We start from the raw sequence: 72,089 nt of genomic DNA, 5'->3' as shown, positions 1-72,089 counted from the left end.
TTTGTGTGTGGATGGAGCTTAACTTGCATCAGTTTAAAGAATGTTTTTTTTGTTTTTTTTTTGCCTTTTATTATGATAGGACAGTATAGTAAAGTTCGATGACCGGGGACTTGAAAACGGGTCGCCCAAACCTAAGAAAAATAAAAACATTGTCATGTCACTGACCACTAGGCTATTGAGGCTAGCAATTTGCTGCAATTTGATCAATATTAGAACCTTATTGTGTAAGAAACATAGGGGGAACAGAATCCGACGGCAAATAGTTCAGCTGTCGAAATCCGTTCCCCCACCCCAATGATAAGAGATATGGATGTATCGGCTTAAAATATGCTTATTCTATTCTGTGGGTGGATGGAGCTTAAACAGCATCAATTTGAGAAATATTAGAACCTCAGTGTGTCAGAAATATAGGGGGAACAGAATCCGACGGCAAAAAAAAACCAGCTGTCGGAATCTGTTCCTCCACTCCCATTAAGAGAGGTGTTGATGTATGGCTTAAAAAATGCTGATTCTCTTTTGTGTGTGGATGGAGCTTAACTTGCATCAGTTTAAAGAATATATTTATTTATTTTTCCTTTTATTATGATTGGACAGTATAGTAAAGTTCAACGACCCGGGACTTGAACTCGGATCGCCCAAAGCTAAAACAAACAAACATTGTCAGGTCACTGACCAGTAGGCTATTAGGAATCACAATTTACTGCAATTTGAGCAATATTTGAACCTTATTGTGTAAGAAACATAGGGGGAACAGAATCCAACGGCAAAAAAACATCTGTTGGAATCCGTTCCCCCACTCCCATTATGAGAGGTATTGATGTAATGGCTTAAAAAAATGCTGATTCTATTTTGTGTGTGGATGGAGCTTAACTTGCATCAGTTTAAAGAATTTTTTTTTTCGCCTTTTATTATGATAGGACAGTATAGTAAAGTTCGATGACCCGGAACTTGAACTCGGGTCGCCCAAAGCCAAAAAAAAACTAAAATATTATCCTGTCACTGACCACTAGGCTATTGAGGCTAGTAACTTTCTGCAATTTGAGCAATATTAGAACCTTATTGTGTAAGAAACATAGGGGGAACAGAATCCGACGGCAAATAGTTCAGCTGTCGAAATCCGTTCCCCCACCCCAATGATGAGAGATGTTGATGTATCGGCTTAAAATATGCTTATTCTATTCTGTGGGTGGATGGAGCTTAAACAGCATCAATTTGAGAAATATTAGAACCTCAGTGTGTCAGAAAAATGGGGGGAACAGAATCTGACGGCAAAAAAAACAGCTGTCGGAATCCGTTCGCCCAAAGCTAAAAAAAAACATAAAAAAGGTCACTAGGCTATTGAAGCTACTAATATGCTACAATTTGATCAATATTAGAACCTTATTGTGTAAGAAACATAGGGGGAACAGAATCCGACGGCAAATAGTTCAGCTGTCGAAATCCGTTCTCCCACTCCCATTATGAGAGGTGTTGATGTAATGGCTCAAAAAATGCTGATTCTATTTTGTGTATGGATGGAGCTTAACTTGCATCAGTTTAAAGAATATATTTATTTATTTTTCCTTTTATTATGATTGGACAGTATAGTAGACTTCGATGACCCGGGACTTGAACTCGGGTCGCCCAAAGCTAAAAAAAAAACAAAACATTGTCAGGTCACTGACCACTAGGCTATTGAGGCAAGAAATTTGCTGCAATTTGATCAATATTAGAACCTTATTGAGTAAGAAACATAGGGGGAACAGAATCCGACGGCAAATAGTTCAGCTGTCGAAATCCGTTAGACCCACCCCAATGATGAGAGGTGTTGATGTATCGGCTTAAAATATGCTGATTCTATTTTGTGTGTGGATGGAGCTTAACTTGCATCAGTTTAAAGAATATATTTATTTATTTTTCCTTTTATTATGATTGGACAGTATAGTAAAGTTCGACGACCCGGGACTTGAACTCGGGTCGCCCAAAGCTAAAACAAACAAACATTGTCAGGTCACTGACCACTAGGCTATTAGGGATCGCAATTTACTGCAATTTGAGCAATATTTGAACCTTATTGTGTAAGAAACATAGGGGGAACAGAATCCGACGACAAAAAAACAGCTGTCGGAATCCGTTCCCCCACTCCCATTATGAGAGGTGTTGATGTATCGGATTAAAATATGCTGATTCTATTTTGTGTGTGGATGGAGCTTAACTTGCATCAGTTTGAAGAATATTTTTATTTATTTTTCCTTTTATTATGATTGCACAGTATTGTAAAGTTCGACGACCCGGGACTTGAACTCGGGTTGCCCAAAGCTAAAAAAAACAAAAAAATGGTCAGGTCACTGACCACTAGGCTATTGAGGCTACTAATTTGCTACACTTTGATCAATATTAGAACCTTATTGAGTATGAAACATAGGGGGAACAGAATCCGACGGCAAATAGTTCAGCTGTCTAAATCCGTTCCCCAACCCCAAAGATGAGATATGTTGATGTATCGGCTTAAAATGTGCTTATTCTATTCTGTGGGTGGATGGAGCTTAAACAGCATCAATTTGAGAAATATTAGAACCTCAGTGTGTCAGAAATATGGGGGGAACAGAATCCGACGGCAAAAAAAACAGCTGTCGGAATCCGTTCCCCCACTCCCATTATGTAATGGCTTAAAAAAATGCTGATTCTATTTTGTGTGTGGATGGAGCTTAACTTGCATCAGTTTAAAGAATATATTTATTTATTTTTCCTTTTATCATGATTGGACAGTATAGTAAAGTTCTATGACCCGGGACTTGAACTCGGGTCGCCCAAAGATAAAAAAAACAACAACATTATCCTGTCACTGACCACTAAGCTATTGAGGCTAGTAACTTGCATCAATCTGATCAATATTAGAACCTTATTGTGTAAGAAACATAGGGGGAACAGAATCCGACGGCAAATAGTTCAGCTGTCGAAATCCGTTCCCCCACCCCAATGATGAGATATGTTGATGTATCGGCTTAAAATATGCTTATTCTATTCTGTGGGTGGATGGCGCTTAAACAGCATAAATTTGGGAAATATTAGAACCTCAGTGTGTCAGAAATATGGGGGGAACAGAATCTGACGGAAAAAAAAACATCTGTCGGAATCCGTTCCCCCACTCCCATTATGAAAGGTATTGATGTAATGGCTTAAAAAATGCTGATTCTATTTTGTGTGTGGATGGAGCTTAACTTACATCTGTTTAAAGAATGTTTTTTTTTTTTTTTTTTTGCCTTTTATTATGATAGGACAGTATAGTAAAGTTCAATGACCCGGGACTTGAACTCGGGTTGCCCAAAGCCAAAAAAAAAAAAAAAACATTATCCTATTACTGACCACTAGGCTCTTGAGGCTAGCAATGTGCTGCAATTTGATCAATATTAGAACCTTATTGAGTAAGAAACATAGGGGGAACAGAATCCGACGGCAAATAGTTCAGCTGTCGAAATCCGTTCCCCCATCCCAATGATGAGAGATGTTGATGTATCTGCTTAAAATATGCTTATTCTATTCTGTGGGTGGATGGAGCTTAAACAGCATCAATTTGAGAAATATTAGAACCTCAGTGTGTCAGAAATATGGGGGGAACAGAATCCAACAGCAAAAAAAACCAGCTGTCGGAATTCGTTCCCCCACTCCCATTATGAGAGGTGTTGATGTAATGGCTTAAAAAATGCTGATTCTATTTTGTGTGTGGATGGAGCTTAACTTTTATCAGTTTAAAGAATATATTTATTTATTTTTCCTTTTATTATGATTGGACAGTATAGTAAAGTTCGATGACCCGGGACTTGAACTTGAGTCGCCCAAAGCTAAAAAAAAAAAAAAACATTGTCAGGTCACTGACCACTAGGCTATTGAGGCTACTAATTTGCTAAAATTTGGTCAATATTAGAACCTTATTGTGTAAGAAACATAGGGGGAACAGAATCCGACGGCAAATAGTTCAGCTGTCGAAATCCGTTCCCCCACCCCAATGATGAGAGGTGTTGATGTATCGGCTTAAAATATGCTTATTCTATTCTGTGGGTGGATGGAGCTTAAACAGCATCAATTTGAGAAATATTAGAACCTCAGTGTGTCAGAAATATGGGGGGAACAGAATCCGACGGCAAAAAAAACAGCTGTCGGAATCCGTCCCCCCACTCCCATTATGAGAGGTGTTGATGTATGTCTTAAAAAATGCTGATTCTCTTTTGTGTGTGGATGGAGCTTAACTTGCATCAGTTTAAAGAATATATTTATTTATTTTTCCTTTTATTATGATTGGACAGTATAGTAAAGTTCAACGACCCGGGACTTGAACTCGGATTGCCCAAAGCTAAAACAAACAAACATTGTCAGGTCACTGACCACTAGGCTATTAGTGGTCATAATTTACTGCAATTTGAGCAATATTTGAACCTTATTGTGTAAGAAACATAGGGGGAACAGAATCCGACGACAAAAAAAACAGCTGTCGGAATCCGTTCCCCCACTCCCATTATGAGAGGTGTTGATGTAATGGCTCAAAAAATGCTGATTCTATTTTGTGTGTGGATGGAGCTTAACTTGCATCAGTTTAAAGAATATATTTATTTATTTTTCCTTTTATTATGATTGGACAGTATAGTAGAGTTCGATGACCCGGGACTTTAACTCGGGTCGCCCAAAGCTAAAAAAAAACAAAAAAATGGTCAGGTCACTGACCACTAGGCTATTGAGGCAAGAAATTTGCTGCAATTTGATCAATATTAGAACCTTATTGAGTAAGAAACATAGGGGGAACAGAATCCGACGGCAAATAGTTCAGCTGTCGAAATCCGTTCCCCCACCCCAAAGATGAGATATGTTGATGTATCGGCTTAAAATATGCTTATTCTATTCTGTGGGTGGATGGAGCTTAAACAGCATAAATTTGAGAAATATTAGAACCTCAGTGTGTCAGAAATATGGGGGGAACAGAATCCGACGGCAAAAAAAACATTTGTTGGAATCCGTTCCCACTCCCATTATGATAGGTATTGATGTGTAATGGCTTAAAAAATGCTGATTTTATTTTGTGTGTGGATGGAGCTTAACTTGCATCAGTTTAAAGAATGTTTTTTTTTTTTTTTTGCCTTTTATTATGATAGGACAGTATAGTAAATTTCGATGACCCGGGACTTGAACTCGGGTTGCCCAAAGCTAAAAAAAAAAAAAAAATTGTCAGGTTACTTACCACTAGGCTATTGAGGCTACTAATTTGCTACAATTTGATCAATATTAGTACCTTATTGTGTAAGAAACATAGGGGTAACAGAATCCGACGGCAAATAGTTCAGCTGTCGAAATCCGTTCCCCCACCCCAAAGATGAGATATGTTGATGTATCGGCTTAAAATATACTTATTCTATTCTGTGGGTGGATGGAGCTTAAACAGAATAAATTTGAGAAATATTAGAACCTCAGTGTGTCAGAAACATGGGGGGAACAGAATCCGACGGCAAAAAAACATCTGTTGGAATCCGTATCCCCCCCTCCCATTATGAGAGGTATTGATGTAATGGCTTAAAAAATGCTGATTCTATTTTGTGTGTGGATGGAGCTTAACTTGCATCAGTTTAAAGAATTTTTCTTTTTTCTTTTTCGCCTTTTATTATGATAGGACAGTATATTAAAGTTCGAAGACCCGGAACTTGAACTCGGGTCGCCCAAAGCCCAAAAAAAAAAAATACATTATCCTGTCACTGACCACTAGGCTATTGAGGCTAGTAATTTTCTGCAATTTGAGCAATAATAGAACCTTATTTTGTAAGAAACATAGGGGGAACAGAATCCGACGGCAAATAGTTCAGCTGTCGAAATCCGTTCCCCCACCCCAAAGATGAGATATGTTGATGTATCGGCTTAAAATGTCCTTATTCTATTCTGTGGGTGGATGGAGCTTAAACAGCATAAATTTGAGAAATATTAGAACCTCAGTGTGTCAGAAACATGGGGGGAACAGAATCCAACGGCAAAAAAACATCTGTTGGAATCCGTTCCCCCACTCCCATTATGAGAGGTATTGATGTAATGGCTTAAAAAAATGCTGATTCTATTTTGTGTGTGGATGGAGCTTAACTTGCATCAGTTTAAAGAATTTTTTTTTTTCGCCTTTTATTATGATAGGACAGTATAGTAAAGTTCGATGACCCGGAACTTGAACTCGGGTCGCCCAAAGCCAAAAAAAAACTAAAACATTATCCTGTCACTGACCACTAGGCTATTGAGGCTAGTAACTTTCTGCAATTTGAGCAATATTAGAACCTTATTGTGTAAGAAACATAGGGGGAACAGAATCCGACGGCAAATAGTTCAGCTGTCGAAATCCGTTCCCCCACCCCAATGATGAGAGATGTTGATGTATCGGCTTAAAATATGCTTATTCTATTCTGTGGGTGGATGGAGCTTAAACAGCATCAATTTGAGAAATATTAGAACCTCAGTGTGTCAGAAATATGGGGGGAACAGAATCTGACGGCAAAAAAACAGCTGTCGGAATCCGTTCGCCCAAAGCTAAAAAAAAACATAAAAAAGGTCAGGTCACTGACCACTAGGCTATTGAAGCTACTAATATGCTACAATTTGATCAATATTAGAACCTTATTGTGTAAGAAACATAGGGGGAACAGAATCCGACGGCAAATAGTTCAGCTGTCGAAATCCGTTCTCCCACTCCCATTATGAGAGGTGTTGATGTAATGGCTCAAAAAATGCTGATTCTATTTTGTGTATGGATGGAGCTTAACTTGCATCAGTTTAAAGAATATATTTATTTATTTTTCCTTTTATTATGATTGGACAGTATAGTAAAGTTCGACGACCCGGGACTTGAACTCGGGTCGCCCAAAGCTAAAACAAACAAACATTGTCAGGTCACTGACCACTAGGCTATTAGGGATCGCAATTTACTGCAATTTGAGCAATATTTGAACCTTATTGTGTAAGAAACATAGGGGGAACAGAATCCGACGACAAAAAAACAGCTGTCGGAATCCGTTCCCCCACTCCCATTATGAGAGGTGTTGATGTATCGGATTAAAATATGCTGATTCTATTTTGTGTGTGGATGGAGCTTAACTTGCATCAGTTTGAAGAATATTTTTATTTATTTTTCCTTTTATTATGATTGCACAGTATTGTAAAGTTCGACGACCCGGGACTTGAACTCGGGTTGCCCAAAGCTAAAAAAAACAAAAAAATGGTCAGGTCACTGACCACTAGGCTATTGAGGCTACTAATTTGCTACACTTTGATTAATATTAGAACCTTATTGAGTATGAAACATAGGGGGAACAGAATCCGACGGCAAATAGTTCAGCTGTCTAAATCCGTTCCCCAACCCCAAAGATGAGATATGTTGATGTATCGGCTTAAAATGTGCTTATTCTATTCTGTGGGTGGATGGAGCTTAAACAGCATCAATTTGAGAAATATTAGAACCTCAGTGTGTCAGAAATATGGGGGGAACAGAATCCGACGGCAAAAAAAAACAGCTGTCGGAATCCGTTCCCCCACTCCCATTATGTAATGGCTTAAAAAAATGCTGATTCTATTTTGTGTGTGGATGGAGCTTAACTTGCATCAGTTTAAAGAATATATTTATTTATTTTTCCTTTTATCATGATTGGACAGTATAGTAAAGTTCTATGACCCGGGACTTGAACTCGGGTCGCCCAAAGATAAAAAAAACAACAACATTATCCTGTCACTGACCACTAAGCTATTGAGGCTAGTAACTTGCATCAATCTGATCAATATTAGAACCTTATTGTGTAAGAAACATAGGGGGAACAGAATCCGACGGCAAATAGTTCAGCTGTCGAAATCCGTTCCCCCACCCCAATGATGAGATATGTTGATGTATCGGCTTAAAATATGCTTATTCTATTCTGTGGGTGGATGGCGCTTAAACAGCATAAATTTGGGAAATATTAGAACCTCAGTGTGTCAGAAATATGGGGGGAACAGAATCTGACGGAAAAAAAAACATCTGTCGGAATCCGTTCCCCCACTCCCATTATGAAAGGTATTGATGTAATGGCTTAAAAAATGCTGATTCTATTTTGTGTGTGGATGGAGCTTAACTTACATCTGTTTAAAGAATGTTTTTTTTTTTTTTTTTTGCCTTTTATTATGATAGGACAGTATAGTAAAGTTTGATGACCCGGGACTTGAACTCGGGTTGCCCAAAGCCAAAAAAAAAAAAAAAACATTATCCTATTACTGACAACTAGGCTCTTGAGGCTAGCAATGTGCTGCAATTTGATCAATATTAGAACCTTATTGAGTAAGAAACATAGGGGGAACAGAATCCGACGGCAAATAGTTCAGCTGTCGAAATCCGTTCCCCCATCCCAATGATGAGAGATGTTGATGTATCTGCTTAAAATATGCTTATTCTATTCTGTGGGTGGATGGAGCTTAAACAGCATCAATTTGAGAAATATTAGAACCTCAGTGTGTCAGAAATATGGGGGGAACAGAATCCAACAGCAAAAAAAAACAGCTGTCGGAATTCGTTCCCCCACTCCCATTATGAGAGGTGTTGATGTAATGGCTTAAAAAATGCTGATTCTATTTTGTGTGTGGATGGAGCTTAACTTTTATCAGTTTAAAGAATATATTTATTTATTTTTCCTTTTATTATGATTGGACAGTATAGTAAAGTTCGATGACCCGGGACTTGAACTTGAGTCGCCCAAAGCTAAAAAAAAAAAAAAACATTGTCAGGTCACTGACCACTAGGCTATTGAGGCAAAAAAATTGCAGCAATTTGATCAATATTAGAACCTTATTGAGTAAGAAACATAGGGGGAACTGAATCCGACGGCAAATAGTACAGCTGTCTAAATCCGTTACCCCACCCCAATGATGAGACGTGTTGATGTATCGGCTTAAAATATGCTTATTCTATTCTGTGGGTGGATGGAGCTTAAACAGCATAAATTTGAGAAATATTAGAACCTCAGTGTGTCAGAAATATGGGGGGAACAGAGTCCGACGGCAAAAAAAACATTTGTCGGAATCCGTTCCCCCACTCCCATTATGAGAGGTGTTGATGTAATGGCTTAAAAAATGCTGATTCTATTTTGTGTGTGGATGGAGCTTAACTTGCATCAGTTTAAAGAATGTTTTTTTTTTTTTTTTGCCTTTTATTATGATAGGACAGTATAGTAGAGTTCGATGACCCGGGACTTGAACTCGGGTTGCCCAAAGCTAAAAAAAACAAAAAACATTGTCAGGTCACTGACCACTAGGCTATTGAGGCAAGAAATTTGCTGCAATTTGATCAATATTAGAACCTTATTGAGTAAGAAACATAGGGGGAACTGAATCCGACGGCAAGTAGTTCAGCTGTCGAAATCCGTTCCCCCACCCCAATGATGAGAGGTGTTGATGTATCGGCTTAAAATATGCTGATTCTATTTTGTGTGTGGATGGAGCTTAACTTGCATCAGTTTAAAGAATATATTTATTTATTTTTCCTTTTATTATGATTGGACAGTATAGTAAAGTTCGACGACCCGGGACTTGAACTCGGGTCGCCCAAAGCTAAAAAAAAAAAAAAAAAATGGTCAGGTCACTGACCACTAGGCTATTGAGGCTACTAATTTGCTAAAATTTGGTCAATATTAGAACCTTATTGTGTAAGAAACATAGGGGGAACAGAATCCGACGGCAAATAGTTCAGCTGTCGAAATCCGTTCCCCCACCCCAATGATGAGAGGTGTTGATGTATCGGCTTAAAATATGCTTATTCTATTCTGTGGGTGGATGGAGCTTAAACAGCATCAATTTGAGAAATATTAGAACCTCAGTGTGTCAGAAATATGGGGGGAACAGAATCCGACGGCAAAAAAAACAGCTGTCGGAATCCGTCCCCCCACTCCCATTATGAGAGGTGTTGATGTATGTCTTAAAAAATGCTGATTCTCTTTTGTGTGTGGATGGAGCTTAACTTGCATCAGTTTAAAGAATATATTTATTTATTTTTCCTTTTATTATGATTGAACAGTATAGTAAAGTTCAACGACCCGGGACTTGAACTCGGATTGCCCAAAGCTAAAACAAACAAACATTGTCAGGTCACTGACCACTAGGCTATTAGTGGTCATAATTTACTGCAATTTGAGCAATATTTGAACCTTATTGTGTAAGAAACATAGGGGGAACAGAATCCGACGACAAAAAAAACAGCTGTCGGAATCCGTTCCCCCACTCCCATTATGAGAGGTGTTGATGTAATGGCTCAAAAAATGCTGATTCTATTTTGTGTGGGGATGGAGCTTAACTTGCATCAGTTTAAAGAATATATTTATTTATTTTTCCTTTTATTATGATTGGACAGTATAGTAGAGTTCGATGACCCGGGACTTTAACTCGGGTCGCCCAAAGCTAAAAAAAAACAAAAAAATGGTCAGGTCACTGACCACTAGGCTATTGAGGCAAGAAATTTGCTGCAATTTGATCAATATTAGAACCTTATTGAGTAAGAAACATAGGGGGAACAGAATCCGACGGCAAATAGTTCAGCTGTCGAAATCCGTTCCCCCACCCCAAAGATGAGATATGTTGATGTATCGGCTTAAAATATGCTTATTCTATTCTGTGGGTGGATGGAGCTTAAACAGCATAAATTTGAGAAATATTAGAACCTCAGTGTGTCAGAAATATGGGGGGAACAGAATCCGACGGCAAAAAAACATCTGTTGGAATCCGTATCCCCCCCTCCCATTATGAGAGGTATTGATGTAATGGCTTAAAAAATGCTGATTCTATTTTGTGTGTGGATGGAGCTTAACTTGCATCAGTTTAAAGAATTTTTCTTTTTTCTTTTTCGCCTTTTATTATGATAGGACAGTATATTAAAGTTCGAAGACCCGGAACTTGAACTCGGGTCGCCCAAAGCCCAAAAAAAAAAAAACCATTATCCTGTCACTGACCACTAGGCTATTGAGGCTAGTAATTTTCTGCAATTTGAGCAATAATAGAACCTTATTTTGTAAGAAACATAGGGGGAACAGAATCCGACGGCAAATAGTTCAGCTGTCGAAATCCGTTCCCCCACCCCAATGATGAGAGATGTTGATGTATCGGCTTAAAATATGCTTATTCTATTCTGTGGGTGGATGGAGCTTAAACAGCATCAATTTGAGAAATATTAGAACCTCAGTGTGTCAGAAATATGGGGGGAACAGAATCTGACAGCAAAAAAAAACATCTGTTGGAATCCGTTCCCCCACTTCCATTATGAGAGGTGTTGATGTAATGGCTTAAAAAATGCTGATTCTATTTTGTGTGTGGATGGAGCTTAACTTGCATCAGTTTAAAGATTTTTTTCTGCCTTTTATTATGATAGGACAGTATAGTAAAGTTCGATGACCCGGGACTTGAACTCGGGTCGCCCAAAGCTAAAAAAAACAAAAAAACATTGTCAGGTCACTGACCACTAGGCTATTGAGGCAAGAAATTTGCTGCAATTTGATCAATATTAGAACCTTATTGAGTAAGAAACATAGGGGGAACAGATTCCAACGGCAAATAGTTCAGCTGTCGAAATCCGTTCCCCCACCCCAATGATGAGAGGTGTTGATGTATCGGCTTAAAATATGCTGATTCTATTTTGTGTGTGGATGGAGCTTAACTTGCATCAGTTTAAAGAATATATTTATTTATTTTTCCTTTTATTATGATTGGACAGTATAGTAAAGTTCGACGACCCGGGACTTGAACTCGGGTCGCCCAAAGCTAAAACAAACAAACATTGTCAGGTCACTGACCACTAGGCTATTAGGGATCGCAATTTACTGCAATTTGAGCAATATTTGAACCTTATTGTGTAAGAAACATAGGGGGAACAGAATCCGACGACAAAAAAAACAGCTGTCGGAATCCGTTCCCCCACTCCCGTTATGAGAGGTATTGATGTAATGGCTTAAAAAATGCTGATTCTATTTTGTGTGTGGATGGAGCTTAACTTACATCAGTTTAAAGAATGTTTTTTTTTTTTTTTTTTTTTTTTTTTTGCCTTTTATTATGATAGGACAGTATAGTAAAGTTCGATGACCCGGGACTTGAACTCCGGTTGCCCAAAGCCAAAAAAAAAAAAAAAAAACATTGTCAGGTCACTGACCACTAGGCTATTGAGGCTAGCAACTTGCTGCAATTTGATCAATATTAGAACCTTATTGTGTAAGAAACATAGGGGGAACAGAATCCAACGGCAAATAGTTCAGCTGTCGAAATCCGTTCCCCCACCCCAATGATGAGAGATGATAATGTATCGGCTTAAAATATGTTTATTCTATTCTGTGGGTGGATGGAGCTTAAACAGCATAAATTTGAGAAATATTAGAACCTCAGTGTGTCAGAAATATAGGGGGAACAGAATCCGACGGCAAAAAAAACATCTGTTGGAATCCGTTCCCCCACTCCCATTATGAGAGGTTTTGATGTTATGGCTTAAAATATGCTGATTCTATTTTGTGTGTGGATGGAGCTTAACTTGCATCAGTTTAAAGAATATATTTATTTATTTTTCTTTTTATTATGATTGGACAGTATAGTAAAGTTCGATGACCCGGGACTTGAACTCGGGTCGCCCGAAGCCAAAAAAAAACAAAAAAACATTATTCTGTCACTGACCACTAGGCTACTGAGGCTAGCAACTTGCTACAATTTGATCAATATTAGAACTTTATTGAGTAAGAAACATAGGGGGAACAGAATCCGACGGCAAATATTTCAGCTGTCGAAATCCGTTCCCCCACCCCAAAGATGAGAGGTGTTGATGTATCGGCTTAAAATATGCTGATTCTATTTTGTGTGTGGATGGAGCTTAACTTGCATCAGTTTAAAGAATATATTTATTTATTTTTCCTCTTATTATGATTGGACAGTATAGTAAAGTTCGACGACCCGGGACTTGAACTCAGGTCACCCAAAGCTAAAAAAAAACAAAAAACAAAAAAATGGTCAGGTCACTGACCACTAGGCTATTGAGGCTACTAATTTGCTACAATTTGGTCAATATTAGAACCTTATTGTGTAAGAAACATAGGGGGAACAGAATCCGACGGCAAATAGTTCAGCTGTCGAAATCCGTTCCCCCACCCCAAAGATGAGATATGTTGATGTATCGGCTTAAAATATGCTTATTCTATTCTGTGGGTGGATGGAGCTTAAACAGCATAAATTTGAGAAATATTAGAACCTCAGTGTGTCAGAAATATGGGGGGAACAGAATCCGACGGCAAAAAAAACATTTGTTGGAATCCGTTCCCCCACTCCCATTATGATAGGTATTGATGTAATGGCTTAAAAAATGCTGATTTTATTTTGTGTGTGGATGGAGCTTAACTTGCATCAGTTTAAAGATTTGTTTTCTGCCTTTTATTATGATAGGACGGTATAGTAAAGTTCGATGACCCGGGACTTGAACTCGGGTCGCCCAATGCAAAAAAAACAAAAAAACATTGCCAGGTCACTGACCACTAGGCTATTGAGGCAAGAATTTTGCTGCAATTTGATCAATATTAGAACCTTATTGAGTAAGAAACATAGGGGGAACTGAATCCTACGGCAAATAGTTCAGCTGTCGAAATCCGTTCCCCCACCCCAATGATGAGAGGTGTTGATGTATCGGCTTAAAATATGATGATTCTATTTTGTGTGTGGATGGAGCTTAACTTGCATCAGTTTAAAGAACATATTTATTTATTTTTCCTTTTATTATGATTGGACAGTATTGTAAAGTTCGACGACCCGGGACTTGAACTCGGGTTGCCCAAAGCTAAAAAAAAAACAAAAAAATGGTCAGGTCACTGACCACTAGGCTATTGAGGATACTAATTTGCTACAATTTGATCAATATTAGAACCTTATTGTGTAAGAAACATAGGGGGAACAGAATCCGACGGCAAATAGTTCAGCTGTCGAAATCCATTCCCCCACCCCAAAGATGTGATATGTTGATGTATCGGCTTAAAATGTGCTTATTCTATTCTGTGGGTGGATGGAGCTTAAACAGCATCAATTTGAGAAATATTAGAACCTCAGTGTGTCAGAAATATGGGGGGAACAGAATCCGACGGCAAAAAAAACAGCTGTCAGAATCCGTTCCCCCACTCCCATTATGAGAGGTGTTGATGTATGGCTTAAAAAATGCAGATTCTCTTTTGTGTGTGGATGGAGCTTAACTTGCATCAGTTTAAAGAATATATTTATTTATTTTTCCTTTTATTATGATTGGACAGTATAGTAAAGTTCAACTACCCGGGACTTGAACTCGGATTGCCCAAAGCTAAAACAAACAAACATTGTCAGGTCACTGACCACTAGGCTATTAGGGATCGTAATTTATTGCAATTTGAGCAATATTTGAACCTTATTGTGTAAGAAACATAGGGGGAACAGAATCCGATGACAAAAAAAACAGCTGTCGGAATCCGTTCCCCCACTCCCATTATGGGAGGTGTTGATGTAATGGCTTAAAAAATGCTGATTCTATTTTGTGTGTGGATGGAGCTTAACTTGCATCAATTTAAAGAATATATTTATTTATTTTTCCTTTTATTATGATTGGACAGTATAGTAAAGTTCGACGACCCGGGACTTGAACTCGGGTCGCCCAAAGCTAAAAAAAAAACAAAAAAATGGTCAGGTCACTGACCACTAGGCTATTGAGGCTACTAATTTGCTACAATTTGGTCAATATTAGAACCTTATTGTGTAAGAAACATAGGGGGAACAGAATCCGACGGCAAATAGTTCAGCTGTCGAAATCCGTTCCCCCACCCCAAAGATGAGATATGTTGATGTATCGGCTTAAAATATACTTATTCTATTCTGTGGGTGGATGGAGCTTAAACAGCATAAATTTGAGAAATATTAGAACCTCAGTGTGTCAGAAATATGGGGGGAACAGAATCCGACGGCAAAAAAAACATTTGTTGGAATCCGTTCCCCCACTCCCATTATGAGAGGTATTGATGTAATGGCTTAAAAAATGCTGATTTTATTTTGTGTGTGGATGGAGCTTAACTTGCATCAGTTAAAAGAATGTTTTTTTATTTTTTTTTGCCTTTTATTATGATAGGACAGTATAGTAAAGTTCGATGACCGGGGACTTGAAAACGGGTCGCCCAAACCTAAGAAAAATAAAAACATTGTCATGTCACTGACCACTAGGCTATTGAGGCTAGCAATTTGCTGCAATTTGATCAATATTAGAACCTTATTGTGTAAGAAACATAGGGGGAACAGAATCCGACGGCAAATAGTTCAGCTGTCGAAATCCGTTCCCCCACCCCAATGATAAGAGATATGGATGTATCGGCTTAAAATATGCTTATTCTATTCTGTGGGTGGATGGAGCTTAAACAGCATCAATTTGAGAAATATTAGAACCTCAGTGTGTCAGAAATATAGGGGGAACAGAATCCGACGGCAAAAAAAACCAGCTGTCGGAATCTGTTCCTCCACTCCCATTAAGAGAGGTGTTGATGTATGGCTTAAAAAATGCTGATTCTCTTTTGTGTGTGGATGGAGCTTAACTTGCATCAGTTTAAAGAATATATTTATTTATTTTTCCTTTTATTATGATTGGACAGTATAGTAAAGTTCAACGACCCGGGACTTGAACTCGGATCGCCCAAAGCTAAAACAAACAAACATTGTCAGGTCACTGACCAGTAGGCTATTAGGAATCACAATTTACTGCAATTTGAGCAATATTTGAACCTTATTGTGTAAGAAACATAGGGGGAACAGAATCCGACGACAAAAAAAACAGCTGTCGGAATCCGTTCCCCCACTCCCATTATGAGAGGTGTTGATGTAATGGCTTAAAAAATGCTGATTCTATTTTGTGTGTGGATGGAGCTTAACTTGCATCAGTTTAAAGAATATATTTATTTATTTTTCCTTTTATTATGATTGGGTCGTGTAAAGTTCAACGACCCGGGACTTGAACTCGGGTCGCCCAAAGCTAAAAAAAATATATATTGTCAGGTCACTGACCACTAGGCTATTAAGGCAAGAAATTTGCTGTAATTTGATCAAAATTATAACCTTATTCAGTAAGAAACGTAGGGGGAAAAGAATCCGACGGCAAATAGTTCAGCTGTCGAAATCCGTTCCCCCACCCCAATGATGAGAGGTGTTGATGTATCGGCTTAAAATATGCTGATTCTATTTTGTGTGTGAATGGAGCTTAACTTGCATCAGTTTAAAGAGTATATTTATTTATTTTTCCTTTTACTATGATTGGACAGTATTGTAAAGTTCGACGACCCGGGACTTGAACTCGGGTTGCCCAAAGCTAAAAAAAACAAAAAAATGGTCAGGTCACTGACCACTAGGCTATTGAGGCTACTAATTTGCTACAATTTGATCAATATTAGAACCTTATTGTGTAAGAAACATAGGGGGAACAGAATCCGACGGCAAATAGTTCAGCTGTCGAAATCCGTTCCCCCACCCCAAAGATGAGATATGTTGATGTATCGGCTTAAAATATGCTTATTCTATTCTGTGGGTGGATGGAGCTTAAACAGCATAAATTTGAGAAATATTAGAACCTCAGTGTGTCAGAAATATGGGGGGAACAGAATCCGACGGCAAAAAAAACATTTGTTGGAATCCGTTCCCCCACTCCCATTATGATAGGTATTGATGTAATGGCTTAAAAAATGCTGATTTTATTTTGTGTGTGGATGGAGCTTAACTTGCATCAGTTTAAAGATTTGTTTTCTGCCTTTTATTATGATAGGACGGTATAGTAAAGTTCGATGACCCGGGACTTGAACTCTGGTCGCCCAATGCAAAAAAAACAAAAAAACATTGCCAGGTCACTGACCACTAGGCTATTGAGGCAAGAATTTTGCTGCAATTTGATCAATATTAGAACCTTATTGAGTAAGAAACATAGGGGGAACTGAATCCTACGGCAAATAGTTCAGCTGTCGAAATCCGTTCCCCCACCCCAATGATGAGAGGTGTTGATGTATCGGCTTAAAATATGATGATTCTATTTTGTGTGTGGATGGAGCTTAACTTGCATCAGTTTAAAGAACATATTTATTTATTTTTTCTTTTATTATGATTGGACAGTATAGTAAAGTTCGACGACCCGGGACTTGAACTCGGGTCGCCCAAAGCTAAAAAAAAACATAAAAAAGGTCAGGTCACTGACCACTAGGCTATTGAAGCTACTAATTTTCTACAATTTGATCAATATTAGAACCTTATTGTGTAAGAAACATAGGGGGAACAGAATCCGACGGCAAATAGTTCAGCTGTCGAAATCCGTTCTCCCACTCCCATTATGAGAGGTGTTGATGTAATCGCTTAAAAAATGCTGATTCTCTTTTGTATGTGGATGGAGCTTAACTTGCATCAGTTTAAAGAATATATTTATTTATTTTTCCTTTTATTATGATTGGACAGTATAGTAAAGTTCAACGACCCTGGACTTGAACTCGGATCGCCCAAAGCTAAAACAAACAAACATTGTCAGGTCACTGACCACTAGGCTATTAGGGATCGTAATTTGCTGCAATTTGAGCAATATTTGAACCTTATTGTGTCAGAAATATGGGGGGAACAGAATCCGACGGCAAAAAAAACATTTGTTGGAATCCGTTCCCCCACTCCCATTATGATAGGTATTGATGTAATGGCTTAAAAAATGCTGATTTTATTTTGTGTGTGGATGGAGCTTAACTTGCATCAGTTTAAAGAATGTTTTTTTGTTTTTTTTTGCCTTTTATTATGATAGGACTGTATAGTAAATTTCGATGACCCGGGACTTGAACTCGGGTCGCCCAAAGCTAAAAAAAAAAATAAAATTGTCAGGTTACTTACCACTAGCTATTGAGGCTACTAATTTGCTACAATTTGATCAATATTATAACCTTATTGTGTAAGAAACATAGGGGGAACAGAGTCCGACGGCAAATAGTTCAGCTGTCGAAATCCGTTCCCCCACCCCAAAGATGAGATATGTTGATGTATCGGCTTAAAATATGCTTATTCTATTCTGTGGGTGGATGGAGCTTAAACAGAATAAATTTGAGAAATATTAGAACCTCAGTGTGTCAGAAACATGGGGGGAACAGAATCCGACGGCAAAAAAACATCTGTTGGAATCCGTTCCCCCACTCCCATTATGAGAGGTATTGATGTAATGGCTTAAAAAATGCTGATTCTATTTTGTGTGTGGATGGAGCTTAACTTGCATCAGTTTAAAGAATTTTTTTTTTTTTTCGCCTTTTATTATGATAGGACAGTATATTAAAGTTCGAAGACCCGGAACTTGAACTCGGGTCGCCCAAAGCCCAAAAAAAAACAAAAACATTATCCTCTCACTGACCACTAGGCTATTGAGGCTAGTATTTTTCTGCAATTTGAGCAATAATAGAACCTTATTTTGTAAGAAACATAGGGGGAACAGAATCCGACGGCAAATAGTTCAGCTGTCGAAATCCGTTCCCCCACCCCAATGATGAGAGATGTTGATGTATCGGCTTAAAATATGCTTATTCTATTCTGTGGGTGGATGGAGCTTAAACAGCATCAATTTGAGAAATATTAGAACCTCAGTGTGTCAGATATATGGGGGGAACAGAATCCGACGGCAAAAAAAACATCTGTCGGAATCCGTTCCCCCACTCCCGTTATGAGAGGTATTGATGTAATGGCTTAAAAAATGCTGATTCTATTTTGTGTGTGGATGGAGCTTAACTTGCATCAGTTTAAAGAATGTTTTTTTTTTTTTTTTTTTTTTTTTTTTTGCCTTTTATTATGATAGGATAGTATAGTAAAGTTCGATGACCCGGGACTTGAACTCGGGTTGCCCAAAGCCAAAAAAAAAAAAAAAAAACATTGTCAGGTCACTGACCACTAGGCTATTGAGGCTAGCAACGTGCTGCAATTTGATCAATATTAGAACCTTATTGTGTAAGAAACATAGGGGGAACAGAATCCAACGGCAAATAGTTCAGCTGTCGAAATCCGTTCCCCCACCCCAATGATGAGAGGTGTTGATGTATCGGCTTAAAATATGCTTATTCTATTCTGTGGGTGGATGGAGCTTAAACAGCATAAATTTGAGAAATATTAGAACCTCAGTGTGTCAGAAATATAGGGGGAACAGAATCCGACGGCAAAAAAAACATCTGTTGGAATCCGTTCCCCCACTCCCATTATGAGAGGTGTTGATGTTATGGCTTAAAATATGCTGATTCTATTTTGTGTGTGGATGGAGCTTAGCTTGCATCAGTTTAAAGAATATATTTATTTATTTTTCTTTTTATTATGATTGGACAGTATAGTAAAGTTCGATGACCGGGGACTTGAACTCTGGTCGCCCGAAGCCAAAAAAAAAAAAAAACATTATTCTGTCACTGACCACTAGGCTACTGAGGCTAGCAACTTGCTACAATTTGATCAATATTAGAATAGGGGGAACAGAATCCGACGGCAAATAGTTCAGCTGTCGAAATCCATTCCCCCACCCCAAAGATGAGATATGTTGATGTATCGGCTTAAAATATGCTTATTCTATTCTGTGGGTGGATGGAGCTTAAACAGCATAAATTTGAAAAATATTACAACCTCAGTGTGTCAGAAATATGGGGGGAACAGAATCCGACGGCAAAAAAAACATTTGTTCGAATCCGTTCCCCCACTCCTATTATGAGAGGTATTGATGTAATGGCTTAAAAAATGCTGATTCTATTTTGTGTGTGGACTGTGGATGGATCTTAACTTGCATCAGTTTAAAGAATTTTTTTTTTTTTTTTTTTTTTTTTTTGCCTTTTATTATGATAGGACAGTATAGTAAAGTTCGATGACCGGGGACTTGAAAACGGGTCGCCCAAACCTAAAAAAAATAAAAACATTGCCATGTCACTGACCACTAGGCTATTGAGGCTAACAATTTGTTGCAATTTGATCAATATTAGAACCTTATTGTGTAAGAAACATAGGGGGAACAGAATCCGACGGCAAATAGTTCAGCTGTCGAAATCCGTTCCCCCACCCCAATGATGAGAGATGTTGATGTATCGGCTTAAAATATGCTTATTCTATTCTGTGGGTGGATGGAGCTTAAACAGCATCAATTTGAGAAATATTAGAACCTCAGTGTGTCAGAAATATGGGGGGAACAGAATCCGACGGCAAAAAAAACAGCTGTCGGAATCTGTTCCCCCACTCCCATTATGAGAGGTGTTGATGTATGGCTTAAAAAATGCTGATTCTCTTTTGTGTGTGGATGGAGCTTAACTTGCATCAGTTTAAAGAATATATTTATTTATTTTTCCTTTTATTATGATTGGACAGTATAGTAAAGTTCGATGACCGGGGACTTGAAAACGGGTCGCCCAAACCTAAAAAAAATAAAAACATTGCCATGTCACTGACCACTAGGCTATTGAGGCTAACAATTTGCTGCAATTTGATCAATATTAGAACCTTATTGTGTAAGAAACATAGGGGGAACAGAATCCGACGGCAAATAGTTCAGCTGTCGAAATCCGTTCCCCCACCCCAATGATGAGAGATGTTGATGTATCGGCTTAAAATATGCTTATTCTATTCTGTGGGTGGATGGAGCTTAAACAGCATAAATTTGAGAAATATTAGAACCTCAGTGTGTCAGAAATATGGGGGGAACAGAATCCGACGGCAAAAAAAACAGCTGTCGGAATCTGTTCCCCCACTCCCATTATGAGAGGTGTTGATGTATGGCTTAAAAAATGCTGATTCTCTTTTGTGTGTGGATGGAGCTTAACTTGCATCAGTTTAAAGAATATATTTATTTATTTTTCCTTTTATTATGATTGGACAGTATAGTAAAGTTCGATGACCGGGGACTTGAAAACGGGTCGCCCAAACCTAAAAAAAATAAAAACATTGCCATGTCACTGACCACTAGGCTATTGAGGCTAACAATTTGCTGCAATTTGATCAATATTAGAACCTTATTGTGTAAGAAACATAGGGGGAACAGAATCCGACGGCAAATAGTTCAGCTGTCGAAATCCGTTCCCCCACCCCAATGATGAGAGATGTTGATGTATCGGCTTAAAATATGCTTATTCTATTCTGTGGGTGGATGGAGCTTAAACAGCATAAATTTGAGAAATATTAGAACCTCAGTGTGTCAGAAATATGGGGGGAACAGAATCCGACGGCAAAAAAAACAGCTGTCGGAATCTGTTCCCCCACTCCCATTATGAGAGGTGTTGATGTATGGCTTAAAAAATGCTGATTCTCTTTTGTGTGTGGATGGAGCTTAACTTGCATCAGTTTAAAGAATATATTTATTTATTTTTCCTTTTATTATGATTGGACAGTATAGTAAAGTTCAACGACCCGGGACTTGAACTCGGGTCGCCCAAAGCTAAAACAAACAAACATTGTCAGGTCACTGACCACTAGGCTATTAGGGATCGCAATTTACAGCAATTTGAGCAATATTTGAACCTTATTGTGTAAGAAACATAGGGGGAACAGAATCTGACGACAAAAAAAACAGCTGTCGGAATCCGTTCCCCCACTCCCATTATGAGAGGTATTGATGTAATGGCTTAAAAAATGATGATTCTATTTTGTGTGTGGATGGAGCTTAACTTGCATCAGTTTAAATATTTTTTTTCTGCCTTTTATTATGATAGGACAGTATAGTAAAGTTCGATGACCCGGGACTTGAACTCGGGTCGCCCAAAGCAAAAAAAACAAAAAAAACATTGCCAGGTCACTGACCACTAGGCTATTGAGGCAAGAACTTTGCTGCAATTTGATCAATATTAGAACCTTATTGTGTAAGAAACATAGGGGGAACAGAATCCGACGGCAAATAGTTCAGCTGTCGAAATCCGTTCCCCCACCCCAATGATAAGAGATGTTGATGTATCGGCTTAAAATATGCTTATTCTATTCTGTGGGTGGATGGAGCTTAAACAGCATCAATTTGAGAAATATTAGAACCTCAGTGTGTCAGAAATATGGGGGGAACAGAATCCGACGGCAAAAAAAACAGCTGTCGGAATCTGTTCCCCCACTCCCATTATGAGAGGTGTTGATGTATGGCTTAAAAAATGCTGATTCTCTTTTGTGTGTGGATGGAGCTTAACTTGCATCAGTTTAAAGAATATATTTATTTATTTTTCCTTTTATTATGATTGGACAGTATAGTAAAGTTCAACGACCCGGGACTTGAACTCGGGTCGCCCAAAGCTAAAACAAACAAACATTGTCAGGTCACTGACCACTAGGCTATTAGGGATCGCAATTTACAGCAATTTGAGCAATATTTGAACCTTATTGTGTAAGAAACATAGGGGGAACAGAATCTGACGACAAAAAAAACAGCTGTCGGAATCCGTTCCCCCACTCCCATTATGAGAGGTATTGATGTAATGGCTTAAAAAATGATGATTCTATTTTGTGTGTGGATGGAGCTTAACTTGCATCAGTTTAAAGATTTTTTTTCTGCCTTTTATTATGATAGGACAGTATAGTAATGTTCGATGACCCGGGACTTGAACTCGGGTCGCCCAAAGCAAAAAAAAAAAAAAAAAACATTGCCAGGTCACTGACCACTAGGCTATTGAGGCAAGAATTTTGCTGCAATTTGATCAATATTAGAACCTTATTGAGTAAGAAACATAGGGGGAACTGAATCCTACGGCAAATAGTTCAGCTGTCGAAATCCATTCCCCCACCCCAATGATGAGAGGTGTTGATGTATCGGCTTAAAATATGCTGATTCTATTTTGTGTGTGGATGGAGCTTAACTTGCATCAGTTTAAAGAACATATTTATTTATTTTTCCTTTTATTATAATTGGACAGTATTGTAGCGTTTATACGCCCACGTATAAATATAATTAATTATTATTCATAACTAATTATGATCAATAATTAATAATTTAATTATTTTCAAAATTTACTGTAACAGAATCAATAATATGATCATTTATCAGTTCATCCAATGAACAGAAGGCATAAACAATTATTAACTCTAGGAAATGTAATATCTTCCTGGCCAAGAAAGAATAACCCCCTAACAGTAAATTAAGAAATAGGGTAAAAGCATAGGTAACTTTTGATCGAAGTTCAAGACAATAAATTTGATAAGCACATACACAAGCAATATCTTTTCAAATACAAACAATACTTTATTGATTATATACTAACACATACAGCTAATCTCTAACACAAACACACACACACACACACACATTCATACGAGTTGCAGAAAGGAAGAGAGTGAGGAAAGAGTGGGTTTAAGAGTGAAAGGATGAAATCTCACGATTCCATATGCACTTAGACATGACCTGGAACGAACCATCAATCATTAATTTAACCCTTCTATCGTTTCTTTGACAGGTTATTAAATTTATGTAAATACACCAGTGCAGCTTTTAGTCTGGAGGTACTTGCTTGTCTTTGCGTTCCTTTTTGGGAATTCCCTTCGTTGCGTAACAGAGGGTTTCCCCGGGTTCGTTCGTCGGCTGTGGTCTCCTTGTGCCTGGGTCTGCGGCGTTCCAGTCACGTGTTGTGCTGGCGGATGAATTGAAAGTCTTTGTCTGAAGCTGGCTTTGCAGAAGAAACGTGGTCGGAATCTTGTCGCAAAACTTAACTTAGAACCGAGACTCACAACGGAAAATAAAGTAAAACTTAAAAAGGGAAAGAAGATTTAGACTAGAGTAGTAAGATGGCTTGAATAAAGCTGTTGAACCCGTTCTTCTGATCTTAATTTGGGTTCCTCGGTCTGCGCGTTTGTTACATGGTTAGGCTTCTGCCGGAACTTAGAGAGCGAGAGCACAGAGAGAGCTTCGAGAGCAGCGAGAGAGAGAGCTTAGAGTTGTTTTTGGGTCTAAGGTTTTAAACTAAAATTTGTCCCCCCCTTCTGAAGAGAGCGGACCAATTAGACACTGTTCTTTGTTTTCAAAGTCATAAATCATGTATTCCCTGAGGGGTTTCTCTAATGAAACTAAAAGACCAGATGCAGTTTAGGCATGATTTCGAATTATCAGAATATGAACATTTTTACACAGATTTAATTCCCGTCATCTTGCTAGTTGTGTTCGTAAGATAGCATTGATATGAAACAGTACACACTTCATTCACACACCTAACAATTATACCAATTACATGAATTATATGGGATTAAAGCATATTAAATGGACACATATATCGTAGAAACACATAGAATGATGTCTGATGTTTATAAGTCCATTGAAAATTGTTCTTGAATGAGTTTTATGGATTTTGATATGTAAAAGTCTTTTGGTGTGTAAAGTGTATGGGCTTGGAAACACCCTGAGGTCATGGGTATTTCCTGCTGAAATCTGTTTGTCTCTCTCATGGGACCAAGATGGGGTCTGTTAGCCACAGGGGTCATGTGACCTCTTGTTAGGGCCCTGAGCAGTAATCATCTCTAAACCGATTCGTCTTGCAAAACTATCAAACGTTGACCAGTTCTTCCTTAAGTTAACCAATAAAAGTCTTTGGTAAGCAGACTTTCTGGAGACTGAAATGATTCATGGCTCTGGGTTGGGTAATTTGAATCTGGAATGTGAGGGCTCTTGTGTGAGACCTTGGTCTCTGTCTTTCTCTTAAACAGTCAGCGTTTTGTCAACAAAGCTTAGTATTGACCAGCTATTTAGTTAGTGTTGGGGGCTCTTGGAATTAGTCAGACTGGTCGGCGCCTGGATCCCGTGACAAGATGGATGAGGATAGAAGTCCTGACCAAATCTTGAATTAATATTCTGTTTGAATTAATATTCTGGAAGAAAATTAATCTGTGGCTGGTTTCTTCTCATTGTCGTTACAGTATAGTAAAGTTCGACGACCCGGGACTTGAACTCGGGTCGCCCAAAGCTAAAAAAAAAACATAAAAAATGTCAGGTCACTGACCACTAGGCTATTGAAGTTACTAATTTGCTACAATTTGATCAATATTAGAACCTTATTGTGTAAGAAACATAGGGGGAACAGAATCCGACGGCAAATAGTTCAGCTGTCGAAATCCATTCCCCCACCCCAATGATGAGAGGTGTTGATGTAATGGCTTAAAAAATGCTGATTCTCTTTTGTGTGTGGATGGAGCTTAACTTGCATCAGTTTAAAGAATATATTTATTTATTTTTCCTTTTATTATGATTGGACAGTATAGTAAAGTTCAACGACCCGGGACTTGAACTCGGATCGCCCAAAGCTAAAACAAACAAACATTGTCAGGTTACTGACCACTAGGCTATTAGGGATCGCAGCTTATTGCAATTTGAGCAATATTTGAACCTTATTGTGTAAGAAACATAGGGGGAACAGAATCCGACGACAAAAAAAACAGCTGTCGGAATCCGATCCCCCACTCCCATTATGAGAGGTGTTGATGTAATGGCTTAAAAAATGCTGATTCTATTTTGTGTGTGGATGGAGCTTAACTTGCATCAGTTTAAAGAATATATTTATTTATTTTTCCTTTTATTATGATTGGACAGTATTGTAAAGTTCGACGACCCGGGACTTGAACTCGGGTTGCCCAAAGCTAAAAAAAATAAAAAAATGGTCAGGTCACTGACCACTAGGCTATTGAGGCTTCTAATTTGCTACAATTTGATCAATATTAGAACCTTATTGTGTAAGAAACATAGGGGGAACAGAATCCGACGGCAAATAGTTCAGCTGTCGAAATCCGTTCCCCCACCCCAAAGATGAGATATGTTGATATATCGGCTTAAAATGTCCTTATTCTATTCTGTGGGTGGATGGAGCTTAAACAGCACCAAAATACCACTTCCGACAGGTGAAGATGTGTGACGAGGTGGCCGAGTGGTTAAGGCGATGGACTGCTAATCCTTTGTGCTCTGCACGCGTGGGTTCAAATCCCATCCTCGTCGTTTGATGTCTTCAGTTTTTCGAGAGGGCCAAGCGTGCCTGGCAAAGCCGTTCGAAGTACCTTGCTGCCGACTCTAACGACATCATCCTTAAAATAACTGTAGAAACACACCACAGCCCAGCTTCGGGCAGACGTGGAGGCAAGTGACGAGTTGGCCGAGTGGTTAAGGCGATGGACTGCTAAACTGTTGTGCTCTGCGCTCATGGGTTTGAGTCCCATCCTTGGTGTTAAGATTCACAGAGAGCCTAGTATGCAGGTCAACTGCAAGAGTGCAGCTCATGGTGAGATTTAGCTGAATTGTATTTTAATTACAGCTGCAGAAAAATCTCATGATCATTTCTGAAACCATTGTTGAGGTCAGGATCAATACAAGAAGCCCCCTGGGTGCATGGATATGACCATTAGAAATACTAAAACACATTCTAGGGGAGGTCCAAATCCCGGCTATGCCAGCCTTCTTCAAATTCATGCTTTCACCACCACAGCGAAAGCAGCATATAAAAGAAACAAAAGCACAAATTCTTTTTGCAACAACTCACAAAGCCTCCTAAGAGACTGACAAAAATTGCCAAGGCTGACTGTATTTCAAGTCATCCCAGCGGGGTATTGGGTAAAGTTTTCAATCAGCAATGATCACGTCTCGGATGAGCTTCATAGACTATGATATTGCCTCTGCGAAAGAATGCCAGCGAAGGTAGCGACGCCTCCCGTGCTTTTATCTGGACATGGAACGACAGGGTGGTATCAAGCTTTAAACTGCCATGTAATCAGACTTTTGGCACTGACGGCTGCATGGTGTGTCTACGAAACAGGCGAGTGATATGCACAAAAAGGTTTATTCATTGTTCTCTCTTCACTCAAATAACAAAAAGTGCAGTGCTTTCGAAATTTTGTTGGGAGAGAATTATGGGTATCTTGGTAGCAAAGGGGCGGAGTCATAAAGCTCAAACTCCAAGAACATGTTTGAGATCGGGATCGATTCGACGAGCCTTCTACGAGGTTGGGTAGGATAATGAAGAGTGCAAGGACACTGCAAACATATTCTGAGAGAGGTCCAACGCAAGCTATGCTGCCTTTTTCTTGACCCATGCGTTCTCTCTAGGTTCTTTCCAACAAAGCAGAAGGAGCACACAAAAGAAACATAAGCACATCTCCATCTATCAACACGGTTGTAAGTCTCCTAACCCATAGAACCCAGTGCTCCTTGCAGGTCAGTCGAAGGGTTACCTCTCTCATCAGCCCAACCTTTTACAACACATTATGGTGAACTTTATCTCCGTCATGTCAATGAGAGCGGTTGAAAAGCACCAAAATACCACTTCCGACAGTTGAAGAGGTGTGACGAGGTGGCCGAGTGGTTAAGGCGATGGACTGCTAATCCATTGTGCTCTGCACGCGTGGGTTCAAATCCCATCCTCGTCGTTTGATGTCTTCAGTTTTTCGAGAGGGCCAAGCGCGCCTGGCAAAGCCGTTCGAAGTACCTTGCTGCTGACTCTAACGACATCATCCTTAAAATAGCTGTAGAAACACACCACAGCCCAGCTTCGGGCAGACGTGCAGGCAAGTGACGAGGTGGCCGAGTGGTTAAGGCGATGGACAGCTAAACCGATGTGCTCTGCACTCATGGGTTTGAGTCCCATCCTTGGTGTTAAGGTTCACAGAGAGCCTAGTATGCAGGTCAACTGCAAGAGTATAGCTCATGGCGAGATTTAGCTGAATTGCATTTTAATTACAGCTGCAGAAAAATCTCATGCTCATTTCTGAAACCATTGTTGAGGTCAGGATCAATACAAGAAGCCCACTGGTGCATGGATATGACCATTAGAAATACTAAAACACATTCTAGGGGAGGTCCAAATCCCGGCTATGCCAGCCTTCTTCAAATTCATGCTTTCACCACCACAGCGAAAGCAGCACGTAAAAGAAACAAAAGCACAAATTCTTTTTACAACAAGTCACAAAGCCTCCTAAGAGACTGACAAAAATTGCCAAGGCTGACTGTATTTCAAGTCATCCCAGCGGGGTATTGGGTGAAGTTTTCAATCAGCAATGATCACGTCTCGGATGAGCCTCACAGACTAAGATATTGCCTCTGCAAAAGAATGCCAGCGAAGGTAGCGACGTCTCCCATGCTTTTATCTGGACATGGAACGACAGGGTGGTATCAAGCTTTAAACTGCCATGTAATCAGACTTTTGGCACTGACGGCTGCATGGTGTGTCTACGAAACAGGCGAGTGATATGCACAAAAAGGTTTATTCATTGTTCTCTCTTCACTCAAATAACAAAAAGTGCAGTGCTTTCGAAATTTTGTTGGGAGAGAATTATGGGTATCTTGGTAGCAAAGGGGTGGAGTCATAAAGCTCAAACTCCAAGAACATGTTTGAGATCGGGATCGATTCGACTAGCCTTCTACGAGGTTGGGTAGGATAATGAAGAGTGCAAGGACACTGCAAACATATTCTGAGAGAGGTCCAACGCAAGCTATGCTGCCTTTTTCTTGACCCATGCGTTCTCTCTAGGTTCTTTCCAACAAAGCAGAAGGAGCACACAAAAGAAACATAAGCACATCTCCCTCTATCAACACGGTTGTAAGTCTCCTAACCCATAGAACCCAGTGCTCCTTGCAGGTCAGTCGAAGGGTTACCTCTCTCATCAGCCCAACCTTTTACAACACATTATGGTGAACTTTATCTCCGTCATGTCAATGAGAGCGGTTGAAAAGCACCAAAATACCACTTCCAATAGTTGAAGAGGTGTGACGAGGTGGCCGAGTGGTTAAGGCGATGGACTGCTAATCCATTGTGCTCTGCACGCGTGGGTTCAAATCCCATCCTTGTCGTTTGATGTCTTCAGTTTTTCGAGAGGGCCAAGCGCGCCTGGCAAAGCCGTTCGAAGTACCTTGCTGCTGACTCTAACGACATCATCCTTAAAATAGCTGTAGAAACACACCACAGCCCAGCTTCGGGCAGACGTGCAGGCAAGTGACGAGGTGGCCGAGTGGTTAAGGCGATGGACTGCTAAACCATTGTGCTCTGTGCTCATGGGTTTGAGTCCCATCCTTGGTGTTAAGTTTCACAGAGAGCCTAGTATGCAGGTCAACTGCAAGAGTGCAGCTCATGGTGAGATTTAGCTGAATTGCATTTTAATTACAGCTGCAGAAAAATCTCATGATCATTTCTGAAACCATTGTTGAGGTCAGGATCAATACAAGAAGCCCCCTGGTGCATGGATATGACCATTAGAAATACTAAAACACATTCTAGGGGAGGTCCAAATCCTGGCTAAGGATGGCTGACGCGAAACAGTCGTTCCGAAGCTTTGCGAGATCCCGAAGCGCAGATGTGTCGAAACACTGATCCGAAGCGTGATTCGAAACACCCATGTCACGTGACTATGACCAAACGAAGCCTCGAAGTGTTTCACTAAGTGTTTCATCAGGTGTGGTCCGCCGAATCAGCGTTTGATTGACACGGTCGGGAACAAACCACACAATCGCACATCTGTATAAAAGTGAAATAAACGCATTTTGACCTCGTGGGTTTTTGTGAGAGGAGTTTGACTTTGAGGTAGCGGATTTTTGGTGATATAGTGACATAGTGCGATTTGATTAGTTATAGGCAATTTAGGCTTACATTTAAATTTACACAACACATTGACTGATGCTAGAGACAGACAGAGTATATAGTGACACATTAATAGATACATAGATATACATATAGACAGATTAATAGATAGATACAGATAGATTACAGATACAAATACATATTAGATAGATACATATATAGATAGATTATAGATACATATATAAATACATATGTTATAGATAGATACATATATAGATACATAGATTATAGATACATATCTAGATACATAGATAGATTCATATAGATAGATAGATTGATTTGGATAGATAGATAAAATGGAGGCTCCCCAGAAGAGATGCCGTACATCTGTGGTGTGGGAGCATTTCCATTTAGAAACCCCAAATAAAGTGAGATGTGTGTATTGTGATCGGTATCTAGCCTACTGCAACAATACATCATCCATGATGCACCATTTGAGGAGCACTCATCCTGCCATTGTGCAGGGTGCAGAGGATGGCATTCCCCCTGTAGGCTACCTAGGCCTGCTACTGACACTGCTGGGCCATCTATGCAATGTATGCATTGTTTGAAATATAATTATAATTGAAATATAATTATAATTGAAATATAATTACAACCTTTTGGGACACTGTTTATAAAGTCCATAGCCCAATGCCCTACAACCTAATGTCCCAATCACAACTGCCAATCATGTTAAAAATAGCTTCAATGTGAATATAATATAATATAATATTGTGTGAATATACATTTTATAGGTCTACATATGAGTACCCAATATACTGCAGCTGATGCCACAGTGGAAGTGAAAAAATACATCAACGATGCATATTTGCCCAGAACTCGTGATCCACTAACTTACTGGAAAGAGAGAGCAGTAATCTTTCCTCATTTGTATGTCCTTGCTAAAAAATATCTTTGTATGTCAGCATCAAGTGTCCCTTGTGAGAGGATTTGAATAAAAATCTCTAAAAAAGTGAGACATTGTGGCTTGATTTATTTGATTAATATTCATTTTTCATGACCAAAATAACATTATGCACAGTGAGGAGCCTATAGGTTACAAGCTTCACATATTAGAAAATTATAATAATAAAAAAAAACACATTTTTTTAATGGCTCGTCAAGGTTGTTTCAGATCAACACCTGCAAGTGACCACTAGGTGTCACCGTTGAGACGGGTGTCGGATTGATTCGAAGCCTCGAAACAATATGGCACATTTGGTTCAACTGTTTCATTTGCTTCACGAGGCCTCGATCTGGCCATCACTAATCCTGGCTACGCCAGCCTTCTTCAAATTCATGCTTTCACCACCACAGCGAAAGCAACACATAAAAGAAGCAAAAGCACAAATTCTTTTTGCAACAACTCACAAAGCCTCCTAAGAGACTGACAAAAATTGCCAAAGCTGACTGTATTTCAAGTCATCCCAGCGGGGTATTGGGTGAAGTTTTCAATCAGCAATGATCACGTCTCGGATGAACCTCATAGACTATGACATTGCCTCTGCGAAAGAATGCCAGCGAAGGTAGCGACGCCTCCCGTGCTTTTATCTGGACATGGAACGACAGGGTGGTATCAAGCTTTAAACTGCCATGTAATCAGACTTTTGGCACTGACGGCTGCATGGTGTGTCTACGAAACAGGCGAGTGATATGCACAAAAAGGTTTATTCATTGTTCTCTCTTCACTCAAATAACAAAAAGTGCAGTGCTTTCGAAATTTTGTTGGGAGAGAATTATGGGTATCTTGGTAGCAAAGGGGCGGAGTCATAAAGCTCAAACTCCAAGAACATGTTTGAGATCGGGATCGATTCGACGAGCCTTCTACGAGGTTGGGTAGGATAATGAAGAGTGCAAGGACACTGCAAACATATTCTGAGAGAGGTCCAACGCAAGCTATGCTGCCTTTTTCTTGACCCATGCGTTCTCTCTAGGTTCTTTCCAACAAAGCAGAAGGAGCACACAAAAGAAACATAAGCACATCTCCCTCTATCAACACGTTTGTAAGTCTCCTAACCCATAGAACCCAGTGCTCCTTGCAGGTCAGTCGAAGGGTTACCTCTCTCATCAGCCCAACCTTTTACAACACATTATGGTGAACTTTATCTCCGTCATGTCAATGAGAGCGGTTGAAAAGCACCAAAATACCACTTCCGACAGTTGAAGCGGTGTGACGAGGTGGCCGAGTGGTTAAGGCGATGGACTGCTAATCCGTTGTGCTCTGCACACGTGGGTTCAAATCCCATCCTCGTCGTTTGATGTCTTCAGTTTTTCGAGAGGGCCAAGCGCGCCTGGCAAAGCCGTTCCAAGTACCTTGCTGCCGACTCTAACGACATCATCCTTAAAATAGCTGTAGAAACACACCACAGCCCAGCTTCGGGCAGACGTGCAGGCAAGTGACGAGTTGGCCGAGTGGTTAAGGCGATGGACTGCTAAACCGTTGTGCTCTGCACTCATGGGTTTGAGTCCCATCCTTGGTGTTAAGGTTCACAGAGAGCCTAGTATGCAGGTCAACTGCAAGAGTGCAGCTCATGGCGAGATTTAGCTGAATTGCATTTTAATTACAGCTGCAGAAAAATCTCATGATCATTTCTGAAACCATTGTTAAGGTCAGGATCAATACAAGAAGCCCCTGGTGCATGGATATGACCATTAGAAATACTAAAACACATTCTAGGGGAGGTCCAAATCCTGGCTACACCAGCCTTCTTCAAATTCATGCTTTCACCACCACAGTGAAAGCAGCACATAAAAGAAGCTAAAGCACAAATTCTTTTTACAACAAGTCACAAAGCCTCTTAAGAGACTGACAAAAATTGCCAAGGCTGACTGTATTTCAAGTCATCCCAGCGGGGTATTGGGTAAAGTTTTCAATCAGAAATGATCACGTCTCGGATGAGCCTCATAGACTATGACATTGCCTCTGCAAAAGAATGCCAGCGAAGGTAGCGACGCCTCCCCTGCTTTTATCTGGACATGGAACGACAGGGTGGTATCAAGCTTTAAACTGCCATGTAATCAGACTTTTGGCACTGACGGCTGCATGGTGTGTCTACGAAACAGGCGAGTGATATGCACAAAAAGGTTTATTCATTGTTCTCTCTTCACTCAAATAACAAAAAGTGCAGTGCTTTCGAAATTTTGTTGGGAGAGAATTATGGGTATCTTGGTAGCAAAGGGGCGGAGTCATAAAGCTCAAACTCCAAGAACATGTTTGAGATCGGGATCGATTCGACGAGCCTTCTACGAGGTTGGGTAGGATAATGAAGAGTGCAAGGACACTGCAAACATATTCTGAGAGAGGTCCAACGCAAGCTATGCTGCCTTTTTCTTGACCCATGCGTTCTCTCTAGGTTCTTTCCAACAAAGCAGAAGGAGCACACAAAAGAAACATAAGCACATCTCCCTCTATCAACACGGTTGTAAGTCTCCTAACCCATAGAACCCAGTGCTCCTTGCAGGTCAGTCGAAGGGTTACCTCTCTCATCAGCCCAACCTTTTACAACACATTATGGTGAACTTTATCTCCGTCATGTCAATGAGAGCGGTTGAAAAGCACCAAAATACCACTTCCGACAGTTGAAGAGGTGTGACGAGGTGGCCGAGTGGTTAAGGTGATGGACTGCTAATCCATTGTGCTCTGCACGCGTGGGTTCAAATCCCATCCTCGTCGTTTGATGTCTTCAGTTTTTCGAGAGGGCCAAGCGCGCCTGGCAAAGCCGTTCCAAGTACCTTGCTGCCGACTCTAACGACATCATCCTTAAAATAGCTGTAGAAACACACCACAGCCCAGCTTCGGGCAGACGTGCAGGCAAGTGACGAGGTGGCCGAGTGGTTAAGGCGATGGACTGCTAAACCGTTGTGCTCTGCACTCATGGGTTTGAGTCCCATCCTTGGTGTTAAGATTCACAGAGAGCCTAGTATGCAGGTCGGGTGCAGCTCATGGTGAGGCTGCTAATCCATTGTGCTCTGCATGCGTGGCTTCAAATCCCATCCTCGTCGTTTGATGTCTTTAGTGTTCAAGAGAGACAAGTGCGCCCGGCAAAGCCCTTTGCTGCCAACTATAACGTCATCATACTAAAAATGGCTGCAGAAAAGCCCTCCAAGCAGGCGAGTGGCTGAGTGTTTAAGTAGATAGACTGTTACACTATTGTATTTTGTGTGCATGGGTTCAAGTCTCCTCTTTGGTGATAAGTTTCACTGAGAACCTAGTACACAGGGATGCCGCTCATGGCAAGCTTTAGCTGAACTGCATTTTAATTATAGCTGCAGGAAAAGCTCATGTTCATTTCTGAAAACATTGTTGAGGTCAGGGAATGTAAAGCAGAGCAAAGAGCAATTAAACGTCTTTCTCCAGCACTACAGGCTGAATCTGAGCATTCAGCATGTCCCTCAGTCTCAAGGAGAACATTACACAATACTGAGAGGTATATAAATAACACAAATATATCTCAAACAAACAAGTTAAAAGGACATGTGACAGCATCAGTTTATCATACCTCAGTAATTGCTGAACCTTTAGTTACGACATTGAATTGCAATAAAAAAGGTAAGCAAACTTGAGTGATTTCATCTAAATAAGAAGTAACCCACTTTTTTCAAATAACAAAAATAACATTTAAAACCAATAAAAGAATTCACAATAAAAATGAAAAGATGCACGATGCAAAATTAGTAAAAGAACACAACTAATAATAATAAATAAGAACATTTTCAACCAATATCTAGATATCTTTTATTGGCTGGCACGTTTTAGTCCAGATTAAAATGTGACAATAGACTAGTCTACTCATAAACAAATGTTTAAAAATGGCTTTAGTATTGTTTGACAAACAGCATAGCGAATGCAAACAAATGTGTAGGGCTGTATACTCTGACCTCATTACTTCCTTTCGTTAGAATTGTGACAATGACAACAAAAGAGTGTCAGAACAGAGGCAGAAAGATGCTTGTGTTCAGGGGTCACATAGTATTTCTGCTTGTCCATGAGCGCCACCTGCTGTCAGAGACTGAATCTGCATTTCATTTCAGCTTCTAATACTGATGAAGTGTGATTGAGTTGATATCTTTAAGTTCCTCCAGTGATAATGCTGGATGTAGAAGGTCAAGCTCTGAATGTTGTCTGGACCCAGTGTCATGAAGACATACTGTATGGTTCTGATGCCTGGACAGAAATAGAGGAGAGAAACTATAGGAAATGAATTAGGCTAGATGGCTTTGCAAGGTGGCTAAAGTTTGTCTCCTCATAGAATTATGTCACGGTGTCATTCCCGTACATCTATGCATATGATCAAATCAAGTGCAAAACAGTGTCTGTACTGCAGGATAGCATGACTTTTCTGAGGTTTTGTCTGAGGTTTCTTTGGAAACCTGCTGACACCTGATGTCTTCTAGTCTTTTTAGTCTGAAACAAACAAAATAAAATCTTATAAAAATCATAAAGGGCCTCAAAACAGTATCTATGTCATTTCCAGGGTTTTTTTTTTTTAAATAATAGGCTAACCGAAAATAAGGGCTTAGTTTTGCTCGTTTTGCTCCAATGAATGTGAAACTTGTCCAATATAATAATGACAATGGTATTTTCAGTACATAATTATGCAAACCAAACATATTAGCAAAATAGCAATTAACTATAATAAACTAATAATCATTTTTTTATCGCAGAGAACAATAACACTAGCATAAAGTGGTATATAACAATAAATAACAATTAAAAATATCACATACAAATTATAATATTAAAAAAAGAAAGGGCCAATACATGAAAATTTTACATGAAGAGCCCAAATTTACTTAAGAAAAGAATATAATGAATAATAAAACAGATATTTTCAGACACTTTTTTTTTGTGTGTATAAATAAAAATACCCAAATGTAATGGTTGTCAGATGCATTGAGAGGCCTGGCAGAATGTAATAATAATAATAAAATAATAATAATAATAATGGTATAGAAGTAATGAAAATGCTACATGATGTAATGACTACGAAAGATTGTGGTTTCTGGTTTGACCTTCAGGATTGCAGCTTTTGATGTCCACATATGTGCCTTGTGTATTTTGCTATTAAAAAAGTATTTAATCAAATTTTTGGCTCAGATTAATATAATTTCGGACAAAAACAGCATATAACACACACTGGATAATTGCATTAAACAAAAGTGCTATTTTAGTTTAAAGCAGAATGTCGTATTCTGTTCAGGCGCTCCGTGGCCTGCTATGAGGTCCTTCTGATCGCCATGTGGTGTTGGATAATTCTAGAAGAACGTCAGTGAGACTTCATCACAAGCGTTACCGAAGCACAGGGCCTGAGAGTGACCCGTCAGAGCTCATTTATTTGACATTCAGTGGCTTTGCAAAGACCTGTTATTCAACGTTCATTTATATTAGCTATTAAGTGCTCAAAGATGTTGTCTGCGGCGAGAACAGCAGCGAGAAACATGTCGTGCTCTCAGAAAACCTCCAGCAGTGTGTCTGGTCTCATCAAGAAGGTGAGTGAGTTCTTCACTACTACTGAGTGCCCTTAAAGTGTGCTGTCAGTCAGACTGATTTCTCAGTGTGTATTTGATTCAGTCTCTTTATATCGAGCCGACGTGATTTTGATCTGGACTGTAGAAGTTTGCAGTGATGTAACGTTAGGTTTGGTAATAGGATCCGTTGACATTTGCCTGAAGTGATTAGTAATCATGTGTTTGTAGCCTTACTCATAATATAAAATCTGTTAAAGACACACAACAGTGGGAAGACTAGCTTTAAACTAATCATTTCCCCCTTGAATTAAGATCAAAACCCCAAATGTTCATGTGATTCAACCACGTTCCAGCGTTATGTAACGTTAAGTGATTTGTTTTAGAGACATGATGAATTATTATAAGTTAAATCATCTAGACAGTTAAAAGTGTGTAAACAGCAGTGGAGGTCATTCATTTGGTGTATGTGGAGTTGAGGAAGAGTGTGTTTGAATGACCTTCATGAAGTGTCCCTGAAGCATCCCACCTCGGGTTACGACATGAGCTTTCTTTCATCTGGCTGTCTCACTGATAAATCACTTGTTGTTCATAATTAACATATACTGAGTGTTTGAAGTAATATTGCCATTTTGTGAAAGTACTGTAATCCACGTGATTCTCTTTGTTTCAACATGACCACATGGTCAGACCTGTCAAATTGAGTAATTCTGTGTATGAACTGTCTTTTGGCACTAACTGCACTCTGTACAGCATCTCATATAGTCATTTCCCTTCTATTTTAAATCATAGTTTTTATATTGTTGTGAATCTTCAATTTTTTTGGTCTCATTTTTGTTAGGCTTGTTGGAATGGATTGACTCAACAAACTCTCCAGACTTCAGCCAGACGTCAGTATGCGTGAGTATGATATTAGCTGTTGTATCATAGACGATGAAGGTCCATGAACGATGTGATTTGATTTGCCGGGTGCTTTTTCAGTTCGGAGGCGATCCGAGGCGCTGTCATCGGGATTGATCTGGGAACCACAAACTCCTGCGTGGCTGTCATGGAGGGAAAACAAGCAAAGGTAAGCCAGAACTAATGCTCCTGGATTCACAGAAGAGCTTTAAGACGAGTCTCAGACTAAAATGCATGTTTGAGCTGTTTTAACTGAAAGAAACACATGTTAAAATATGTCAGTGCCATTGTTTTGTCTCAAGATGCACCAGTAATGTGTTTTTTGTTTTAAGGCATGTTTAGAAAAGCCACTTAAAGGGATAGTTCACTTTGAAATTAAATTTTGGTATGTTTTAGCTTACCTCATTCGTTCCAATGAACTGCCGTAGTCAAGGTGACATATAGTGTATATATCTATGCACCAGTCTGCACACACGTCACACAGCAGGATGCGCGCGCGCCCTCAGATCACTTGGACGTGGCTGTGTATAAGAGGTAAAAACTATATAAATACTGTTCGTTTTCTCACACAAACCGCTCGTTTCGTGTCTTAGGCCATCAATGTGTACTTACGATGGGGAATTGTTTAATTTGGACGATGGGGAATTGTTTTAATTTGGACTCTGTGCATGCTCTTTGAGACAGTGACCACAGACCTGCATTAAAGGGGGGGTGAAATGCTCATTTTCACTCAATCTCCTGTTAATCTTGAGTACCTATAGAGTAGTATTGCATCCTTCATATCTCCAAAACGTCTTTAGTTTTATTATATTTATAACAGAAAAGATAGGCTGTACCGAGTCTTTCCGGAAAAAACCGAGCGGCTGGGGGCGGGCCGTGTGGGCGGTGTGCTATAGCTGTGCTAACCGATCTAACAACAACACAGAGAGACATTTGAAGTAGTTTACTCACCGCATTGCGACAGCGAACCTTTATCATTGTGACTGCTCGATCCTTAAGCATTAGACGATCTGCAAATCGTCGATCTGGGCTTTGTTTATAAAACAATCATCGTCGAAATGCAGGGAACAAAGAGTCGTGCACAACCTCCGTTGATGCTTCGAAAAAACAAACTCCATCCACTATTCCCTTAACGCTGGGTTCTTTGGGAATCTGTGCAGGGTTGTCTTGCCCTGCCAACCAAAAACCCACTTCTTTGGTGACATTGACTTCCCTAAAAGCCGAGCATAGCGCTTTGAGGTAACGTACTGCTTTCGCTCTCTTCTCTCTCTAGTCTACGAGTGCGCGCGCGGCCGCGGTTCTTCCGGCAGAAGTGCCCTTAGGACCCATATAAGGAAATTCCGCTCTATCTTACGTAAGACAGAGCCATACTCGAAAAAAACTTTCCGAAACTTGTGACAAACCGGAAGGAGTATTTTTGGAACAAAAATACTCCTTCAAACGTACAACTTAACTTTTGAAACTTTGTCCATGTTTAGCATGGGAATCCAACTCTTTAACAGTGTAAAAAACTCAGTATGCATGAAACAGCAATTCACCCCCCCTTTAAATGACTGACAGACAAGAACGGTTTGACCTAAAAATATCAAAATTGAAACTACTGCGGAAAAAAAGACACCTACATCTTGGATGCCCTTGAGGTAAGCTAAAACATACCAAAATTTAATTTCAAAGTGAACTATCCCTTTAAAGGCCCTAAGTGAACTAAGGTCTAATCCTGGCTGTTTGTGAAACCAGGCCATGATGTGTTAATTTAATGGTTAAAGATTAGGGCTGGAAACCAAAAGGCTGTAGGTTCAACTATCACCATTGTGTCCATTCTTGAGATGTGGGACACACAAATGAACCTTCCTGTAGTTTTTTAAATGACGGCATTTCTGTTTTGAAATTAATTTGAGATTATCTCAACCCATAATAACTGAAGTACTTTTTCTTTCTGATGCTGTTGGCCCATATTGATGGGCAAGGCAAGACTTGGTCAGAATAATTCCCTAATACATGAACTTTTTAATAAAAAAAAAAAGGTTTTGTCCCAGGACTCAAGAATCAGTGATATACTGAACTGTTGTGGACTTGCATGTCATTGTTTAAAATGCACAAAATATGCACAAAGCTCATGAAATAATTTACATTGGGCTGTACAGCAGTGTTTTTGAATAAATATTTTAAGCATTTTATCCATTGAATGAATGCTTTACTGCCAGTATTATGGGGGTGGAAGAAAGATCCCAAATTAGGGTTTCTGCAAGTCTTAAAAAGGTCTTCAATTCATCCTTGCACAAATTAAAGCCAAATTTACTGTAAGAAGTTGCAGTAAAAGAGGTTCTCTGCAATTTATTCCTTTTTTTTTTCAATTTTGTTTTAAAAAAGGTCTGAAATTTACCTTCATAAAACCTGCAGAAAGCATGTGAAGTACTATGAAATGCACATTTGAAATTATGTAAAGCCCCGATTGAGAACAAAAACAAATCTGAATGAATCTTCAGTGACGAGGATGGATCAATCACCTCTACTACTGTCTGCCTGACATTGACATTGAATCAAAATGCTGCTGAACTAAAACGCATCACCGTAACAGGTCCTGGAAAACGCAGAGGGTGCAAGGACGACCCCGTCAGTGGTGGCCTTCACGTCTGATGGAGAGCGGCTCGTGGGAATGCCGGCCAAACGTCAAGCTGTCACCAACCCCAACAACACTCTCTACGCCACTAAACGTCTGATTGGACGGCGCTATGATGACGCTGAAGTCCAGAAAGATTTGTAAGGCATTTAACTTCAAACTTGATGTCCATACATGCACTCACACCTACATGTACATACATATTTACATGTGTGCTATTATACTAGCAAACTTGTAATTAGGGCTGTCATGATTCCTCAAAGTTTGAGTGCTCGATTTATACAACAAAAATAAAACAAAAAACAATCCTTGATTGCAATTTACCCGTGTCGATCAATTGCCAAACTTTCAGAAGTGTTGCATTCCAAGCACGAGAATCCATGAACCGTATTATTACACCATTTTCTAACTGCTGCACGACATATTAAAACTAAATGTTAGTCGGCTAGAAGAGGCTTAGTTGACCAATTTTATTAGTCGGTTAGTCGCAGAAAAAAAAAGAAAGCTTGAAATGTCTACTTTTAAACAGACCAATCCAAAACGAAAATAAATACTTTCTGCTTATGTACTCTGCTTAAAATACGTCAGCATCACTGACTCGGGAAAACACTAGTTTATTAATAAATAATTAAAACGTCTCCTTGCTATTTTTCCGACTGATGATGATTCATAATCATTACTTTTGCCGGTGCTTTGCAGCAAGCTTTATTTATGTGTGCGCTCGAGTGCGGAATAGGCTATATTATGGTAGTGTTCTCCTCAGTATATATTTAAGTAATTAAAGTAACATAAACCTACGATTAGTACGATTAATGGCTTAAATGAACGACCACTAGTCGACTATAAAAATCTGTAGTCGGGGGCAGCCATAATTCACAGTAAATGCTGCTCTGCACAAACTCAGTTTCTGTTTGTTTGTGTTTCCAATAACATGCATTTTGGGAAGGCATACAGTCTGATGTGCTTCGTTTCATAGTAAGGTGTTGCACTGTTATCCAATTAATCATCAAAATAATCGACAGATTACTCGATTGCCAAAATATTTGAAATATAATGTACTAGGGATGTACATTATCAGGAATATTAATAATTGATTTTCATTAAATATTAACAATCAATTTATCGATTAATCGCTAACGCTAACATGAATGATTACATGTATTGGCATGAACGGTACCAAACATATTTGGGAAAGAGCAGTGGGGTAGACGTATATGTTGCGTCTCGTTATTTTCTGTGCTTCTCGCTCACCGTGAGCGCCGTGGTTAACAGACACTGGGGACACAGAAACTGTTCCTCGTGTGAAGTGCTCTGTTTCTCCTCCTGCTAAATCTGCTCATCTGAACACAAGCAGAAATGCTCAGACACACTGAGAGCGCTCACCTCTGACACTTCACACACAGCGCTCATTCAAACACACAGAGAAGAGCTTATTAGAAATAACATCACTGCAAATAAAGACGATGTCTTGTTTCATCATCAGGGGTGCAAACAGCGCGCTTTTCGGCGCCTCCCGCTTTTTTCACGTCAGTTTGGGTGACTTGTGTGAATCGTGCAGATCCGAAGAGTTTTTTTTTTTTAAGGGGGGGGGGGGGGGGGGTGAGAGGGTCTGATTATAATTTAACCAACAGTAATTCTGGATTGCGTCCACCAACAAGTAAATAGGAAATAAGCGAATCAGAACACTGCGCGCCAAACCAGCAGTATGTGCGCAAGCGTGAACCACTAGTGTTTCTGTCTCACTCTGGATCTGCCACTGCATCACATTTCTCTCTGCGTGTCGTGGAGTGTCCGTTTTTATGTCGGCTCTCATGTTAACTGGTTAGAGCACAATGCCTGCGTGACACACACACTTCTCGAGCCGCGCCGAAACCGCGTGCTAGAAATAGAACCGCAACCGACGCCTATTTTTCACGCGACACGCAAGAGTGTTGGAAGTTTTCAGACAAAATAGAAGGCGCAAATACATAATAAATTACATTTTGATGCTTGAAAGTCTCTCGGTTTTGACAAATGCATATATAATTGTAATTTAAAAAATAGGCCTAATTATCGATTTTCAAATATTGCCCCTGTCAATAAGCCTACAGAACGAAATATTCTGTAGCCTATTTTGCCGTCAATACTGCCGACGTTGTCTGCTGTATCAGGCTATATATCTTATGTTTAACATCCAAATGGTCTGTCGGTGCACAGAGCCACGCAGTCGCATACAGCACGCGAAGTTCGTGAACACCGAATTCCCTTTTCTTTCTTATCTATTTGTGTTTAGATAAGACAGACACAACAGACATGTGCACGAAAAAATAAGCCAGTGTCCGTCTCAACGAGTTTAGATACTACATTGCCACCATCCCCAACCCACCCCTATAGGCACAGAGTCAAATGAAATTTAGAAAAACTATCTTGCACTTCTTCTTCTTGCTTTACTGCTACTTCCTGAAAACAATTTCACCTGATGATTTGAATAGCTCTTTTTGTAAAGAATTAATAATTCTAGGATGATTGGGGTAATTGTGTAGGGTAGGCCTAGTGCATCTGCATAGAAACTAATAAACAAAATACAAATATAAATACAATAAAACACAAATACACGAGAAATAAAGCAGTGCTTTATGTTTTTCAGGTAAATTAACTGTATTAAGTATTAATACAGTTTATCTTTTGACAAAACGTGATTTTTCTCTTTCTCTTTTGTTGTTTGATCTCTTTTTTGACCATACATGTGTTTGCACCCCTGATCATGTACTTTACATAATTTACTTAAAAGGAAATACTCCAACACTCATGACGTTGAGCCCACATTTTACCGTTTTGGAGTAAGCCAAGGTTGTGTGTTTGTGCAGCAGACGTGAAATGCACTCTAGCATCGGAGGATTTTATAGGCAGCGTCTTTACCCTCGGCTCGCATCATCACTGAGTGCATCTGTGCTGAAATTAATCAATTAGCTTAATCGATATAATCATTAACTGGAATTAATCATTAACATCCTTATGTAGTTTTTGTTTTTCTTTTAAATAAGTGATAAACTTTGCTGTGATTGACAGGAAAAATGTGCCCTATAAGATCGTGCGTGCCTCTAACGGAGACGCCTGGCTGGAAGCGCACGGCAAACTGTACTCGCCCAGTCAGGCCGGAGCCTTCATCCTGATGAAGATGAAGGAGACCGCAGGTGAGTCCATCCGACTGAAGGACAGCAGTTTAAGACCGAAATAATCAAAGCTCCATCAAACCACTGTTCCTCCTCTTCTTCCTCAGAGAGCTACTTGGGCCATGCGGCGAAGAACGCTGTTATTACAGTCCCAGCTTACTTCAACGACTCCCAGAGACAGGTGAACTGCGTTTCACCACACCTTCTGCTTTCTACACTCTACTAGATTGACTTTAAAGGGATAGTTCACCCAGAAATGGAAATTATGCCATCTTTTTTTCACCTTTTTGTTGTTCCAAACCTGTATGAGTTTCTTTCTTCTGCTGAACACAAAAGAAGATATTCTGAAGAATGTCAGTAACCGAACAGTTTATGGGCCCCACTGATTTCCATAATATTTTTTCTCCATACTATTGAAGTCAATGGGGCCCATGAACTGTATGATTACTGACGTTCTTCAAAATATCTTATTTTGTGTTCGGCAGAAGAAAGAAACTCATACAGGTTTGGAACAACTTGAGGGCGAGGAAATAATGACAGAGTTGATTCACAATACATATTGTTTCAAAGCAATTTACAGAAACTGCTTGTTTCAGTCTTACATTTTAGAAAGCATTCTGTTATCGGCCACTGACGTGAGTGCTCATGTTGTGAACAGCTTTGGTTTATCAGATGCATTGCTGTCTGTAAAATCTGGTGTGTTTGTTACAGGCGACCAAGGACGCGGGACAGATTGCAGGTTTGAATGTGCTGCGTGTGATTAATGAGCCGACTGCTGCTGCTCTAGCCTACGGACTGGACAAGACTCAAGACAAAATGTAAGTATCAGTTATTTTATCTTTATATACCAACATTTGTAGGGAGTACTCCATACCACTCGTTCATGTTCAATTCAGATTCAGATGCTGATGCCAATCCAAGTGTTTTAATTTTTCAGGTACAGCTGGTCTATTAAAGAGTAGCAAGTAAGAAATTCAGAAATTAAAATAAATTGTAAAAAGTAAAGCACTGCATAGTCTTTAGTGTATAAATTAAATGTATAGCAATTCTTATTAAAGCTGCTAAAGTTCAAGGCTGGGTTGAAAATGTACATTTTTCAATTTTAATCTTCACATTTTGATGAACTGATATTGATTCTTAAATTACAACAACCGATAGTTTGTAGGTTGATTTGTGAACAAAATCATAATGTTATTTGTAGCGCACCTGCCATACAATAATTGCAAAAATCTTTGTTACTTTTGATATGAAACAAAGTCTAAGCTTTCAATTTCTATCAGTTTTATTATGAAATTAAATCCCGTTTTGGCACTTTTTAATGTGTCGGGAGAGATCGCCGTAGCGCCTCAGTTAAAGCGGCATGTAAACCGATCACTTCTCACTCTTTACTAGAGAGAGGAACATTTTGCAAAAAATATGCAATAGAATTGAATTAACATGTTCTTTAATATTTAATGTATATTTGAATGAAAACAAGGGACTGTATGACAGCCTCCATATTAATGTTTTTCAAAAAGCAAATTGTGAGTACAAGTATAATTGTCATTAAAAAGTGATGACAACTGCCTTTGCGTAATTTAAATGTTGTTGTAATGTACCAACTGGGGTTCCATGTATATATTTTACAGCATTAGTTCAGAAAGATTTAATTTTTCTTGGGAAAATTGACATACATTACCTGATGTATATCCAAATTAATCTGTTATGATTCTAATCACAAGCTTGTGAATTAAAATCAAATTGTGAATTATGTCAGTGCCCAGTCTAACTAAAGTTATTCAGTCAGTCAAAAGCATGAAAATGAATGATTTTCTCTCTTTTGTTGTTTTATTATCATTATTGCCACAGACAGCAGCAGGATTATTAGGATTATTAATCAAATCTTTAATTGAGGTAGTTACTATAGGTGTATGTACGAGTGTATGCATAGGTATGTGTGTTTGTATTTATGCAGGTATATATTGAATCCATCTGTTTTATGCATGTTTTTGATGAGGACAATTGTGTGTTCCTCGTGTTATTATGTGGTATATAATGTAGTTGTACAGTGTTGTCTGATGTATTTTTTTTATTTTTTTTTATGCCAGCATGAAAGATGAAGTTCTGTCCAGGAAATCTGAACAGACAATAAAGTCAAACAAACAAAGACCGAATGCACGGATGCATTATCTGGAGGCTTGTTACTAATGACTTTATTCAAAAGGAAACTATTTCTGTCTTTGTTCCAGAATTGCTGTGTATGATCTTGGTGGCGGGACGTTTGATATCTCTGTCTTGGAGATCCAGAAGGGTGTTTTTGAGGTGAAATCCACCAATGGAGACACGTTCCTGGGCGGAGAAGATTTTGATCAGCACCTTCTCAGACATATAGTGAAGGAGTTCAAGAGAGAGGTTTGTGTCTGTGTGTCTGTGCGTGTGTTTGAGTAGTGTTGCACCCATAAGGACATTTAAAGGCTGTTAGCAATCACCTTTTTTTGCCCATACATTTACAAGTTAGTATGCTGTATTAAAATGTACCACACTAAATTTTTCAGACAATTTACATTGTGTAAAATACTCAAATTAAATTAGAAACCGTTATGAATGGTGCTGTTTTACTATCTAAGATCATTGAGATGTACTGGCAACCAGTAAACGACAGTGAAATACCTGCCAATTATTAGGCAACAGCATGAAGATTCAGTGCAGTTATTGACGGTCAAACTGTAACCGCATGTAATTCTCTGTATATAAACTACTAACATGCATATCTGTGGATCAGAAAACACCACAGAGTAGCATCGGGCTGAGTGAGGCGGAGAGCGCACACGAGCACTTTCTCTTATCTCTCCACACTGACTGACTGCTGTAACACACTACGCACGTATAGCCTCATTTGTATTCGCATCTGTTTAATTCAGTTTTACATTCATGTGCAGTATGTTTGTCCTCGCCATCTCTAACTGTACAGCAAGTCAGAAGAATTACCATACTTTACTCAGTTATTGAACTGAATCAGCAGCTGATTTCAATTGAATGACTGTTTACTATTGTCTTTTCAGAGCTGCTTTCCAGCAGAATTGTATTCTCTCTGCATCGCTGAATCATTATTTTCCTGTTATCACTGTAAAGCTGCTTTGAAGCGATCTGTATTGTATAAATGGGTCACTGTTTGCATTAGGAAAGTAGTATCTAATGCAGGATTTTCAGCATCCAGGAAAAGTGTTGAGGAGAGTTTGTGCTGCTTGTTAATGTGTGTGTGTGGTCTCGTTGCAGTCTGGAGTGGATCTGACAAAAGACAACATGGCTCTGCAGAGGGTGAGAGAGGCTGCGGAGAAAGCCAAGTGTGAACTGTCTTCCTCTCTGCAGGTGAGTGTGTGAGTGCTAAGAGCAGTCATGTGATCAAAGACATGATTTAACACAATAATCATACAGGGATTTATTCATTTTTGTCATTATTATTCAAATTATAACACCAGGGTTTCCGCGGGGCATTAAGAAGCATTAAAAGTCATTAAATGGATTTTGCACAATTAAGGCCTTAAATAGGCATTAAAGCATTCAAATTTAATCCTACAGGCATTAAAATGTATAGATATAGTTTTGAAGAAAATTGTATATTATCAATTTATTTGAATGTAGCCTCCATAATTAATCATTTTTATTTGCTGTCGCAAAATATGTACGTTAGTGTGATAAACACGTGGAATCAGTTTGGTAATTACTTCCGTCCGGAGCAAAATTGCCGTGATGCGGAGGTGACGTGTGTCATTTTGAACAACAGGAATAAAACTAGACCAGGAAAATGGGAAAGTGCAAATTCCAGCAGAAGTGGCTGGAAGACAGTTTAACGCATTAAAACATTTAACGTAATTAACGCAGCATCCGTAAAAATTTTTCATCGTTTGGCTAGCTTTACATTATATGATCCCGCTCTTATTCATGCAAATGCTTTGAACCTGAACTTGGCTTGACCGAACAGTTACACACACAATTATGCCAAAATGTCTGTTTTGTCGAGTATCCTCATAACATAAGAGCCGTCTTGAGTTAAATAAAGTCTTCAATGAAAGTAAAGAGTTGTGAGAGAATGAGACGCGTGTGAGATCCGCATCTCTGTCAGCAGCGGCTGCTCTTAAAGGGACAGCAGCCACAAATTCTCTCTGTCATTGATGTTAATCAAAGAACAAAGGTAACAGTGAAAAACACTCACTGCTCTTGACTAAAGAACTTTTGTAGCTTTAATAAGGATTAGTCTATATTTAATCTAGAATTTAAGCCGTGCAGACTGTTTGATAACTTTATTAAATTTCTGTATATTGTTCTTTAAATGTTAGACAGGAAGGGCACAGGTAAATGACATTTATTATGGGTTTATGTGAGGATTTATTTGAAGTTCACTTTAATAGAATTTGAAGCATAATAAATGTTTAAAAAAATATATAGCTTTCAATTACACTGTAATGTTGAATGGCTATAATTAATGGTTAAAGGAACACGCCGACTTTTTGGGACTTTAGCTTATTCACCGTATCCCCCAGAGTTAGATAAGTCCATACATACCCTTCTCATCTCCATGCGTGCCGTAACTCTGTCTGACGCACCCACCGCTAGCCTAGCTTAGCACAAAGACTGAGGTAAATGAGGTAAATGGCTCCAGCTAGCATACTGCTCCCAATAAGTGACAAAATAACGCCAACATTTTCCTATTTACATGTTGTGATTTGTATAGTCACAGCGTGTACAAATAACAAGGTCACATGAGACACAGACATCTTCTAACCGTATACATAGTGGGAACTATATTCTCAGAAGGCGAAGCACTGCTACTTCTGCGGAGTGATTTACTCCAATTCTGCGAACTCTGCTCTTCACCACGGGGCTTCAATCACTCCGCCCAAGTAGCAGTGCTTCGCCTTTAAGTCTGTAATTACCAATAATCTTCCCTTCCACTAAAGCACTCAAATCAAAGTGTTTGTTTTTGGTATTTTTGCATGGCTGTTGAACATGTCAAACTCAACACAACACATCTAAAGGTGCCAAGCGTAATTTGAGTGCTGAGGGGAAGATGATTGGTGAATAGTCTGTTTTTTTTTTTAGGAAACAGATTATTATTAAAATTGGTAGAAGAGGAACAGCTATTTCTGTTATTTCATCAAGCCATGCCAAAATATTGGCAACATATCAGTCCAACATGCATGCATACTTAAAAAAATAAATAACGAGCATGTTATGATACATTTGTGTGAGGTTTTTAATGAAGTCAGTTTGATTGTTAATGTTTCTGCACACAGACTGACATCAACCTGCCGTACCTGACGATGGACGCCTCTGGCCCGAAACACTTGAACATGAAGCTCACGCGCTCTCAGTTCGAAAGCATCGTGGCAGATCTCATCCGCAGGACGGTGGCTCCCTGCCAGAAGGCCATGCAAGATGCCGAAGTCTCCAAGAGTGACATCGGAGAAGTGCTGCTGGTCGGGGGAATGAGCCGAATGCCAAAGGTCAGAACTGAACCAGAACTGAACCGCTCTCCCAGGAAAGCCTCAAATGAAGCGGCTTCATTGCTATTATACACAGATAAAACGTCAAAATGATTCCAGTTCACATGGTTATGCAGAAGCGATAAAAAATTCTGTATTATAAATCAAGGCCAGACAAGTCATTTGTTGAGGTCAATTTGTAAAGAAAGACTACATGCCTGCGCACATATATATTCAAACGCTCATACCTACTGAATAAACGTGTAATACGCATGTGCACGGCATCAGTGTTCTCACAGGTTTGCGTTTTTGAAGTTTGCGCAGTTTTTTTTTTTTTTTTTCAAGGCTTGCACCTTGGAACCTGTTTCAAGGTTTGCGTTCTCGAGCCGCCAGGCACTGTTGTTGTGCAGATGAGGACTTGCTGTTTTTGTTTGATTGGTTTTTATTGTATTTATATCATATTTGTATTTTTTTAATTAAATTTTTGCCTTGAAAATAGCCTTGAATGCTGAATCTGTGCGGATGAGCAGACTGGAGCACGTTAAGGGTTTTCTGTTAGAGCGGTGTCGTGTTAGCGGCCCCTCAGTTAATAACTAATGATCTTTGCAACGGAAGTGAATCAATCAAAACTAACTTTAGCTGGACAATAACTTTATTCTAGAGCTGCTGTAAAGCCTAAACAATCTCTATTACTTTACTTTCCTATTATCATTCTAAAGCCGCTTTTAACAATGTAGATTGTTCTAAAGCGCTATATAAATGAAGCTGACTTGACGATTCCCTCTGTTCTCAGGTCCAGCAGACGGTCCAGGATCTGTTTGGTCGGGCTCCCAGTAAGTCCGTGAACCCAGATGAAGCCGTGGCTATCGGCGCTGCCATCCAGGGAGGAGTTCTGGCCGGGGACGTGACGGACGTGCTCTTGCTGGACGTGACTCCTCTGTCTCTCGGGATCGAGACTCTGGGAGGCGTCTTCACCAAACTCATCAACAGAAACACAACCATTCCTACCAAGAAAAGCCAGGTAGGTTCATAAACGGATGGAAAAAGCAATGGTGTTTTGTGATATGAAATTGACATTGTTATGTGCTTTGCTTATGGTTTTTCTTCCCACAAACAAAGTCTGTTTGTCAGAATTACAAGTACATGAATGAAAGCCACGTCTGACACTGAAGTTTAAATTAGTGATGCTGTGAAAACACTGAATCCCTGTTACACACAAACACACAGTGCTTGTGTGTAACAGGTATTCAGTGTTTTCCCAGCGTCACTAATTTAAACCTCAGTATCAGACGTGGCTTTCATTATCATTTTACTGAAACTGTCTCTGTCAATATAAAGATTCGAAGCTCTGATTCGATAGTTTCTTTCTGTGGCGTATTAAAATGAAGGTTTCACACAAAAATTAAAATTGTCATTTACCCATGACAGAATTCCAAACTCTCATGTCGTTCCAAATTCATAATTTTAATGAAACCTGGGAGATTTCTGTTCCTTCATTGAAAGTCTCTTCCACCAAAACTTTGCTATTCCTGTGATCAAAGCTGAATGTTCAGCATCATTACTCCAGTCTTTTTAAATTGAAATACATATTTGAATTGAGAATAAATAAGCTTTTCATTGATGTATGGTTTGTTAGGAAATTACAATATTTGTCCGAGATACAACTATTTGAAAATCTGGATTCTGAGGGTGCAAAAAAATCAAAACATTGAGAAAATCGCCTTTAAAGTTGTCCATTTATGTTCACGATTGTGCTGCATTCACTCACAAAAATAAATGCTTTATATATTTACAGTAGGAAATTTACAAAATATCTTCATGGAACATGATCTTTACTTAATATCCTAATGAGTTTTGGCATAAAAGAAAAATCGATCATTTTGACCCATACAATGTGTTGTTGGCTATTGCCACAAATATACCCGTGCGACTGGTTTTGTGTCCAAGGGTCACATTTACGAAATTAATAAATATAAAAAAAAAGTTCTAATTATAATATGCTGTTCTTTTGAATTTTCTATTCATCAAGGAAAAAAAGAAAAAAATATTAAGCAGCACAACTGTTTAACATTAAGTATAGTAAATGTTTCTTGAGCAGCAAATCATCTTATTAGAATGATTTCTGAAGGATCATGTGACACTGAAGACTGGAGTAATGATGCTGAAATTCAGCTTTGATCACAGGAATAAATTACACTTTAAAATATATTAACCTTAATGTTTTCAAAACTATTGACCGGTAGTGTATCTAGGCAGAAAATGCTGTTTACTATGATCATATTGATAATACCAATAAGAAATATTGATTAAATGTAACTTTGTGAGAAAAAATAAAAAAAATAAAAACAATGTCAAAAGACATTTCTATATTAGTCAGTTAGATTTTTACCGTTTCAATTTTTGCATTAAACATTTTCAATGTTTCTTTTTTTTTTTTTACATTTTTGAAGTTGTAATGACAGTAGTAGAAATGAAGGTTACTCTAATTTAAATCAGCCATTTCAGGGCCTAAAAGGAGGCCTATGATAAATCTTTTTTTAAGCTATGTTTTGCTCAGCCCTATGTAAGGTATGAATTATGCATGTGTTGACGTTGGTGATCTGTCTCCTCTCAGGTGTTCTCTACGGCTGCTGATGGACAGACTCAAGTGGAGATCAAGGTTTGTCAGGGAGAGCGAGAGATGGCTGCAGACAACAAGATTCTGGGACAGTTCACTCTGGTATGTGCTCTGGGGGGGAAATACTGAGGTTCAGATTTACATTTCGTATCCGTTTATGGCTTAAATGTTGTATTTCTGTGTTCTGAACAGGTCGGCATCCCTCCTGCTCCTCGTGGTGTCCCACAGATTGAAGTCACCTTCGATATCGATGCTAACGGGATTGTGCACGTCTCCGCTAAAGACAAGGGCACCGGCCGAGAACAGCAGAGTAAGTCTAGACCAAAATCAGCTTCAGAGGAAAACAGTTCTCAGTTGTTCATCAAAATATAATAACTTGCTCCATAACTTTCTTATGGAGGCTATTGGTTCATGTTAACCAGTTCTCAAACAGCTGGTATTTACTCATTGTGTTACGCCACTGTTGTAGGTAATGCGACCTGGACCAATGCAGTTCAAGTTAATGTAATAAAGGTCACAGAAATAAGTCAATAACAGTATCTTTGAAACTTTTTTTTTTAAAATACATGAAAGTCTTTGGCAGTGCACTGCAACTTCACATTCAGATCAACTCTTTTCTAGCATGCAACGTGCAACGTCTCAGTTTGAAAATCCTGTTTAACTCGAACACATCACATTACAGAAGTAAAATATGTTGTGAAAACCATCACATGTAGAATTTGAGTCTTAATGAAAAACATTCATCTTGCTTCTGCTTATTTTTTGCATGTGCTTCATTCAGTTGTCATCCAGTCGTCTGGTGGCCTCAGCAAAGACGACATAGAAAACATGATCAAGAATGCAGAGAAGTACGCAGAGGAGGACAGGAGGCGGAAGGTAGCGTCCGATTTTTAAATGCTTCAAAAGCACAGTTCGTTTTCAACATGTTTGTCTTTATTTGAAACCGTTTTGAACGTGGTCTTATTTGTGGCACCTTAAAAGCTGTTGCAACATCTTTTGATTTCGATTCAAAGGATCGTGTGGAAGCGGTGAACATGGCCGAGGGGATCGTTCATGACACCGAGTCAAAGATGGAGGAGTTTAAGGATCAGCTGCCAGCCGATGAGGTCCGACACTTCTACTTCTGTTGCTACTTTATTATCAGTCTGATGTGCTGAAACCCCTGTGTTGTTCAGAGGCGTTGTATAAACGTTTTGTGATCTGTTCCTGCAGTGTAACAAACTGAAGGAGGAGATTGTTAAAGTACAAGAGCTTCTGTCACGGAAGGACGCGGAGACGGGAGAGAACATCAAGCAAGCAGCCACAAACCTGCAGCAAGCATCACTCAAACTCTTTGAGATGGCGTATAAGAAGGTAGTCAGTCATGTGACCCTTTACCTTTTTTACTTTATATTTTCTGATAAACTCATTTTGACTCGCTCATATTTTGCCTTATGACTTGTTAACCAGTCATTGGACTATTTTGAAAGAGCCCTAAGGCCCGTTCACACCAAGGATGATTATAAAATAATAAAAACATTGACAGCCAATCAGAATCCGTCCTGCTTTAAAGAACTTGAGCATTTAAACCAGCAGAATACAAATCTGTAGTGCACTGTTATTATAAACATAATGATATTGTGCGTTGGTGTGGACGCTAAATATTAGGTCTGTAACGGCTCTTTGTTAAAAATAATAAATAAATAACAAAAAAGGAACCAAACCATTATCCACCCACGGTTCGGCACGCATCTCAAATCTGACAATGAATCTCTAATACGAGACAGACAGAGTTCCCCTATGAATCTGTTGATGGATACCCTCTGCCTGTGTACTGTTAGGATGTTGCTGACATCAGTTTCTTGCGTGCTGGTGTGTCGCAGTTTAGCGTAGCAAGTGAAGGAGACTAATCTCCTGTCTGAGAACATTCTGGCTTCCCAATACGTGACAACAGTGATGGTCAAATATAACATGGACAACAGTCACTCTTTGTAAACTTTGTTCGATGCAAGTGCCATATGCTCAAGGCATCATGTCTGATATGACCAGTCTTCACAGCATCATCACCCGAGCGCAGATGAGACCTAAACCCAACACATAGGGCTGTCGCGATAACCGCAATATCGCAGTACCGCGCTACTGACAAGCCAACCGCAGAGGAATTCAAGTTACCGCAGCAACCGCGATATTCGCGTGTTTTCTTTTTTCATAAGGCTATACCCTTCTTGTTTTGAACTTCGTGCATGTGTATTGAATGTTAAATAAGTTAATAATGATAATAAGACGTGGTGATCATGGTTTTATCATGGTGATTTGTACAGAGGCTTCGTGGATTTGCACGTAAGCCTAAACAGACAGTGAATGAGAGAGATCGACTGAGCGCGTGCGATTAACTGCGTTTGTCTTTGAGGTCAAGTCATATTCGTGAAAAGGTTGCCGTGTACAAGGAAAGTTAAATATTTGTCCTGTCATCCTTTTAACGTTTAAAATAAAGGGTATTTACCATGAATGGCATCAGCGACAGCGCTGGTCAGCATCCACAGCACGAGGAACTCGCGGTCGCGGGAAACAAAACTCAGTGAGTCACGCATTGAATCAATGCCATTTGTCTCTATTAAGTGAAGCTTCAGCGTTACCTATGCAACGCATTGCTGGTCAGCTGAGCCTTGAAAAGTGGAGCTCAAAGTTAAAAATAATTAACCTTGTTTCATTACTATCTTTTAATGAATCAATCAGCGTTTTTGAACGTGTTGTTGAATGTTTATGACTCACTCAAAGACAGTCCGTTGCTGTAACAACTGCGCGCTGAGTGACAGGCTTTCAATGCGCAGATACACTGTTTAGTTTCGGTTTACTGGTTACTGAAAATGTACTCGTTTTTGTGCATGCTGACCACATCGTAACACTTATTTATATAGCAACAAATAAATCAAAATAAATTAATAAATGCGGTAAAACCGCATATCGCGCTATTGAGCCACTCATAATTACCGCAAGGGAAAATCCTTCACCGCGACAGCCCTACCAACACATTGCCTGTTTAAACAGACAGTCAGGGCCAATTCAGACAGACTCAAAACAATAAAGCGCTGACAGGCTCAAAGCACTGCCCAGTTTATCATTTGCATGTGTTTTTAAGCCTTACCCATTTAAATATTCAAGCACAAGAAGACTAAAGAGAAGTTGTGAGCACTGTGTGAGAAGTTGAATGCGCACACACACAGAAAGCCTGGTCTCAGACAGAGTGCAAATGCTAAATTTACTTCTTTCCCTTTGCCTTTCGCTTGAACGAACAAATTCACACACAATTGTCAACATGCCAAAAACATACAGAAACCGTGATCCAAACTGAACCATGAATAATTTGAACCTTTACACCACTACTAAATATGGGTTCACACACTATATAATATGTACTTGCATCAGGAATAAGTACAGTGCATTTGTTGTCCTGATGTTGTATTGTAAGACACTTTTGCTGGTATTGAGGAGGGATACGGGGAAGGTTTGATGGTATGGGTGGGTTTAAAGGTGGGTTTAAAGGTGGGTTAAAAACAAGGGCAGGGTCAACGGTGTAGCTATACATGTAATTACATGCAGTTAATTATAATGCATTGTATCAAATTATTAATTTAAATGTTAGTACGGTTAGTAGTCTTCTTAGTTAAAGACACCTAATATAAAGGGTGACCAAATATATAGTTATCTTTATAGTTTACTCTTTATAGTTGAGGTTTACTCACAGGCTGATCTCTACACCGCGCTGGGGAATCCAGTGAGAAGCGTTCAAATTCAGCAAAGAATTTTCTGTTATAAACCATATGCACATTTCCAAGAAATAAACATGTAACATTATTAGTTACTGCACTTGCAAACAATAAAAGGAATAGTCATTTTATGATTAAATAACCTTTACAATTAAAAATCCCCCCTGAAGCGTATAGACTATTAAGAGTGATTAAGCTGGTAAAAACACAGCATGTATCATCGTTCTCTGAACTTTACCTGAAGTTTTTCATCTTTTACACCTGAGGTGTTTTCATGCATGTCTGTGAAGTATTTCCTCATCTCCTGAATGTGTGTGTGTGTTTGTCAGATGGCGTCAGAGAGAGAAGGCAGCAGCGGCTCGAGCTCAGGAGGAGACGCCGGAGAGAAGAAGGAGGGCCAGCAGTAAAGCCCGTGACCCTGGAGTTCACTGTGGGACTGAATGTGTTTCTCTGAGCAGCGTACGCAAGATCTTCTCACATATACTGTGTTTTTGACAGTAAACTCTACAAAACAATATTACCAATTCTCCTCATCCACCTCCCTTAATGTCTAGAAGCTCCGATTCATTCAAAATAATCTGCATCAATCTTGAAGCAAAATGTGCAATGAAGTGTTTGATTTGCCATGTTGGATTTAAAGGTCAGCCTGATGATAGATATACATGCTCATCATAGACGTGAGCCTTCAGCCTTTAGACATGCATTCCAGCCACTGGGCGCAGTGTTTTGTGTTGTGACGTCTTTAAAGATATATCTTTGTGTTTAGAATAATATTTTTCAAAAACATTGGTTCGTGTCGGAGATAAACGAGGCTGAATGTGTGTCTGATCGGCTTTAGGATGTCTATATCAGCAGTGAGTATTTATAAAATCAGGACTTCAAGACATCAATGTTTTCTATTTAAATACAAGAATATCTGTTCTGTCCGTCAGTTCTGCTTGGAAATTGCTGATTCGTATATTTCAAGCTTGAGCTGGTTAGTTTGGAGAGTATGAAACTAAAAATGATGAAACTCAGTGATAGAATAGCTGGTGTGGAATTGATTGTTCAATCTGTCATATATTTTTCTTGTTAAATTTGCTGATCACACCAGCAGGTTTATACAGAGCGCACATCTATGACAATATGACTTTGTCCTTCCGTAACGGATGCGATTCAAGAGGGATTGATGGACAGATCTGTGCTGATTTGTCAAGAGCCCAGTTAAAGATAGTGGAGGTGAATTTAATATCTAATCCACCTTTACCCGTGATTTGAGTGGGTTTTTTATTTAAATCAGTGTTATGTGTTGCTGTTATGGAGGATTGTGATTTACTTGAGGGAAGCCGAGCTCTGAACTGTGGGCTTGCGTTCTTCCTTTCGGTTTGCTGGTCTCGTAACAGCACGATGTAACACACACAAGCCCGTCTACTCTGTTCTACACATGACTTTCTGGTTCATTAAAGAAGAAGAATCTGTAACCATAGAAGCTCTGTACAAAGGCTGATGTCTGTTGAAAATGTTAAATGTTTAAAATGATGATTTAATGGGTTTAAAGAAAGTAATATTCCAATGCAGTCTTTTATAATAAAACTTTGTGTTTGAACTCGTATGTGTGTTTTTCAGGTTGGTAAATTGTGGGCAGTCAATCAAAATGAAGTATTCCCACGTGTCCTGGAAAAGAGTTTATCACTCCCTGAAAGAGTTTTGACACATGAGAGAAGCATTTTGACAGATCATGTTGGCCCCTGCAGTGGTTAACTTGTGTTACTGTTAACTTATGTTATGTTACTTAGTTGATACTGAAATTTTAAAATGGTTTATAGGTGATACACTAAAATATTTTATTGAAAATTGACAAAGTGATCCACAAATACTTAAATGTAGCTCAGATCAATTAGGCTTCCAATCAGTCAGTTTAAAAAATAAATACAAAACCTGTCCTAATAAAAAGAAAGCAAGTTGAAAAAGATTGAATCCAATGTTTGGTGATAATATAACATGACGAGAGATTTATATGATATTTTTTTTGTAGGCTGGTCGTTTTTGACCGGGAACACCACAAGTTTAAGAAGGTGGGGTGGAAAATTCCCAAAAATGTAATAAGAAAAAATTGATAAGTTGTATCCTGTGAGCAAATTCAGAAAGTTTTAGTCCAATGCGAATGCGATAACAGTGACTAACATTTTCAGGGAAAAGAAAATCCTCTATGGGTCAAAATGACCAGACCACAACATAAGGGTTCAGATGTATTTACTATAATAAACTTGTCACAGACAGCTTTCCCCATCATCCTCCCTGGCACCAAAACTCATCTAGACGTCAACAGCAGCACTATATAGAGATCTCACACACACACACTCCGTCAGTCATGTTCTGACCTCGTCTGATGCTAAAGACCACTGACTGCGCAACATATTCCTGATGATCACGCTCGCTGCTGTTGTTTCCTCTATCCAGTCGTCCAAGTCATCTTCTAGTCATCAAGTTGTCCTCTAGCTATCCCTTGTACCCTTTGTGCGTGTGTGTGTGTGCGTGTGTTCCTCCGGATCTATCCCTTGGGTTACTGCCATATCTGCTAATAAACTTGCCTGTTTGACCTGATCCATTCCTCTACCATCATTGTGTCTCAGCCTGTATGTGACTGATCTTATAATTATTATTAGCATTAATAATTCATTGACATTATTTAATTTTTTTTCCAAGTTAAATATATATTTTAAATATGGTATTTAAATTTGTTCCAAGAACCACTTGAAAAAAATCTAGAAAATCTGATTTCATACTGTAGTTAAGTCATGGATATAAACTGTATGTCTTAAAGACTTAATGAGAGAGGAACATATTACCGTACTTTAGGGTGTGATCCTTTCTGCCATAAAGTGAAAATGTCCAGGAAAAGTCCTGGAAAAAAAGAGCGGAACCTTATGTAATGAGTTTCTTTTCTTTCTTTCTTTCTTTTCTTTCTTTTTTTTTTTTTTTTTTTTGTGGTGATGCACATCAGTAATATATTAGGGATTCATGGGCCAGACCACTTTAAATGTAATTTAAGATTCTATGAAAAGCCTGTGTTTTTAGAAATAGGACGATAAACGCATAACTAATGTAAGTATTATTTAAGATGACGTTTACGTAATGATTTGAAATGAAATTACACCATAGACTACAATATACATTATGTGCTTCCCTGCATGTTGAGTATGGCAAAACACCACCATTAAATATATTTTTAAATGTGAAAAATATTTTCTTGAAGTACTCCTAAGATTTTAAGTTAATATTTCAATGATTTAACAGCATTTTTGCTTGTAATATAATAATTTTGAACTCTAAAAAAAAATTTAAAGACAAAAAATATATTACTTTCATAATAAAATTGTATATAGCATGTTTTAAGTAATTAATGATGCATTTGTTTTCATTGTACAGATCATTTAAGGGGTGACAGACGAGTATGCATAAGCATTAAAACTAAATAGATAAAATCTTTATTTACAGTTAAATAAATTGTACATTATTACTTGGCTCTCTTTAGTACTTCAATGTGATTGGTCAATGCCTTTAGCCTGTGATTGTGAGGCATTTCTTTTTTTTCTCTATGAGTGCGTATCAAAATATTTCACTGTATCGCTTTATTTGTCTGTGAATGATACATAGTTTTTCAACTACTCTCTATTAAAATCTTGTTGAAACTGTTGTGTAAGAAACTTCATGGCAGTGAGCTGTGGCCTCGTGTCTATTGCCGCATCACAGTCGTGCTGATATTCACAACACCGGCACTCTTGTTTGTGATGTTGATTAATATGAACATACTGTGTAGAAGAACTCATGTTTCAGTCTCGCATCCATTTAAACGAGCCTCAACACTGCATGATCCATGTGACCATGTGCATTTGTCCAAGTCATGTGATTGGCTGATCAGTGTTCCAATGTAGCAGCTTCACATCAGCTGTGGCAACTAAATCAAAATTAAAACTAAATCAAAATTCAGACTCAGTTTTAAGAAGGGGCCAGAGGACCAAAGTTTGAAGACTAATATTGATTTACAAATATTTTACCCATTAAGCTTCAAGTACACAAATTAAATCTTAACTACTTTTCATAACAAGGGTTCAAGAGAATGAAATGAGTTCTTGGCTTTTATTTTGACACTGTGTTTCGCTGCAGCTTCCGTAAGATCACAGTGTGCGAGTTCACGCGAACGCGAGTTTGAACGCTATCGGACAGGCGCGCGAGGATCTCTGAGGCGGTGAGAACTTCTTAAAAGTCATTTAATAAGTTATATTATCGTGTTAGTGCTTAAATGAAGACTCGTGTTAGTTCTGGTGTTTAGTTACTGTGTAAAACATATGTTATGGATGTGAGAAAAATACAGGAAATACTTGTTGTCATTGGGCGCGCGCAGGAACTCCCATGTCAAACCTGATAATGTAACGTTAGTGATTGAACTGCGTTCATGCGCGTCAAAACTGCAACAGCATTCTTTATTATTATTTTTATTATTAATATTAATATTATTATTATTTTCATATTGAATAGCGCGTTCGTGGCGTGATTGTTTTACATATATTTTCAAAGCGTCATTACACTAAGTTAACGTAACTTACAGCAGTAAAACTAAAATAATAATAAAAAATGAAGATACCCGTAGTAATGATAAGAACAGTTATTACAGTGTACAGTAAACTAATCATCATTATAAATAATATTATAGCGGGATAGTTGTACTTAATCGTCGTGTGAAGTGTGGCTGTGTGTTGAGACAGTCACTGCTAATAGCAGCTAAGCAATGTCACAGTCTGTAGAAACTGTTTTCAAAGTGAAGGAAGGGTTCACTTCTCTAGTATTAACACCTCGTTAACAACATGTGCTGGTGTGTTAGTTTAAAAAAAAACTTGAATATGAAAATGAGACTTTTTAATTGACTTATTAACTTTTCGATAGCTAATCTAACGGTTAGCATTAGCCGTTTCCGCAATAACAGTGTGTCTGTCAGGTCTAGAGACCTGATGCCACTTTACTAACCTGAGAGTTTGAGTCAGTTAATTAAGTTTGCTGGTTTCAAGGGGATTTAGTGATTTGGTTTTTGATTCCCGGCCTCTTCCCAAAAAATCCTGAACTGAATGAAATGTGACAGGATTTATGTTGGATTCATAATAATATACATAATGTATTGTTTTGATTGAATCAAGATGCTTTGAGATCTTTTTCAAATCATGAAAGCAGTGGAGATCCTGTAAACTGTCTTCAGGATGTTTTGACTGTGATATGAAACACAAGGTCTATTTGATTTTCTCAATATTTATCTCAATTCCTTGATTTCTATCAATTATTCATGATAAAGCATGATTAGGCCTACATGCACAAAAGTTAAAACTGAATACAAAAATCTAATTTTGTTGTTTCCAGGTGATACCACAGTTACTTGGCTTATTCATATTGTAAAATAATAATAATTTAATGTGTAATTTTTTAATCCTTGTGCTGTACTGAAAATCCTTTACCTAATTTGGTGTTCCCGGTCAAAAAAGACAGGTCTTTTAAAAAGCGTGTCTTAATCTCTCATTATGCTTTATTACCAAATATTTGATGCATTCCTTTCATCAACTTGTTTTCTTTCAATTAGGACAGGTTTTGTATTTCTTTTTGGATCAGACTGATAGTAGGCCTCATTGATCTGAGCTCATGCACCTCAGTTTATGAGAACACAAAAGTTCTCTCAAGCTTATCCACCTAAATAAACTGAGGTGCATGAGCTCAGATCTGAGGCCTACTATCAGTCACATCCTAAAATAAATCTTCAAAAAAAACCTCTGCTAATTGAAAGAAAACAAGCTGATGAAAAGGATGAATCCAGTATTTGGTAATAACAAAGCATAGCAAGATATTTAGAGTCAACATGACTGAAAGACAACATGAGGCCAGCTGTCAGAATCTTGTTTGCTTAATGTCTCTTTTTTTTTTTTTATGATGTTATTGCTGCTATCAAGTTACCAGTCTTATTCAGCGCTCCAAAACATCATTCAATGTAAATTGTGATAATCGCAATTACAATGTCAAGGGAATAATCGACAATTATGATTTTTGTCATAATCGTGCAGCCCTATTTTCACATTTTGCTATGCACAACCTGCTTCTCTGCCTTGAAAGGGGTCATCGGATGCCCATTTTCCACAAGTTGGTATGATTCTTTAGTGTCTTCATGTAAAGTGTGTAACATACTTTCCTCAATGGGTGTGTAAATGGGTTTCCCCTTTTTACCTCCTCAAAAACAGCTCTGTTCACAGTGACCCATTTCGGTGCATGTCTCTTTAAATGATAATGAGCAACGGCTCACCCATGAGGGGTGTCCACGCAAGACATGTTAAGTGTTGCCTTGGCGGACAGTATACATATGGCGGAGGGGAAAATAAGCTAACACGGTCTGGAAATATGATAATACTGGTAATATGCTAATACGGGACAGTCCGTCAGCGGTCGTGGGCGGAGCATGTTTTGAAAATCCAAACGACTTGATTATTGAGAGTCTTCAGGCTTTTTGATTATAAAAAAAAAGGAGCGAATGGATTTTCTTCATTGTACGGTGGTTGTGTCCACACACTGCAAAGACATATATATATGCAAACACCATATAAAAGTAAATTGTGCGTCCGATGACCCCTTTAACGCCTCCTCCTTGACTTGCTCTTAGGTGCCGCTGCCCTTGTGGACGCAGAATGCAGACCATTAAGTGTGTTGTGGTGGGAGACGGGGCGGTGGGCAAGACGTGCCTCCTCATTTCTTACACGACAAACGCCTTTCCCGAGGAGTACATCCCCACTGTGTTCGACAACTACAGCGCTCAGATGAGCGTGGATGGGCGTACGGTCAGCCTCAACCTCTGGGACACGGCGGGGCAGGAGGAGTACGACCGCCTGCGCACGCTCTCATACCCGCAAACCAACGTCTTCATCATTTGCTACTCCATCGGGAGCCCTTCGTCGTTCGCCAACGTTCGCCACAAGTGGCACCCGGAGGTGTCCCACCACTGTCCCAGCGTGCCCATCCTTCTGGTGGGCACCAAGAGGGATCTGCGCTCGGATACGGAGACGGTTAAGAAGCTGAAGGAGCAAGGGCTCGCTCCCACCACCAACCAGCAGGGCGGCGCTCTGGCCAAGCAGATCGGGGCCGTGAAGTACATGGAGTGCTCTGCGCTCCTGCAGGAGGGCGTGCGAGAGGTGTTCGTGGAGGCCGTTCGCGCAGTGCTCTACCCCGCCACCAAAAAGAATAACAAGAGGTGCGTGCTCTTATAGTCGGACATGAACTCATAAACACGCTGTGAGCCTGGTGTTTGTATCCTTCTCTTCCCATCTCGGCCTCTTCTCTAGCTCTTAAAGGACTTCCTCTGGCTCACTGATTTTGAATTTCGCTGACACGTTCACTTCACATTCCTGTAAATGCAGTCTGTTGCAGTCGCTTACCTATCGTTCTGAAGATTAATAACAGTTTATTGCCACTCAATGAAAGATACATTAGCACGTGCGTTGATCGGGACTGTGGCCTTATTACTCTCTTGACCCGCGCTGTCCCATGCCTTCCGATAAATGTGCAATATGATGAAGACTGAATGAGGTCGACACATCAGACTTTACGTTTATAGTCCCTCTGCGGGAAGTTTCCCAGCCAAATATTTGATGTGCCTTAGATATTTTTTAAAAATATATATATTTTTTATCCGTACCTGTTCAGTCATCACAAAAGCAATATTTGGACAGGTTGAAAAAAAGAAGAGAGGATTGTTTGGGTTGCGCTGATGCAATGATGAATTTCATGTAGAAAACTGCAGGATATATTTTACTCCAAAATCAAAAGAAAAAATTACTATACTTTCCATAATGAATTGAAACCTTTTTTTTTTTTTAAGAAGCATTCAGATTTGTATTAGATATCTTGAAGTCCTTTCCTGTAATGCAAGAATGAAACTCTTCCTGTCCACACACTCAAACTGATTTTTTTAAGATGGTACAACAAATACTGTAATGCTGTACATTTCCAGTTATATTTAACAAATGCAAAACTTCTTAGTGGTCCAAAAATTTTAATGCAAAAGATAATTTCCTATTTTTTTTTTACTTGTGATTTTGGGATTAAATATGACCCTTAATGGTGTTTTTGAGATTAACCCATGATCCTGAGAATTGTGCCTTACATGCTTCTTTAAAGGGCTTCATCCTGCTGCTAAACAAGTATTATATTAGTACTTTTGTCAAGATAGCAGCCCATATCTCTTCAGCAGAGATCGTCAGTCAGGTTCCTCCGCATGCCGTACTGAGCCTTGAGTTCGATCTGCCACTTGATTCTTAGTTTTCAAGCCTGTCTCGCTATCTGACGCTTCACAGGAGTCGTCGTCGCTTGGTTTAGTCAACGCCTCATTCCTCAGACCCAGCGAACGGCTCGCTCTCGCTGCACTGTGTGACAGAAACACTGATTTATCTTCCAAGCCCAAAGACTGAGCAGCAGGCATGCGTGATCCGCCGGTCCACAGTACAAACACAACAAGCACTCAGAACTGATCATAAATGTTTCAATCAAAGATGTTTGTTTCGGGTTAGGCATTTTATTGTTGTTATCAGCCATGGAGTTATTTTTATTTGAGGTTGCATGTTCAATAAGAGGCCAAAAGTTGTCTGTCATGTTAGCGAACGACACTGGCCACTGTATTTCAATATCCTCATCTCACATACTGACTGTTTTCAGTGTTATTGTCATAAAAGTGTCTTTTCTTTCATCTCAGCACAGTTTCAAATAATGGTAGCAGGCAGTCGGTGAACTGCAGGCGTTATGGAGCTATAAGGTGTGAAAGACCTTTGCATGTGCTGATTTGTGATTTGCTTTAATAACTGGAAGCCGTGGTTAAACATTTAGCAAAACTGACATTGAATGACCGACTTTGTGGAAACCTGTGACTCACTTTAAAAAGTTAGACAGCCAATGTTTTATAACTGATTTTTAAGTTGCCTAGCATTTTTAAATTTTGAACTTTTTGCTTTTTCTTACTTGTCCGCCCCAACATGGCCAAAGAGTGCCTTTTGGATACAAAGATTTTTAGTGGAATAACTGGACTCGTGTACGTTAACGTTTGAGTCGCACCTGACACGATTCTCTCATTAAATCCAGGAGAGCGTCTCAACTAATCATTCCTTATTTTGATTGAAAGTGAGTGTTGCCGAATTCGATGTAAGCATCGCTGTGTTGTTGCCAAGATGAAATCTGTAAGGGAAATGCAAACCTTGCTCTCACTATTCGGTATGGCGGCGTGTACAGTGGTGAATGACGAGGGATTGTCTCTGTTTCATCATTTCAGCGCAGCATGCTGTCATGAGCTTCACGCTGCACACGGTCTGTGTGTCTCTGGTATGTGGTACTACATTTATACACTGGGAACTCAATTTTGTCAAAATTGCCTTTTTGTAACCAAAATAAATTTGTGTAAATGAACTAACCGTGAAATTATTTTAAATTATGCTGAATAAATTTTTACGTACAATTGACTTGGCTTTCTTTGAGATTCATTGTCTCGCCTGCTGTGATTCGTGTGCTCAGTGTTTTGGGTAATGCTGAGGCACACTTGGACACCCTTCCTGAGGCTGAGATCAGGGGTGTATTGCTGCTGACATGATAAAGTGCAGCACATGTTCTCACTTAAGACGGTTTCCGCTGCCGCCGCCGCCGCTGCTGTGCACAGGCCACAACAAAGAGCTGACAGATATCAAGACGTGCTGCAAGCAACACAAATGCACACTTTCTTACACAAGAACATGTGGCAGGCCAGAGTCAGTGGCATTGCTGTGTGGTTGCAACCTAAATGCTTCATATGTCAACATGATATAATTTTTCCTGTGATATTTTCAGCTGCAAAAAAAAAAAACCGAGGGTGCTATGTGTTTTTATTCATGTTTATTTTGAGAAGTAGATTTAAATGTAAAATGATTACTTTTAAATGTAAAATTATTACTTTTATGTAGCATGCACTCGTACAATGGAATTGCAATATTTTTTTAACTCTAGTGCAGTTTTTAAATGCTGCAGCATGTTTTATATTTTAACAAGTATTTTAATGGCATGGTTTCCACTAGATGGCACTGAAGCCATTACGCATTTTCAGAATGGAAAATTCTCACTACTACTGAATATAGTCATAATTCATACCATTTTCTCTTCAATAAATGAATAAGACCTAAATAAGAATTTAATGCAGATTTAGCCTATACACAAAGCGTCCGTGTTCATGGGGTTGCTCCCGTTAAAGCACCATTTCTCTCTAGTTCAAAGGCGCATTATATTCATTTTATTAAATAGTATTTAAAATTATTTTATCACTATTGTTATATTTGTTGGAATAAGAAGCGTTACCTCTCAAACATCATTCATCTTTAGTTTTGTAATTTTGTCTATTTATTTTTCTTGATTACACATTCATTTGATATCCTTTCTATTTTGTTACATTGCAAGTTTTAAGTTATTCATTTTGTTCTAAAGATGTAAAAACATAATTTTTTTAAAAAAGTGTGCATGCTGCCTTAAATTACGTTTAGTCAACTTAAAATGTGAAGTAAGTGACAACTTGAATATTTGAGTTAGCCTGTCTCAAGGTAAATCTGGGAAAGTTATTCTAACGCAAATATTTTAAGTTGTGAATTGTGATTGCAACAATTATTTTTTACAGTGTATAAATCGGAATTGTTGTTTTTCACATTTTAAAAGGACTATAGGCCTGCCAATTATTCTTTTCCATCTATAGTTATTTAATTGTTTGGGGAATTCTACAGGCCTTCATCAAACTTCTGAACACAGAGCAGCTCATATTGCTTATAACAAAAAAGAGATTAACAGGACTGACGAGCATATTCTGTTGCTGTGTGAACGTGCCCTAATAACCGACCCTAGGCGTGTTCCAGTTTGTGTACTTGTGCACTAGTATTATATGTGATTACTGTTTTCACATTAAAACTCCAAAAAGAAAAAGTGCCCTTTGAATTCCCGGATGACACACTTAATTACTCGAAAACAAAGTGTGTAATGTTGGACACTTGGCATGACCTCAACTGACACACTGGAGGGGAGGGGCTATCAGACTGCATAGTGTATAGTATCATTTGGCACACAGCTCTTGTAACTTTGACCCTTTAACATCATTCTTTTAAGGTGGGGTCACGTGTATGAAATTTCAAGGACAAAATCTAGTCATTCCAATTGGAATCAGTTCGAATGGGATTTTCGTGTGAGGACGAAAAGTTGCCAACGCAGCACGTTGCAATGCATGTCGCTTGAGTCAAATTAGTCACATGACAGAAAGCTGCTCGGTGTGAATGTGTGAGCTGTGCTTTATACATCACTATGCTATTGACAATGGATTTTTTTGCATGCAAAATGTCACTGAAATTTCACTAATGTGACGACCTTTAAAATAAGTTATGCTTATATATAAGTATGTGATGGTAATTGCAGTGCGTATAACATATATCCTGGCTTTAACACACAGTGATACTTCAGTATCTGAACTAAGTGAACCAACCGAGTTATAAAAGGACAGAAATGTGACACACTGCATGAGTGAGAGATGATTCGTCTTAAACACATCCACAGCATTTAGCCAGACATCTGTGAAGGCTGGGAATGGTTTCACCTCAAACTTGTTTCCTCATTAGTATTTTGCAGTTGTCTGTTGTTTTCACATCGCAGTCCAGACTGAAGGGTTGAGTCTCATCAGTGAATTTGTTTAGCCTGTGATCTAGTTGTGACTCAGACCAGACAGACAGCTGTCCTGAGAAATCTGAGTATCTGAATAAACTGTGTTCTCTTCCTTTCTGTAGCACTATACACTGCAAGTGTGACACAACACACACAAAATTAAAAACAACAACAACGAACTAGAGCAATTCCCGTTATTATCAACTAATGTTCCCTCTACAGTCTGTCAACAGCAAATTAATGTTCAACATTCCAGTCATAAGTGTGTAAAATTTAAAGTGAATGTGTTAACAGGTATGGAAAGTTAATTGTATTATTGTCACATGAAGTTTCTGTTTTGTTCTGTTTCAGTTTCGTTTTCACACTGTCTGCCTATTTACCCATTTCCTGTGTTCCTTTGTTCCTGCCAGTCTTTTGTGACCACAAATATGCATTAACAATCACACCTGTTAGTCTTTGAGTTCATTATAATTGTGTGTTTAAGTTCCTCTTCCCCTTCTGTTCATTGTCTGGTATTGTGTTTTAAACGCTGTGTCGTTTGTGTTTCTTCACTCTTGGATTACCAGAGTCTTAGGTATTGGTTGATAAACAACGTTTCTATTTGAATTACGTCGTCTATATGCTTCATCCTGGGGCAAAACTTAACAGAATACCGGACTACTAAAAGAAAATCAGAGGAACAACTCTAGGCCATATAACAAGGAGGACGGCCACTGGAGGATTTTGTGGATGATTTGCTGGAACTGTGCATTCAGGTTTTTTGGGACGAGTGCACTTTAAAGGTGCACGGTTGGAGCAGGCTTAACGATTGGGAATGACAACTGCTCATTATTTGAATACATCGAGTACGCACTGTGTGTGGCTGGTTCTCCACTAGTTGTTAAAGGGATGGTTCAGAGTAATTTCAACCTAGGGTCCTTTGCACCATGACCTTGAGCCAAACACCCCCCCCCCCCCCCCCCTTTTTCCCTTGGTTGAAAATGATTAAGTTAGAGCTTATTTAGAGAAATCAGCCGGATGGCTTAGTGCAGGCGCTAATGGATCTAAGGTTGTATCTCATAATTTACACCACTAATAATGTCCAGAATGGTGCCAAACTTCTACAGTAGTACAAATAGGTTCTGTACTCATAAAACGAGGCATTGGAAAGTTTGTAAGTACATCAGGAGTTTATTTAGATAACACTTGCCTCATGGCTAATGCTACCGCTAACCCGGACGTCGATATATATATATATATATAATTTAAACTTAAATAAGGGAGGATGCTTTCTAAGTAAATAAGCACTATGAATTTTATTTGCACATAAACACAGAGCAAAAATTGTTCATACATAAAATAATTAAGTTACATTAAACAAAGCAATGTAGTGAATAGCCCATTATATAAATTACATCAGGTTGTCACAGTTATGCTCTGTTTAGTTTGATTTTCATGGATTCTTAGTTTGTCTTCAGTTACCTGTTTCCTTTCTAGTTTCCCACTAGTCATTCGTCTGTCGACCTGTCGACTCCACCTTGAATCCTCCCTCCCTCGGCTTCACCAGTTACCATTGTCCTCTACCAGGATCCCTTGTCCCTCCAGCTCCACTTGGTCAGTCGTCACCCTGCCTGCAGCACGGACTTACGAGTCATCCGCTGCTATCCGTCTATCCACCTCTTCGGCTTCAGTGGGCTTCACCTTCCCTCCTGCTTCGTCCTTGTCCTCAGGCACTCTGGCTCCACCTCAGACGCTTGTCACTGCGGCTCCGCCTTGGTCTCCAGAACCCTCGGTGTCACTCAGTTCCATCTGCACCCAGAATTCCACTTCCAACGGCTTCATCTACATCAGTCGTCCCCCGGGTGTCATCAGCCACCATGTCTCCACCATGTCCCTTTGAGGACAGGTCCTTGAAGCAGGCAGCTCCCTTATGTTCTCTGAGGTTGCAGCTGCCTCTCCCAGAGGATGGGGTTTAAGCAGGCAGCTCCTTTATGAGCCTTTAAATTAGAGCATTTTGCTGAGGCCTCCGGTCTCATGAGCTCTACCTAGACAGTGACATCAAGTGTGTCGGCTCTTTGTGGGCCGCTTTGGTAAAGTGCCTTTAAGGTTGAGTGTAGTTTGGCCTCCTCTCGCTCTAGAGAGTCATTCTGCTAAGGCCTCTGCTCTCCTGAGCTCTGTCTAGAAAGTAACATCAAGTGTGTCGGCCCTCTGTGAGCCTGCCTTGGTAAACTGTCTTTGAGGTTGAGTATGGTCGGCCTCCTCTCACTATAGAGAGTTGTTCTGCTGAGGCCTTCGCCAACCTGAGCTCTGTCTTGACAGTGACATCAAGTGTACCGGCTCTCTTTGAGCCATTGTGATAGGCTATCTTTAAGGTTGAGCGTAGTTTGACCTCCTCTCACTATAGAGAGTTGTTCTGCTGAGGCCTTCGCCAACCTGAGCTCTGTCTTGACAGTGACATCAAGTGTACCGGCTCTCTTTGAGCCATTGTGATAGGCTATCTTTAAGGTTGAGCGTAGTTTGACCTCCTCTCGCTATAGAGAGTCGTTCTGCTGATTCCTCCACTCTTCTGAGCTCCATTTAGACAGTGACATCAATCTCCAAGGTAAGGTAAGCTGCCTTCATCCTCAATGTAAAGTAACTTCACAGCTTGAAGTAAATTCACAGCTCAGTTAAACTAAACAGCACTTTAAATTAGCTTACTAACTTTACATTTTCTTAGCATTTTTGCTTTGCAACTTTGAACGATTGTGGTCCTAACAGATGTGATAGTAACTGCACAGCTGATATTATCTGAGTGTGTTGTTCTGTTCACTTACCCTAATGTTTTACTAATGTTATCATCATCTCTTTCAAATCAGGCTTCTCTTTTTTCAGTTGATTGTGAGAAGGATTTGCCTCAATTCTGATTCCCAGTCTCTTCCGTTTTTAATCATGTTATTGCATCATTTAACAATTTATTTAATGAGAAAGGGCGGATAAAAGATGCTTAGCAACATTACAACTGATTCTAGTCCACATCTGGAATCTCCTAAACCTCCAGTTCTTTCCTGTGGGATATTTGGTAAAAGACACAGTACACAGAGGGAACAGGGCTCAGCGATGGGTCAGTTAGCCCTTTAGTTAGCCCAGACATTGAAGAAATTATGATTTCATGCTGTATGAATATTTCTTTTGGGTGTTAGCTGGGTGACTGGAAAGTGTTAAACTCATTTGCAAATTCACTGCTCTCTCAGCAAGGAACGGTACATTGCAATTTAGGCTGACTGTTAACTTGCTGGGCCAGCAGTTAGCTTAAATATATTAAACCTCCTGCTAATTTAGTGCACAAGAGAGCAGCTGGAGAAGTCAGCCCACATTTCAGTCCACACTTTAACAATTCTTCCTCTGCTAAAGCAAGCACACTGTCATACTTACACTGTACAGATGATTTTTTGTCAATCAGCTGTGTAGACCTGACCACTCTTGATGGAAGAGCTTTTTACAACAAGCATGCAAACAAGATTGTACAGCATTGCATGTGTTTTTGTTGAGCATACTTGTGTTACAATGTTAGGGTACTATGGTGTTGCCTTTATATGTCTTAACTTTTTCTTTCTGATTTTCTGTTTCTCTTCCATGTAGTTGACTTAATAGAAAAACTGTAGAACTGTTGAAGACATTATATTGCACATCTTGTAACCATGAACATAAATGTGTTGCTTTATAAAGAGTGGTTTGACACATTTTGAAACTTACATATGTAACAGGCCAGCTAATAAGAGCTGTGCAACTGGCCTCTAGAGCAATAGCGACTGTCATTCTTGTTAGTGTGTACGCCTCCCATGCCGGAAACATTGGTTCGAGTCCCACTTGAACTAACTGGAGGGGTTACATTATTGCTGTGACTTGCATGGGAGTTTGGTTTAGGGGTGGTCAGTTTAACAGAGTTAAAGTAAAGCTAGTAAAGAGCTGTGCAGGTAAACCTCAAAACCTCAAATTTAACTACTAGCAAAATGAGAGAGGAGAAAAACAAATGGTAATTGTGTCCAGTCAGTGTGAACAAAGCTTTGGATACCAACAGAGGGTGTGATTTCTTCATGCGAAGTGTCTAAAGACACCAATGAAACAGCAGAGATGATACATTTCTGAGGGTTTTGAATGAGTGTGAGATGTTTATGAATTACTGCAAGGCCTCCTGCATATGCTGTGTGTCACCTGGTCAACATGCTGTGCTGTTGTTGGCCTATGATACTCAAGTCTAGTAGCTGATTTGGATTTGGAACAAAGGTTAATAAGACCATTGTTAAAGCTTTGAAGTCTAATGCAAACCTTAATGTCGGACTGGTTCAAAGGAATATTGTAGTTAAAATTCATGGGGCTCTTCACTCTTCACTCTTCACTCAAACCCTATAATCATTATTTTTGTTCAGTTGTAATGTGGGGGTCTACATAGCGTTTTGCAGTGCATACAGTCAGACGGCAAATACAGTCTGTCACAGGCGATCCACACTATAATCCAGAAGGGGGCGTACACGTCACTGCAACGCTGTTTGCTAACTGCCACAACATGAAAAAGAGCAAAAGAAGAAGAGACTATCAAGCACCAACCCAAAACAAGAGTTCAGATGGGACACAAGAGCTTGCTTGTAGCCTATATGCTGAGTTGCGAATAATTTTTGTGATGCGCTCCACTAACTTAACAGAAATGTTTTGTTTTATTGTGAGTGTACACAAATAAAAACCACCCCTTTACAGTTTTGAATGTCGTCTTACCCTTATCTGTATGACCATAAATTAAGTTTTTTCCTCTGTTATAATGAGAATAAATGATGTATGATGATACACTATTATTGATACATTTGTTATTTTAACCTGATTTCTTTATATTTTTTGTTGATTTGGTGATATACTCTCCAGCACATGTTTTCAAGTGTAAAATAAGACATTTAAAAGCAACCACAAAATCTAAAATGCAGAGCATTACAGAGAGACTGTCGCTGGAAGATGCTTGCATGTCTGTTTCCAAAATGGCATACTCTCCGAGTACATCCTTCTTTTGAATCCGCGACTGTTGAAAAGTGCATTTTATATAGTATGAATGTGTATTTGAATGAAATCCAGACAGTCATAGTGGTAGGTCATCCGGGTACATTTCGCCCACTGTTTAAGGACTACTATGAATTCATTAAACGTGCTTCTCTTTTCACATACTGTTTTTCACCTGCTACACAGTAAGGAAGTAAGCATATTTGTATGCAGCCTTTGCCTGCCTGCCTCTATCATTTGCAAGGCTTTTGTTCTTGTTCTGACTGAGAGCAGCTGTTCTTCATTATGGTGATAAGCACTGCTGTTTTTTTCTTGCCTCAGCTGAGCACAGTGTGGGTCTGGAAGAGAGCAATTAGTTCGCCAGCACAAGCATACCGTCCCCTGTGTGTGTCGCCAGCATGGGAGCTGATTGTGATGAACGCCGCTGAAGACCAGCGCCCAGTGTTCGCTCAGAAGGACTGCGGAAGAAGCCTGTTTTCTGAGCACTCGACCTCTTAGTCCAGAACACCGACAGACTATCAGGGGCCTAGAAAGTAATGGGACTTCTTAGTGAGGAAGTTGAGGCTAGGATATGACTGTCCTACGGTGTATTCCAGTTATTTGCCTTTTCATTAGAATGAGCTCAAGGAAGTCTATGGGGTGTTATTAACTAGTGGACATTCAGCAAATTAGAAAATTAGCATTTATACATTTGGGAAATGTGCTTTCCTACCATGTTTATTCTATACTAATTAGCAACTTGTTAGCAACTATCTTTTTCAAGACAAGTAAAATCTGTAATAAATTACAAAGGGGTTTTACTGTATTTTAGGTTGTAGATTAAAACAGGTAAATATCCTGAGCTTGTGTACACCACAGACCTTATTTCAGGCTT

The 72,089-nt window shown here is 39.2% G+C and overlaps 2 protein-coding genes across 2 annotated transcripts; both read left to right on the top strand.

The window, feature by feature from the left end:
* Positions 1–35,759: 35,759 nt before the first annotated feature.
* On the top strand, positions 35,760–56,091 carry hspa9 (heat shock protein 9). Its single transcript, XM_079892330.1, has 17 exons — positions 35,760–36,029; positions 36,847–36,905; positions 36,987–37,074; positions 39,484–39,665; positions 42,574–42,698; positions 42,785–42,858; positions 43,389–43,495; positions 44,906–45,068; positions 45,933–46,025; positions 47,951–48,160; positions 48,933–49,160; positions 50,754–50,858; positions 50,949–51,066; positions 51,538–51,632; positions 51,770–51,862; positions 51,969–52,109; positions 54,832–56,091. The coding sequence occupies exons 1-17, from the start codon at positions 35,946–35,948 to the stop codon at positions 54,907–54,909; spliced, it is 2,043 nt and encodes a 680-aa protein (XP_079748456.1). The 5' UTR covers positions 35,760–35,945; the 3' UTR covers positions 54,910–56,091.
* A 2,567-nt stretch (positions 56,092–58,658) lies between these two features.
* On the top strand, positions 58,659–64,011 carry rhogd (ras homolog gene family, member Gd). Its single transcript, XM_079891935.1, has 2 exons — positions 58,659–58,730; positions 61,173–64,011. The coding sequence occupies exon 2, from the start codon at positions 61,198–61,200 to the stop codon at positions 61,771–61,773; it is 576 nt and encodes a 191-aa protein (XP_079748061.1). The 5' UTR covers positions 58,659–58,730; positions 61,173–61,197; the 3' UTR covers positions 61,774–64,011.
* The last annotated feature ends 8,078 nt before the right edge of the window (positions 64,012–72,089 follow it).

This window comes from Squalius cephalus (assembly GCF_949319135.1).
Source record: "Squalius cephalus genome assembly, chromosome: 14".
In the NCBI taxonomy this organism is placed as follows: Eukaryota; Metazoa; Chordata; class Actinopteri; order Cypriniformes; family Leuciscidae; genus Squalius; species Squalius cephalus.
This window is presented reverse-complemented; position numbering and strand designations above follow the sequence as displayed.

Coding starts and splice junctions, on each gene's coding strand:
- hspa9 (XM_079892330.1), top strand. CDS start 35,946: ATGTTGTCTGCGGCGAGAACAGCAGCGAGAAACATGTCGTGCTCTCAG. Junction 42,859..43,388: donor TCAACGACTCCCAGAGACAG/GTGAACTGCGTT, acceptor TGTTTGTTACAG/GCGACCAAGGACGCGGGACA. Junction 49,161..50,753: donor TTCCTACCAAGAAAAGCCAG/GTAGGTTCATAA, acceptor GTCTCCTCTCAG/GTGTTCTCTACGGCTGCTGA.
- rhogd (XM_079891935.1), top strand. CDS start 61,198: ATGCAGACCATTAAGTGTGTTGTGGTGGGAGACGGGGCGGTGGGCAAG.